General features: G+C 47.6%; 3 protein-coding genes and 4 pseudogenes across 5 annotated transcripts; 3 read left to right on the top strand and 4 right to left on the bottom strand.

Moving 5' to 3' along the window:
- The first annotated feature begins 15,750 nt into the window (after nucleotides 1-15,750).
- Nucleotides 15,751-16,751, top strand: LOC147983797 (FBD-associated F-box protein At4g10400-like; annotated as a pseudogene).
- Nucleotides 16,752-20,131: 3,380 nt separating this feature from the next.
- Nucleotides 20,132-22,142, top strand: LOC125529678 (F-box/FBD/LRR-repeat protein At2g26030-like; annotated as a pseudogene).
- Nucleotides 22,071-27,614, bottom strand: LOC125529677 (alpha-galactosidase 3). 3 transcript variants are annotated; one of them, XM_087543134.1, is made up of 15 exons: nucleotides 27,308-27,612; nucleotides 27,075-27,133; nucleotides 26,696-26,752; nucleotides 26,568-26,602; nucleotides 25,830-25,933; nucleotides 25,646-25,718; nucleotides 25,411-25,469; nucleotides 25,245-25,310; nucleotides 25,071-25,154; nucleotides 24,917-24,981; nucleotides 24,746-24,828; nucleotides 24,164-24,254; nucleotides 23,520-23,578; nucleotides 23,267-23,407; nucleotides 22,071-22,357 (listed from the first exon to the last, which is right to left on the bottom strand). In XM_087543134.1, the coding sequence occupies exons 1-15, from the start codon at nucleotides 27,511-27,513 to the stop codon at nucleotides 22,247-22,249; spliced, it is 1,293 nt and encodes a 430-aa protein (XP_087399260.1). In that variant the 5' UTR covers nucleotides 27,514-27,612; the 3' UTR covers nucleotides 22,071-22,246. The 3 variants fall into 3 exon arrangements, with proteins under 3 accessions (XP_087399260.1, XP_087399259.1, XP_087399261.1); XM_087543133.1 differs by having other exon boundaries at nucleotides 26,568-26,752; nucleotides 27,308-27,613; XM_087543135.1 differs by lacking the exon at nucleotides 22,071-22,357 and adding an exon at nucleotides 23,009-23,155 and having other exon boundaries at nucleotides 26,568-26,752; nucleotides 27,308-27,614.
- Nucleotides 27,615-39,745: 12,131 nt separating this feature from the next.
- LOC147983798 (uncharacterized) lies at nucleotides 39,746-41,310 on the bottom strand. The gene has a single exon (XM_087543136.1). The coding sequence runs from the start codon at nucleotides 41,112-41,114 to the stop codon at nucleotides 40,275-40,277; it is 840 nt and encodes a 279-aa protein (XP_087399262.1). The 5' UTR covers nucleotides 41,115-41,310; the 3' UTR covers nucleotides 39,746-40,274.
- Nucleotides 41,311-47,850: 6,540 nt separating this feature from the next.
- Nucleotides 47,851-49,917, top strand: CRK (ARP2/3 complex 16 kDa subunit (p16-Arc)). The gene is made up of 4 exons (XM_087543137.1): nucleotides 47,851-48,196; nucleotides 48,272-48,344; nucleotides 48,443-48,543; nucleotides 49,593-49,917. Exons 1-4 carry the CDS (start codon nucleotides 48,099-48,101, stop codon nucleotides 49,726-49,728), a joined length of 408 nt encoding a protein of 135 aa, XP_087399263.1. The 5' UTR covers nucleotides 47,851-48,098; the 3' UTR covers nucleotides 49,729-49,917.
- Nucleotides 49,918-50,900: 983 nt separating this feature from the next.
- LOC125532093 (G-type lectin S-receptor-like serine/threonine-protein kinase At1g34300) lies at nucleotides 50,901-59,649 on the bottom strand (annotated as a pseudogene).
- LOC147983800 (secreted RxLR effector protein 161 pseudogene) lies at nucleotides 54,300-55,037 on the bottom strand (annotated as a pseudogene).
- Nucleotides 59,650-71,156: the final 11,507 nt, after the last annotated feature.

Raw genomic sequence — 71,156 nt, forward strand, 5'->3', positions numbered from 1 at the left:
GTTCGCAAGCATCAACTGATTCATAATCAAGTGATTCCAAAAGCCCATCAGCATGGAGTTTCTTCATGCGCTTTACACCAATATGACCTAAACGGCAGTGCCACAAATAAGTTGCACTATCATTATTAACTTTGCATCTTTTGGTTTCAATATTATGAATATGTGTGTCACTACGATCGAGATCCAACGAACCATTTTCATTGGGTGTATGACCATAGAAGGTTTTATTCATGTAAACAGAACAACAATTTATTCTCTTACTTAAATGAATAACCGTATTGCAATAAACATGATCAAATCATATTCATGCTCAACGCAAACACCAAATAACACTTATTTAGGTTCAACACTAATCCCGAAAGTATAGGGAGTGTGCGATGATGATCATATCAATCTTGGAACCACTTCCAACAGACATCGTCACTTCACCCTTAACTAGTCTCTGTTCATTCTGCAACTCCCGTTTCGAGTTACTACTCTTAACAACTGAACCAGTATCAAATACCGAGGGGTTGCTACGAACACTAGTAAAGTACACATCAGTAATCTGTATATCAAATATACCTTTGTCTATTTTGCCATCCTTCTTATCCGCCAAATACTTGGGGCAGTTCTGCTTCCAGTGACCAGTCCCTTTGCAGTAGAAGCACTTAGTCTCAGGCTTAGGACCAAACTTGGGCTTCTTCACTTGAGCAGCAACTTGCTTGTCATTCTTCTTGAAGTTCCCCTTCTTCCCTTTGCCCTTTTTCTTGAAACTAGTGGTTTCATCAACCATCAACACTTGATGTTTCTTGATTTCTACCTTTGTCGATTTCAGCATCACGAAAAGCTTGGGAATCGTTTCTGTTATCCCTTGCATATTATAGTTCATCACGAAGTTCTACTAACTTGGTGATGGTGACTAGAGAATTCTGTCAATCACTATCTTATCTGGAAGATTAACTCCCACTTGATTCAAGCGATTGTAGTACCCAGACAATCTGAGCACATGCTCACTAGTTGAGCGATTCTCCTCCATCTTTTAGCTATAGAACTTGTTGGAGACTTCATATCTCTCAACTCGGGTATTTGCTTGAAATATTAACTTCAACTCCTGGAACATCTCATATGGTCCATGACGTTCAAAACATCTTTGAAGTCCCGATTCTAAGCCATTAAGCATGGTGCACTAAACTATTAAGTAGTCATCATATTGAGCTAGCCAAACGTTCATAACGTCTGCATATGCTCCTGCAATAGGTCTGTCACCTAGCGGTGCATCAAGGACATAATTCTTCTGTGCAGCAATGAGAATAAACCTCAGATCACGGATCCAATCCGCATCATTGCTACTAACATCTTTCAACACAATTTTCTCTAGGAACATATCAAAATAAACACAGGGAAGCGACAACGCGAGCTATTATCTACAACATAATTTGCAAAATACTACCAGGACTAAGTTCATGATAAATTTAAGTTCAATTAATCATATTACTTAAGAACTCCCACTTAGATAGACATCCCTCTAATCCTCTAAGTGATCACGTGATCCAAATCAACTAATCCATGTCCGATCATCACGTGAGATGGAGCAGTTTCATTGGTGAACATCACTATGTTGATCATATCTACTATATGATTCACGCTCGACCTTTCGGTCTCCGTGTTCCGAGGCCATATCTGTATATGCTTGGCTCGTCAAGTATAACCTGAGTATTCCGCGTGTGCAACTGTTTTGCACCCGTTGTATTTGAACGTAAAGCCTATCACACCCGATCATCACGTGGTTTCTCAGCACGAAGAACTTTCGCAACGGTGCATACTCAGGGAGAACACTTCTTGATAATTAGTGAGAGATCATCTTATAATGCTACCGTCAATCAAAGCAAGATAAGATGCATAAAAGATAAACATCACATGCAATCAATATAAGTGATATAATATGGTCATCATCATCTTGTGCTTGTGATCTCCATCTTCGAAGCACCGTCGTGATCACCATCGTCACCGGCGCGACACCTTGATCTCCATCGTAGCATCGTTGTCGTCTCGCCAATCTTATGCTTCCACGACTATCGCTACCGCTTAGTGATAAAGTAAAGCATTACAGCGCGATTGCATTGCATACAATAAAGCGACAACCATATGGCTCCTGCCAGTTGCCGATAACTCGGTTACAAAACATGATCATCTCATACAATAAAATTTAGCATCATGTCTTGACCATATCACATCACAACATGCCCTGCAAAAACAAGTTAGACGTCATCTACTTTGTTGTTGCAAGTTTTACGTGGCTGCTACGGGCTTAAGCAAGAACCAAACTTACCTACGCATCAAAACCACAACGATAGTTTGTCAAGTTGGTGTTGTTTTAACCTTCGCAAGGACCGGGCATAGCCACACTCGGTTCAACTAAAGTTGGAGAAACTGTCACCCGCTAGCCACCTTTGTGCAAAGCACGTCGGGAGAACCGGTCTCGCGTAAGCGTACGCGTAATGTCGGTCCGGGCCGCTTCATCCAACAATACCGCCGAACCAAAGTATGACATGCTGGTAAGCAGTATGACTTATATCACCCACAACTCACTTGTGTTCTACTCGTGCATATAACATCAACACATAAAACATAGGCTCGGATGCCACTGTTGGGTAACGTAGTAATTTCAAAAAAAATCCTACGCACACGCAAGATCATGGTGATGCATAGCAACGGGAGGGGAGAGTGTGATCTATGTACCCTTGTAGATCGAAAGCGGAAGCGTTATGACAACGCGGTTGATGTAGTCATACGTCTTCACGGCCCGATCGATCAAGCACCGAAACTACGGCACCTCCGAGTTCTAGCACACGTTCAGCTCGATGACGATCCCCGGACTCCGATCCAGCAAAGTGTCGGGGAAGAGTTCCGTCAGCACGACGGCGTGGTGATGATCTTGATGTTCTACCGTCGCAGGGCTTCACCTAAGCACCGCTACAATATTATCGAGTATGGTGGAGGGGGGCACCGCACACGGCTAAGAATATGATCACGTGGATCAACTTGTGTGTCTAGGGGTACCCCCTGCCCCCGTATATAAAGGATCAAGGGGGGTGCGGCCGGCCAGGAGGTGGGCGCGCCAGGAGGAGTCCTACTCCCACCGGCAGTAGGATTCCCCCCCTTTCCTAGTTGGAATAGGATTCGGGAGGGGGAAAGAGGAGAGAGAGAAGGAAGGGGGGCGCCCCCCTCTCCTTGTCCTATTCGGACTAGGGGGGAGGGGCGCGCGGCCCAGTCCTGGCCACCTCTCCTCTCTTCCACTAAAGCCCACTAAGGCCCATATACCTCCCGGGGGGGTTCCAGTAACCTCCCGGTACTCCTGTAAAATCCCGATTTCACCCGGAACACTTCCGATATCCAAATATAGGCTTCCAATATATCAATCTTTATGTCTCGACCATTTCGAGACTCCTCGTCATGTCCGTGATCACATTCAGGACTCCGAACAAATCTTCGGTACATCAAAATGCATAAACTCATAATATAACTGTCATCGAAACCTTAAGCGTGCGGACCCTACGGGTTCGAGAACAATGTATACATGACCGAGACACGTCTCCGGTCAATAACCAATAGCGGAACCTGGATGCTCATATTGGCTCCCACATATTCTATGAAGATCTTTATCGGTCAGACCGCATAACAACATACGTTGTTCCCTTTGTCATCGGTATGTTACTTGCCCGAGATTCGATCGTCGGTATCTCAATACCTAGTTCAATCTCGTTACCGGCAAGTCTCTTTACTCGTTTCGTAATACATCATCTCGCAACTAACTCATTAGTTGCAATGCTTGCAAGGCTTATGTGATGTGCATTACCGAGAGGGCCCAGAGATACATCTCCGACAATCGGAGTGACAAATCCTAATCTCGAAATACGCCAACCCAACATGTACCTTTGGAGACACCTGTAGAGCTCCTTTATAATCACCCAGTTACGTTGTGACGTTTGGTAGCACACAAAGTGTTCCTCCGGTAAACGGGAGTTGCATAATCTCATAGTTATAGGAACATGTATAAGTCATGAAGAAAGCAATAACAACATACTAAACGATCGGGTGCTAAGCTAATGGAATGGGTCATGTCAATCAGATCATTCTCTTAATGATGTGATCCCGTTAATCAAATAACAACTCATTGTTCATGGTTAGGAAACATAACCATCTTTGATTAACGAGCTAGTCAAGTAGAGGCATACTAGTGACGTTTAGTTTGTCTATGTATTCACACAAGTATTATGTTTCCGGTTAATACAATTCTAGCATGAATAATAAACATTTATCATGATATGAGGAAATAAAATAATAACTTTATTATTGCCTCTAGGGCATATTTCCTTCACTGGATACTGGATCCAAACAAAGGTCTCACAGTTCATTTGTTCTATAAGCAGTTGTATGCTTCCTTCCCTTTGTCTTCAAATAGAGGGATGTGAAAAAATAAGATACCATTAAAAGTAAAGGTATTGCCATGGCTCATTTGTAAGCATGGCATTCTGACTAGAGATACACTTTTACTTAGAGGCTGGCATGGGGAGACGAACTGTAAGTTTTGTATGGCAGATGAGTCAATTGATCAGTTTATTTTTCAGTGTGCACATGAGAAATGTATTTGGAGCTTAGTGGAATGTGCCTTTGAACCAAGTTATGCACCACATGATTTGGTGTGGTGTGATACCTTCTTGGGGGTTTCTTTGTTAGAGCCATCTCCACCGGCATCCCTATAATAGGGCACAAAATAGTGGTGTAGTAAAATTTGGGCACTGAAAAGTGATTTAATTTTTAGGGCACCAGAAAATGTCCATCTCCAACAACAACTCTTAAATAGGAGAGTCACATCACATTTTTTGTCCCCACAATGCATATATATTGAGACGAACAATATCAACTCATCTCAAATGAATCCAAAACAAACATAACAACAGTTTCATCAATCCACAACATCAAACTATTACATAGTTCATCAAATCCATCAAAAAGGTGCAACCTCCTCATTTCATGATGATGAACCTACTTGATTTATCATGACATGTAGATTTGCACTTGATATGCCTTCAAAGTGTTCAGTACAACTTGGAGGCCCTGCATGATAAGCTCATCAAGTCAGTTATAGAAGCATCTTCGGCCAGCATGCTACATGAGCACCGCTTCATAGTTCCTACTGTGTGCCCCCATTTGATGTCTTCTTCACGCCACGGTTGCCTTCAATTAATTGTCCTCTCAATGCATGAGTTGATCCTCAACAATCAATCACTGAGGTCCCTGTTGTTGCAGCTTACCCAACGGATTGTCAATGTATTCACCTTTTGTCGGTCCTTGGTTTTTGAACACACGAACTATGGTACGAGCACCCACGCTCGTACCTTTGGCTATCCTTCGTTCTAGTCCAAAAGCTCTAATGTTTACTTTGTCTCGTGAAAAAGTATCTCCGCGGATTCAACAAGATAGTACGAGCGCCGGTACAAGCGCATCTGCTCGTACCGAATGTCGTCATAGGCTCTGTTCCTTTTTGCTGTGGGCGAAAAACTAGTATGAGTGCATGCGCTCGTACCAGATGTCATCAATCACGACACGGCTCCAATTCTGTTCAGATTATTCCCAATTTTTCAGTTTGTTTTCAATTCTTTTTAATCTTCCTTATCTCAAGATTACCTTCAAACTTTGCCTCATATATATACTGGTCCATTGCCTCCTTCTTCTCCAGAGTTAATAAAACCCACATATCAAAAGTTTTTCCTGAGTTTGGAGTGCAGGAAGCAATGGCGCGTTCATGGGACAAGATGCAGAGCTCTTCCCGTGAGGATGGGGATCTAGAACTCGGCGGCCATGACTCTCCCGGCAACAAGAGGGAGAGGTCACGTCGCATCCACGATTGGTCCTCTTCGGGGAAGGAACTAGAAGAGTAGCCCTTTTAGGACCAAGAAAATGATGAGGAAGTGCATGGAACAAGAAGCCGGAGTCGATCCCCATCGAGTCCGTCAAGGTCATCAACACTGGCAATCATCTCAACTTCGTCAAGACCAATCCAATCATCATGTGTAGGTGTGGCTTTAGTGGTTGCACTATTCATGAACCAATGGAGGAGTCCCTGGAGATTGACCCCAAGGCACAAAAGGAACATACCATTGGTGTGTGCATCGCCGTAGGACCTTCAAGGAAGAAATTCCTCGCGAATCCTACATCAGTCCAACACCACGCCTACGAACCAAAGGTACAAGCTAGTAGTTCCAAAACTAAAAATAATATCTTGCGTGAACAAACCAAGGAGATGGATACACACTCGCGCCAAAAACGTGGGCGGCATTGAACATGGGCCTGAGAATCATTGCAGACCAAGATGAGATGCTTCGTGTGTACAAGCTTTGCATCGTGAACCTGGAGCTGACCAACAAGCTACTCCTTGACACACTCACGAACATCACCCTGTCAACGCCTGCCAAGAACTCCGATTTAAATAAAAAGGAGACTAAATGAATCCAACCGACTTAGCATGTTAAGCTTGGAGGGATTTTTTAGGCCCTTTCTATCCCTTATCTTTTTCTCTAGTTATTTGACCCATTAAAGTTTTATCACAATTTTAGTTCAAATAAAAGTTGGACCATGATGCTTCTTTTTCGTTGAGGAAAGATACTTATATCCAATGAGCACCAGATGTTATGATGGGTATTTTATTATAATATTCCGAAAAATCATATTATATGCATGGTTTAGATTGTGTGCTAATGTATTTCCACTTGGAGATGAGTATAAGTCTTCCACATCTTTAATATCGATTGGAAAGGAGAGATTGGCAACTACTACCTCTATAATTGAACTGCAAAAACATCTTATATTTTGATACAGAGAGAGTAGATGGTATAGATCCCTTTTATTTCAGTTTAGTTCCTTCAAAAATTTAATTTAAATCAGTGTGAACAATTTCACCGGCCAAATAAAATGATGAAGAGAAATTGGTTTCATTTGTAAAACTCTCTTTGATAAAATTAACATTTCCAAAAAACCATTACTTTTACAAGGAACCAGACCTAGCTTTTCATGTCACACAAAAATATATAAAATCATATGTGACATGGGCATAGGCCTGATCCTCAAAAGAGAAGGGGAATAAAAATAAAACCGAGAGACCAATGCAACTTGCTCGCCTGGAAAAAGGGTGAATTACCGCATGGACTTGTGATATGTCTGCTAACCGATAGAATAAGGTGTGAAATCCTTCATGATCATATGATTAAGTGGAGATATGATAGTGCCTGTTATGATCATTTATATGTTATGGATTTTTTAATCTTGTGATGGACTCATTTATTATCGTTATCCGCATCTCATAATCAAGATGACCTCTTTCATACAAGCTGCGACATTTGCTCGAGGATGAGCAAACCCCTAATCTTAGGGTAGTTGATTAGTCCAAATTATGTGATATTTTTTATCTTTATTTTGTGCCTACATGGTAGGCTTTGTGGGATTTTATTGCATTCATGCGTGTCTTTTTGTTGGTTTTCCTCATGATGCATTTTTGGAAGCGAATGATGTACTAAGGAAAGAACTCCAGGAAATGGTGATAAAATCATGTCAATAAATGTGATATATTATTATCATAAAAGAATGAAGTGCATAGGAAGAAATTAGAGGCCGCGCAGTGCCTCCACAATGCAAGACATCATCTGGTACGAGTGTGCGCTCGTACCAGCGGTCGTACCATGTGCCAGCGCCTCCTCTTCGTCGACTACTTTCACCTCGTGGAATCGGATCGGAGAACAGAAACACACAGAGTCTAGAAACTCATCCAGAGCGCAGTACCCTAGCCTCTGGAAGGCATCCGAAGGGGGGAATCAACGCAAGGACTCCGCCGCCGCAATACAGCATGAAGAGGGCATCATCATCATCTCCAACACCAGCATCTCATCTCCACCGATTTGTAAATACAGTAGTTGATGTGGATCCAATCTTGTATTACTTTTGTGCCATCACCATGTTCATCAAGGTTGGTCTCGTAATGTTTGTACCCTCGATGTGCGAGTAGTTTCCCTAGTTCTCGAGGATATGGAGGAACCCTACTATGAATAAGATCATTTGGTATTAGGATTTGATATCCACTTTGCATGTTTGTGTTAATAGTATTTTTTATGTTGGGTGAAGTCGACCATCCAATCCAACATATGCCAACTTTGGACGGAAGGTTATTACTGCTGCAGTGGCGGCTGGTTGCGGAGTTAGGTTAGTAACAAGGCCTATCTCCCTTCTTCCCTGATCATTGTAGCAATGGTAAAACAAAGACCGCTTTTAGCTACGTCCACGAGGAAATTCTTAATTTTCATTCAATAACCGGGCGGGGATGAATGGCAGCGGCGTATGTGATACGGAGTTGCCGCGTGTATCGTATCTGTACTTGGCTCCGCCCACAAATAGAAACATATAAGGTCGATTAGGAATCTAATGTAGCATTATGCTTAGGCACCAGTCGTGTAGACGCATACTAGTGGGGAATCCGAACTTCCTGGGACGCCTTAGTCCTATGATTTCAACAACCTTCATTCACTTCTCGAGTTACTTTACTTTATTTTTGCAATTTTATTTCACCGTTCACAGCCATCACCCAATATTATTATTCGCTTCCACTTTGTTTTGGATTGCATTTAACTTGCACGCGCCCGCTATTTAAACTCTACAAGACTAATTCATGTGCTCCTGTGGGATTAACACTCTTACTTGGCTCAAGCAATGGCCATGTTGCGGCCGCAAGCGCAGCAGGACTAACACGAACGTCGCGTGGCAATCCTCAAGCAACAGTGAGCAGAGGTATGCAGCACTGCTCAAACGTGAAACCACCGACGAGATGTTATTTTTGGTACTGATGAAGTTCTTGGTAGCTCTGAGAATGGGTGGGTGGAGACCTTAAATGCCACGGAGGATCATGGTTCCACGTCATGACAGTAGTAGCCAGCCGTCTTCATCTATCGTGGTGATTACACATGTCATCATAATGATTAACAATGAGTCCATCACAGCGGAGCAACATCAGAACCTGGAGTTCAAAACCATGGGGCCTTTCTCGGTGGCTCGTCAAAACTTTACCATTGGTGAACATTTCCCAACTCTCCATATTAGATGTGTAATTTAGTTTTAGATATATCCATTTCTACGACGAGTAATTTGGAATGGAGGGAGTAGTATGTGTGCATGCTCGAGGGCGGCTGTGTCTGATCGGCGTGCACATGCTTGTCCAGCCAGCTGCATGCATGGTCTGCTCATACTAGATGTGTTGTGTGTGTGTGTGCATGGAGCGGGCAGCTTGTGTGTATTGTGTGTGCCTGGTGTGTCTGGGCGGTTGTGTGTGTGGTCTCTTCTGTGGCCTACATACTCCAGCTGGTGTGCGTGCGCGGTGTTTGGCACTCCGGCATGGTGGTGTGTGCTATGTGCCTCCGTTCCAGTCTCCCCTCGTCATATCAAGCGCCTCTTCTGCCCTGTCGTTGTCTTTGTCTAGGCTAGTCACCGGAAGGAAGAAGAAGAAAGAAGAAGATGAACAGAAACTTCCACGTAGGGTTTGGTTAGGTCCGGTCTCCGTTTAACTTCTCAAATTATAAGCGATTAATTATATGGACGCATATAGAGTTAAAGTTTAGGGTATCGGCTAGAGATGCTTGAAGTGTAGCATTCTAACTAGAGATACACTATTACACGGAGGTTGGCATGGGGAGTAAAATTGTTTATTTTGTGTGGCAGTTACGTCACTCAAACGCTTACTTTTCTAGTGTGCACTAGCGAGATATATCTGGAGCTTATGTGATGTTCCTTTAACCTAGGTTATGCATCGCATGATTTGGCACGGTGCATTACCTTGCTTGGGGTTCCTTTGTTAAGAAGAGAAACCTCATTGTTGCGGTTTGGTTGTGGTGGTGTGGATTTTGCGGAAACTCACAATAAAGCATGTGTTTAGGGGATTTTTGATCGTGGCCTTAATGCTATTAAAAAAAACAGTATAACGGAATGAGCTAGGACTGCTCACGGCGTTTTGACGTCCCTGACCGTCCGATTACATCGATCAGTCGTACGTTTTCGAGCCAAGCCTGGTGTTTCTTGGGCTGCTGCTCCACAGATTTACCTTTTTTTAGACAACTCCATAGACTTGCCTTTTTTTTAGGGGTCAGACTTACCTAGAACCATTATGGTTAATCGGGCTGGAAATGCATGTCTGGCCAGACCTGGGCTGTTGGCAGACACCTATAGATCTTCCAAGCAAGCCTATTGCCTCTGCACGTACGAGAGATTCCTCGTGATTCTCAAAAAATAAAAGAGAGAGATTCCTTGTTCGCCCGCCCACCTTCGTCTTAGCGACAGCGGCACCGCCAGACTGGTCACTCCTACCTGCTATTTGTGGTATGAGCGAAGGAAGTTAACCCATGGAGAACCAACTCAGGGTGCAGACCAAATAAACGTGGCAGTTAGAAGTCTTGCGGCAAACTTTATCATTTCATGCAGTCCAAAAGCAAAGCGGAGAGTGGCTGCTTGGGTGAAGCCCAAACATGGGTATATGAAGTTAAATGTTGATGCTGGGTATGATGTGGATACTCTAGAGAGAACAGTTGGAGCAGTTTTACAAGACCACACATGAAAGTTTATTGTTGCTGCTAATGAAAAGATTGACATATGCTTTGATTCCTTCACGGCTAAGGCTACCGCGGTCAGATTTGGCATGAACCTTGCACGCAGTGGCGAATCTAGCAGGACATTGGAGGGTAGGCTTAAAACGTAAATTTCCTAAGTCTAATTAGCAAATGCAGTGCAATTGTTGCATGTAAAGCATCAGAATATATTTGTCAAGCGGTATGTTTAGCTTAAATATGATTTTGAAGGGTAGGCTTAAGCTTATTGAAGCCTCCCTAGTGGAATCGCCACTGCTTGCACGTACAGTGGGCGTCACCAAGATCGAAATTAATTCAGACAGCGTTGAGGTGATTGAGGCTTTGAAAGATGGCTACTCATCTTCAGTCGCTAGTGCAATATTTGATGATTGTTTTTTATGTCCTTAGATTTCAACCATGTAATATATGAACATTGTGTTAGAGAGTGCAATCAAGTAGCTCATGAACTAGCTAGGATAGCTGAGCTTTCTCCTCCCGATTTAGGCATAAGTTGGTTGCAAGAGGAAATTATCCCAGGGCTCCAATCCGGGGCGATTTCCATGGCCATCAGGGATCCTCTTCTCCTACCACGGGAGATCGCCACATCAGTTTGGATGACAGTGGAGAGGGGAGGAGATCACGTCCAGAAAGGACCTTGTCGAATGAAGAGAAAGATGAACGCCAGGACTCGACAGAGATTCCTCTGGCCTCGAGATTTTGGTGGAAAGAAAAGCATGGTTGCCGACCCATCTCTGTCATCGGAAAGCAGATGGTCTTGGAGGCATAGCGCTCAGAATAGTCTCCGAAGGAAATCGGTAGGTGCGCCTCGCGTTGTCGCCTCGAAAGAGCGCCAGTCGTGGATTTTGTCCTGGTCTCTCTAGGCCTGGATCTTCCACCCGGGGAAAGGATGTGGATCAGGGCGGAAATACCCATTGAGCGAGCCACCAAACGCCTTGATAGGTTTTCCATGGGCCGCTTTGCCCGATGGGCTTTGCGCCCTGGTTTTTTACGGGGATCCCGGCAGGATCATGGGCTACCAAATGAGCCCTTATGGATGGATTCTACCCTGAGCGAGATCATCCAAAAGCTTGTAACCGATGCCACCATCTTGACACTTGAATAGGAGTTCACTCAGGAGGAGATGTTTGAAATCACAAAATCAATCATCCCCTCCGGCATTAAGGTGGCACCAACGGCTCCGCTGGTGAGCCATCTTTTATTCGCGGATGATAGCTTGTTGATTTTCAGGGCAAGTATTAATGGAGTAGGGGAAATATCAAACCTACTGGAGTCATATTGTATGGCATCGGGACAGAGAATAAACGGAGACAAGTCATCGATTTTCTTTAGCAAGGGGACCCCGGAGATAGTACGAGATGAAGTAAAGGGTTTCCTTCATGTCCCTAATGAATCTTTGAGTGGCAGGTACTTGGGGATGCCCACAGATGTAGGGCATTAGAAAAATGGAACCTTTCAATATTTAAGTGACCGGGTATGGGACAAAGTTAAAGGTTAGATGAGCAAGTGTTTATCGGTGGACGGCAAGGAGGTCCTCATCAAATCCGTAGCCCAAGTGATCCCTGTATATTCTATGTCTTGTTCCAAACTCCAAAGAGGTTTATGTGATCATATAAAGTCTATCATCCGAAAGTTTTGGTGGGGATGCAAGCAAGGAGAGAGGAAACCGGCTTGGGTCTCGTGGGATGTGATGACAAGACCAAAACAATTGGGAGGACTTGAATTCAGAGATCTAGAGCTGTTTAACCTTGCTTTATTGGCGAGGCGGGCTTGCAGATTTTTTCACGAGCCTTTATCTTTGAGTGCCGCCGGAATACTCAAAGCGAGTTATTTCCCGGAAACGACATTACTTGAGGCTGAGCTTGGGTCCCATCCATCACAGATTTGGCGTGTTATACTCGAGGGAAGGGATGTGTTGAAGCAAGGTATCATCAGGCGGATTGGTAATGGTCAGACTACGGACATATGGGCAGACAACTGGATTCCTAAAGAATCTACACCGAGACCGATTACGTCCCTTGTACATGTCCCCCAAGGAAAGTGGCGGAGCTACTGTCACCTACGACGGGGTCATGGAATGAGGAGTTCATCCGATCGGTCTTCATCCCTTTCGATGTGGACGCAATTTTGAAAATACCAATTTGCACTCGCAACACGAATGACTTTTGGGCATGGTATCCGGAGAAGAAGGAAAGGTTTACTGTTAGCTCTGCTTACAGATGTTTGTTCAGAACAAAGATGCAGCGTTAAGAATGGTTAGAGGGGAGAAGTGGGACATCAGCAGGAGAAAATGAGAAAGCATGAACTGCGCTGTGGAAGATGTCACTACCTTCGAAGATTAAAAAAATTCTATGGAGGCCGGCATGCCATTCGCTGCTAACTATGGATGTGTTACACCACCGAAACATGGCCCTCCAAGATGCGTGCCCCCTGTGTGGTTGCCAGGATTCATGCAGACATGCATTAATATATCGTGCACTATGGCTAGGTGTGCGTGGGCACTATCTGACGAGGACATAGTCTCAAAAATGGCAGAGTTTGTTTTTAAGGACCAAAATGGCAGAGTTTGAAGAGCCTAGTGCTAAAAACCGGATGTTTGAACTGTACAGTTTGTTGGATCATTCGAAGCTCACTGAGGACGCGTTTGATTGGTCGCATTAGGTCGGGCCAGGCCCGCGTGAAAAGAATCCGGTCTGTTTGGTTGCCTGGGCTGCATCAAAAATCTAGCCCGCACGAACCTCAAAGCAGACCTCAGTCTGGCTCTGGAGGAACGGCCGAATCGGCCATTTTTTGCGAGCCGGGCTGGGTCAAGCCACCTCGAGCGCATGCGGTGGGTCCCGTTGCACATGTATAATCCCCTTCTTCCAGCTACGGTGGTGAGGCCAGCTGGACCAAGCTCTACCCATGATCAAACCCAGCGATGGCTCGCTCCAGAAGTGGGCATCATCAAGCTGAATGTCGACGGAGCCATAGCAAGGAACAGGCGAGGCGGGGCAGTGGCAGCTCTGTGCCGCAACCACAATGACATGTACCTTGGTCTTCTGCAGTGATTTATCCAGGCATCATAGACCCAACGATCCTGAAAACATATGCTTGCAGGGAAGTGTTAGCTTTGGCTGATGATCTGGTAGTTCATAATATTATGGTTGCCTCTGATTGCCAAGGTACTGTCAACGACATAAACCATGGGACAGGCGGTCCGAATGCAGCGATCACGCATGAAATCATAGCTCGTCGCTCTAGTTTTTCTTCTTGCACAGAAACTATAATTTTGAGGCTCGCAACCTCGTCAAATTTGCTTGTAATTTAGGTATAGATAGATATGTTGGGTTGGGCAATCCTCATGACCGAAATCTATATCTATATCTATATCTATATCTATACCTATTTATAAAACAAGATGATATTTTTAGTTTCATCCCGTTTAAGTGATTTTGTATTTATAAATAAGGTGGTACTAATCAGGGGCGGCGCTAGGGGTATTCTTGTGTCTTCATGTGAATACCTATGATTTTTACAAAACAGTGTTGATTTTAGCAAAACAATGACAATTTTTGAAAAGCAGCAATGATTTTGGCAAAATGAATACACATGAATATCCGGTTGCAAATTCCTGGAGCCGCCACTGGTACTAATTCGAGGTGGTTCATAACTTCGTATGGTTGTTATCGGATTGATCGCTGCTTGGGGCTGCATCTCGCTCCACCAGTACTGGGCCAGGAGCCAAGCAAGCAAGTGGGCCTTCAATTTTTTAATTGTGGGCCGTAAGTATATGGGTGGGCTTTCTAGAAACTACTGCGCTTGTATGGTTGTTTGATCTCACGGCCACCTCAAAAAAAATAACTACCAAACAAAAAACAACGCAGCCAGAGCTAGCTAATGAGTTCTCGCCAAAAAAAACCTAGCTGATGACTATGCTTGTCTAAAAAAATGATAACTATGCAAGAAAGAGGTTTATTTGCCAATAAAATAGTCCCACCTCACTTTTTAACACAAAATCTGACCAATATACTTGCGTGAGGTGCTTGTACAAATAATGAGTCGCTTGAAGAAGCAACAAACAACCGGTAATCCGCAAAAATTAATCTGAATTGGGAGCTGCATGAGATAAATAGAGGAGAGCAAAAAAAGCCTAGGGTTTCCGCAGGCTCTCGCCCGGCAATCGCCAGGCAACCTCGTCTCCTGTAGCCTTAAGACCATAGAAGGGTAGGGTTCATGTCCTCCTCAGAAAGATGAGGCGATGGCACCTCCCGGAAGATGAAATGGGTGATTTCTTGACTATCTACTACAATAAGGTTTCGCCCGGTTGCGGTGATGGAGGAGAGATGATGGCAACGCGTCGGCGGCTCACTCCAGTGCTTAAAGTCATCGCTAGGTGATCTACGGACCTGGATGTAATTTTTACTCCTGGTGTTTGGTGTACTATCTTCATAGTTGATGAACAGATCGAAACTTTTCTCGCGAAAAAATAGAGGAGGACATGAACGATCAATGGGCTGCATGGAATGAAGACATACTAAAAACGGAAGACCTGAGAGAGAGAGAGATTTAAATTGGATTGTAGGTTGTGGCTGAGATACAAGATTTAAAGATGCCGTTGTGCCACTCCAGTGAACTTTTGGATGGACACATATTGATCTTTTTCTTCCGTTGCAACGCAGGAGCATTTGTGCTAGTCTTATACCTATGGACATTACTTTGAATCAATATAAAGTCAGCCAGATTATCTTAAAAAAAACCCAGGAGGAGATGTTTGTCAAAAAAACTCTCATGCAATGCGGCGCTTTCGTCAGAAACCAAGCCGACTCAGAGGGTGTTTGTTTCCAGAGATTTATTGGTCTAGGGACTTAAATAAATCCCTATAAATCTCATCTAAACCAAACAGGAATGACTTATATGGACTTAAAGTGGGTATTTGGAACTTATGAAATAAGACTCTTAAGGAGAGACTTATAGAAACTTATAGTTATAATATGGTCTTATAGAAACTTATAATTCCCAGGAACCAAACAGATAAGGATTTTTTAGAGACTTGGAACTTATAAGTTAATCAAACAGGGCCTCAATCACCCCTTAAATACTTGTACTCACAACAAACCTAGCCGAGACGTCCGCGTCCACGATGGCCGCCGCCGCCGACCGTCTCTCCGCCCTCCCCGACGATCTTCTCCAACACGTCTTGTCCTTCGCGCCGGCGAAGGAGGCCGCGGCCAGCGCCGCCCTCTCGCGCCGATGGCGTCCGCTGTGGCGCCGCACGGGTGTCCTCAACTTCGACAGCAGACACTACTCCGCCGAAGATCGCTACGCCTGCTTCGACGTCTTCTTCCGCGACGCCAAGGCGGCCCTCGCCGCCTCCGGCCGCCGCCGCCGCGGGACGGCCCTCAAGAGGCTCACGCTCTTCCTCACCGAAGGCGCCAACCGCCTCTTGAGCAGATGGTACCGCGACCGCGGACCGAAAGGGGACGTCCGGGTCGCCGTCCTCCTCGCCGACCCCGCGGCGGCCGGGCTGGAAGACCTCCGCATTGGCTCCGAGAAGCAAAACCAGTGCGACGACATGTGCGCCGCTGGGCTCCCTGCCATGGGCCTCCACACTCCGAGTGCTGGAGCTCGAGCGCTGCAACCTCAAGCCGCCGCCGCAGTCGGCACGCCTGGCCTTCCCGCACCTCACGGATCTCACGCTGCGCCACTGCTTCGCCTTGGAGGGGCATCTCCAGGTCCTGGTCGACAACGCGCCGGCGCTGACCAGCCTGGTGCTGGTGAACCTCCGTCAGAACTCGCCGGAGCCACCTGGTTCCAACAAGACGATTTACATGCATGAAACTTTCAGCCTGCGTGACGAACTCTGGCAGCAGCCTAGCAGTACCAAACCGCACGTTCCAATCCGGGGTGCAGAACGCGCGATCAAGTCGCACCAGAGTCGGCACCTGCTGCTCATTCGACCAGGTGAAGCGTCGTTCCGACAGCTTCAGCTCCAGCAGATCGCTGGAGTTCAGCGCAGCCCTGAATTGCGCCATCAGATTCAGGTTCAGGTTATTGTTGTTTTTGTCCCGCGCTTCGTATATGAGGTTAAAGTCTCCGATTAGGAACCACGGTCCAGCGATAATCCCGCGGATTCTAGCTAGATCGGCGAGGAATATTGGCTTTAGGGCGTCGTCCACAGGCCCATAAACCGTTGTTAAACACCACGGCTCTTTCCCGGTCTTGGGCTTTATCAGAACTGTGATTGCAAAGGCTGATGTGTCCATAAGCTGGGCGTCGAAGCGCTCCTCGTCCCAGGCCAGCAGAGCGCCTCCTCTGGTCCCCACTGCTGGCAAAAGCGCCGATCCCTTCAACCCAGGCCCAACGGTCTCCATGAGCATGTCCGTGGAAAAAACCTCTCGTTTTGTCTCCTGAAGACACAAAAAGAGCATCTAGTCTGCTCCACTAGGCTCCGCACACCCCATCGCCGCGCGCAGTCGTTAAGCCCGCGCACGTTCCAGTTGAGAAGAGAGAAGCTACTCATTAAAACACACAGCGAGACCCTCTTCATTAGCATACTCGAACCGCGAGCAGCACCAACTCACAAACAGGTAAGGCCGGAAGGACAGCACAGGCGCTCGGCGAGGTCGCAACAATCTAACACTAGGCATACGGCGCGGTCTAATGACGGCGCGGTAGCAACTACCACACAAACAAGCATTTCTCTGGACTAACATGAGAAACAAATGGGTCCCGAACAGCGGGGGTGGCGATTAGGCCAGCCCCGCCGCCTCCTCTCCGGCAAGGCCCTGTTACCTATGTTTAGTCGAGTCATTTTTCCTTTCTTAGCAAGCATCTCTCTGCATATGTATTGTGTTCATTAATCAAGAATGGTGTTTCTGGTTCTTAAACTTGCAATCGTTAAAATTTATATGAGATGTCCGATTGAGCAATTTCTTCCATATGTCATCTTCTTAGCAAGCATCTCTCTGCATATGCATTGTGTTCATTAGCCAAGAATGGTGTTTCTGGTTCTTAAACTTGCAATCGTTAAAATTTATATGAGATGTCCGATTGAGCAATTTCTTCCATATGTCATCTTCTTAGCAAGCATCTCTCTGCATATGTATTGTGTTCATTAGCCAAGAATGGTGTTTCTGGTTCTTAAACTTGCAATCGTTAAAATTTATATGAGATGTCCGATTGAGCAATTTCTTCCATATGTCATCTTCTTAGCAAGCATCTCTCTGCATATGTATTGTGTTCATTAATCAAGAATGGTGTTTCTGGTTCTTAAACTTGCAATCGTTAAAATTTATATGAGATGTCCGATTGAGCAATTTCTTCCATGTCATCTTTTTTTTTGCCAGTAAGAAACCTTCAGTTTGACACCTGCCAGCACCTCACCAACATCTTCTGTTTGTTATGGGAGAGAATTCTTTATTTAGCTCTTTCTTAAAATTTGCTTTCCTTTATGGCCCTAAAAAAAATTTCTTCCTTTTTTGACACTTAAATTTTATTTTGTTCCTTATATGACACTTCCGTCGGTTTTGACTAGTTTATAGTACTTGTGTCTATACAGTTACACTCACCCAAAATAGTCATATGAAAAAACTGACCTCAAAAAAAGCAAAATAAAAAAACACATACAAATATAATGTCAAAGATTAATATGAACTATATATGTGACTTATATGTGTCTCACACATACGCATGCACACATAATAAAGACACACACACGCACGCGTACAAAAACTAACACGTACAAAGAGGAAGAAAAAAAGGTGCAGCTTATATAGGCATGGAGGTAGTCCAAAGCAATTCGTGCATGCATGCATGTCCAAGATCGACTGAACAGAAAGAACAAAATCAGGCGAATATTAAAGGGTCTGTTTAAGACACATCTAGATGTTATATAATTATGTCACATCTAACCTGATATCTATTATGTTTATGGTTTTTTATCTTAGTTTTTTTATTCCTTGTTGTTGCGTTATTTGTGGGAGTTTAGATGTAACATTCTTAAAAAACATCTAGATGTGAATTAGATAAATTGATAGCTAAAGTGTAAAATTAGGACGCCGATAAATGTCACACGTGTGGGCGTTAGGAAGTCCGCCCACACATTTTGTGTGGTGTATAAGAAGAACAGCCCACACACCTATGTGTGGGCAAAACAATTAGCGCCCACACGCCTCTTTTTTTCCCTCCCGATCCCTCTCACACGCGTGCGTGTGGGCGAAATTGATAACGCCCACACGCCCGTATGTCAGGCCTCGTACCTCCTGGTCCCGCACGCCACGCGTGATGGTCACCGCGCGCCCGCAGTTGACATGGTCCAGACCCTCGTCCATATTCGTTTAATTGCAGTTGCCATGTCGTTGAACTACGGTTGCCATGTCGCTGAACTACGGTTGCCACGGTTGCTCAACTGCAATTGCCATATATGATCTGATCTAATGTAGTTGTCATGATTTCAAAAATTGGCAATGGCTCCTAGATGCATATGCACCCATTGTCTAAATAGACATTTTAAAAAGTTGAAAAATTTGGAACAAAAATCCCGCGGATATATCCGAACATTCTATGTACATGCACAAAGTTTTCGGTGAAAAACGAGGTTTTTTATGGCTTGTGTAAAAAAGACAATTTCTAATGCTTCATTACAACTATTCATTTTGCATTTCTTTATCTTGTTTACACAAGCCATAAAAAGCGTCGTTTTTCACTAAAACTTTGTGCATGCATATAGAATATTCGGATATACATGCGGGATTTTTGTTCTGAATTTTTCAACTTTTCAAAATATGTATTTAGACAATAGATGCATATGCACCTAAGAGCTAAAACACCGTGTCCTCATGATTTCATAACTTTAGGAGTTGCCACATACTAACACTAGGCAGTTGAGAGAGTTGCCATGTGCTCACAAGCATGCTAGGGCAGTTGCCATGTAAAAAGGAAGAGTTAACATCTGCTTACGTGCACGTTAGGACAGTTGCCATATACATGCACGTTAGGGCAGTTGCCATGTACCATACAAAAACATATGGCAACTCGGTAAAAGAGAGTTGCCATCTGCTTACATGCATACTAGGCAGCTGCCGTGTACCCTGCAAAACACATGGCAAACTCGGGTAAAAAAAGAGAGTTGCCACCTGCTTATAAAAACACACTAAAGGCAGTTGCCATGTGCAGTGCAAAAACGCATGGCAACTAGTAGCTTAGATGTGGGAAAGGAGAAGGGCATGTGGGCAAGATGCCAAATGCCCACACACTAGCCCTTGTGTGTGCGTGCAAAGTGGCGTGTGGGCGAACTGCTGAACGCCCACACACCAGCCCCTCCTGTGTGATGAAACGGCCGTGTGGGCGACCGGCTGAACACCCACACACCAGGCCAGTCCTACGTGGCACTAAAAACATGCCAAGATTCGTGCGCGCACGAACGGATACGGATCCACGCGTGTGGGTGAGATGCAAACGCCCACACGTGTGAGTGTTAACATTTTCGTAAAATTAATGAGGCATGACTTGGATGTGCAAAAATTAGGGCACTTTTAGCAAAAACCGTTTTTCAACGGAAACGTAAAAAGAAAAACTCCCAAGCAATGCGGCGCTTTCGCCAGAAACCAAACCGACTCGATCGCCCCTTGAATACTTGTATTGTACTCCCACGCAGATAGTCCCACGCACAAACAAACCCCTATAGCCGAGCCGTCCGCGTCCACGATGGCCGCCGCCGACCGACTCTCCGCCCTCCCTGACGATCTTCTCCAGCACGTACTGTCCTTCGCGCCGGCCAAGGAGGCCGCGGCCAGCGCCGCCCTCTCGCGCCGATGGCGTCCGCTGTGGCGCCGCACGGGTGTCCTCAACCTCGACAGCAGACACTACTCCGCCCAAGATCGCTACGCCTGCCTCGACGCCTTCTTCCGCGCCTCCCGCCGCCGTCGCAGGACGACCCTCAAGAGGCTCACGCTCTTCCTGACGGAAGGCACCTACCGCCTCTTGAACACATGGTACAGCAACCGCGAACCGAAAGAGGACGTCCGGGTCGCCGGCCTCCTCGCCGACCCCGCCGCGGCCGGGCTGGAAGAGCTCTGCGTCGGCTCCGATGAGAAAAACCAGTGTGACGACATGTACAGGCCGCCGCTCGGCTCCCTGCCGTTCGCCGCCACGCTCCGGGTGCTGGAGCTCGAGCACTGCAACCTCGAGCCGTCGGCGCGCCTGGCCTTCCCGCGCCTCACGGACCTGACGCTGCGCCACTGCTTCGCTTTGGAGGGGCATCTCCAGGTCCTGGTCGACAACCCGCCGGCGCTCACCAGCCTGGTGCTGGTGAACCTCCGTCAGAAGTCGCCGGAGCCACCTGGTTCTGACAAGACGATTTACATGCATAACACTTTCAGCCTGCGCCTCCGCCTCCGCTGTCCCACGGTCACCGCCCTGGTGCTCGAGACCCATTATCTCGGCTGGCGTGAGCTCGACGATCCCGCCAACACGGGCATCGAGCTCGACATGCCGAGCCTGCGATCCTTCCGCTACAACGGGTACCCTCTCAAGCTCTCGCTCGCATCACCCGCGCCGGCGCTGGCACATGTCGACCTCGACGCCACTCGCCACGGCGACAGCGTCCAGCAGTACGAGCCCACGTCACGCATGCTCACCAGCTTCTCCAGCACGAGGGCGCTCAAGCTGCGCCTGGACAACATCGAAGACATCCTGGCCGGCGAGGCCATCCTGCCCACGTTCCCAAACCTCAAGCTCCTCCAAGTGCACGGGGGGTGCAAGGACACGGACAGAAGCACAGCGGTGGCAGTGGCGAGGCTGCTCGCCTCCTGCCCGGCCATGTCCGAGCTGCGCCTCAGGCTGGAGATGTCGGCCCACTACTGGTACAACACCGAGGACCCAGCCGGAGGCCCCTTCGAGGCTCGCGTGCATGTCCTCGGCGCATCGCGACGCGGTGCAGCTCGAGGGCGTCTCTGGGCTCCCGAACGCCCTGACAAACAGCAAGTTCAGCTGCCTGGAGACGACCCTGCGCAAGGTAACGCTGCAGTTCAAGGCCAGGGAGGTCAACTGCTTCCAGGTGCGGCTGGCCAAGTTCCTCGTGGAGAACGCCATGGTGCTCCAGGAGATGCACGTCGACGACGACGGCAGCCAGTTCTGGTCGGACCACCTCCGCCACAAGGTGGCAAGATGGAGAACCAATGCGTTCCAGACCAGGAACCTGCCAGACGCTGCCGGGTTTCGGGTCTACCAGCTAGCTAACCCTGTGATAGACCCTAAGAAACAGTCAGGCTACGATTAGGATGCACCTGTAATAATGACAAAACATTATATGTCATATATATTTCCCCTTCAATAACTGATGATTTACTTATTGTTCATGGTCCACTGGCATGATATAGAGCCTCCCGGAAAGAGATGTAGCCTCCCGGAAAGAGATGTACAAATTGGGAGTAAATTTTACGCATCATGCTGGATATATGATTGATAGAGTATTTGTCCAAAACAGGCTGATATATATATATATATACACACACCGTGTGGCTAAGGATGCTGCTGGATGATAATTGACCAAAGTTTGTTTCCAGGCATGCTGATATAGTGCGTGGCGTGGCTTTCACCTTTTTCTCTCACCAACTTGCAGAAAAACTGACGGCGGGTGTGAAAATGTACATCTTGCAGTCGTGCACATCGACTTGGGCTCCAAAAGTTCCTACCACGTTAGCCGATAGAGTCTCATGCTGGAGAAAATGCAAATTTAGCAGGTGGTCAACACACCCCATACAGAAAATGTTAACAAGATCAAGTGTATGACTTGAGTAAGATATATATAGGGTCGCGCTATTCATCACCCTGGTTGAGGAATAGTTATTCTTCACCCCCCTCTATTTTACCATCAATGCACCGTAATTTTACGTTCCGTAAGTTTTGTCTTATTTCCGACGTAAAAAGAGACCGTAAGAAAATATATAATCGCCGTAAAAAATATTTTATGTTACGTAAAATTACAAACGTAAAAACATAGTCTAAAATACACATAAACTACAAATTTCTTGTCTTATGACCTATATTTTTATTTTTTTATGTCAAATTTTACGTAGTGAATCAATAGGAATGTAATTATTTGAATTCTAAACGTAATTTAATTATGAAATGATCGTAAGATTACCTCGGGTGAAGAATAACTTATTCTGCACCCTGGATGATGAATATATATATATATATATATATATATATATATATATATATATATATATATATATATATATGCTCATGCAGTAGTTATGCTTAGGCTGTGTTTGGTTGAGCATGTGCTCCCAACTTAAAACACCGGGTGAGAAAAGCCAGGTAGTCATGCTTAGGCTGTGTTTGGTTGAACTTAGAACACATGGCTATTCTGTGTTGTCCATGTGCTCCCAACTTAGAACACCGGTTAAGAAAAGTCAATGGTCACATTTTTTGTTTCTGTTCTCCCAGATTAGCTTGAGCTGTCTGAACTAAGATAGTGTTCCGTCCTTGGATCATACTCCCAATTTAACCTAAACATTGATAGGTTATAAGCTATATATGTTTCTCTATGCACCTTTATTTGAAACGGACAATAGGTGAATTAAACCACTTGATATAGCAATGAAATATAATCAACTCACCTTCCACAGGTCTCTAACAGAATAGGCAGATGAACCATCAAGGCCTACAGCTGGCAATGACATTGTGATATTAACCGTCTCCGAACAACGATTCCATAAAGCAACAGCCAAACGGTTGCCAGAGAGGGGGCCAGCCCACACCTGCAAAATTTGACATACTATGAGTTTGGCGTAGGGATGCGTTGATGCACGGAACGGAACATAGATGCGCGACTTATAATAGTCGTCACATATGGAGCCGCAGCTAAATCACCTCACGGCATCCGCCCTTTCCTTGACCCAAAATTCTTCTTCCTTGAACTCCAAGAGGATCTGCAGAAAAAGAAACACAATTAATGTAATCAATTGCATAGTTACAACACACTGTGTGAATAGAACAATATGCCAAAAATCGTATACAGCAGAAGAAACACAATCAGGCAATTTACACAAATGTCAACGCCCCCAATAAAACAGAACAGATGTTGGCAGCACATAATGTTAGTACAGCATAATACTCCCTCTGTTCCAAGAATAAGTGTTGTGGTTTTAGTTCAAATTTGAACTGATGTAGATATATCGCGTCTAAGAGGAATACAGAAATGGCAACTAGCCAGCTCAATGCTCCACGAGTCAATCAAACACAAAACATAACTGAAAATAAAACAAAAATCTTCGTCTTAGATCCATCAAGTGGTTCTAACAACTCCTATGGAAATATCTACATTAGTTGGAGCAAACTGACTTCTAAAGAGCAGCTAAGATGACAACATTTTTTCAGTGCATGGCTGTTTGCCAACGAGAAAGCCCCGCTTTCAGTGTCATGAAAAAGCAATAGCAATAGAAAAAAACTGCATTCAATTTCAACATGAGAACATATTGTAGAGATACATACAAAGACAAGATTCTGAGTAATACCTTGGTTTACTTGAATTACTTCTTTGTTGCTCAATATTTCAATTGTTTCTGAAGTCATATTTCTGACATCACAACCAATTAAGAGAGGCGCCTGAAACATGACCCAGAAGGGCATTTCCAGTCAGTGCAACAAAACGAAGATAGCAGATAATGTGCCACCAATCAGCTCGTATTTTAAATGCATTATGCATAGAAATAATATGCAAGCACAAACTAATTGTAAAATTTCTTGTCTGTGATTTCAGGAGATGATTCTAGAATCCAACACTGTTGTAATACTAAGTTATCCAGAATGTATGCAGACGAATTTTTAGTACTAGACAAAATTGTGCTGCTGATATCCAAACAAATTATGCGCATCTGCGGTTCTACAAATTTCTCTGCAGCGATATCCTAAATTTGAAGGCCATGACCCAAGATGCAAAATTATAAAAGAGAATGAGCCTTTATTTTCATAAACTTTTCGCTTGCTCATTGATCCAATAAATAACATAAACTACAAATGTGAAGGAGTGGGTGCTGTGGGGCAATAAGGCACTGGCACAATCATAGTGACTATTGCTGCGCTTGGCAAACTCTTACCTTCATGAGTGCCCAAATGCTGAAATGCGCACGGTACTCTGCAAAGGTCATACCACCATTTCCAACTTCCAACATGTCCGGGTCTGCCAAAAATAAAGTTTGTTTAGCAACAGCGTACTCTTTTATTTTACAGTCTCTTACAACATCAGTAAAGCTTGTGTTACTAGTTACCATTCCATCCACCGGGTCCAGCATATGATGCCCACTTGTTGTTCTTATCAGCAATGTCAGTCATGCTTGTTTTAAAAAGAAAACAGACTTAGTCAATTTCACAGCACATCAGCAGACTGGTGTATTCTTTTGTTTCAGGTAGAGATTGAATCACCTTTTCCATGTATCCTTTATGTCATCTGTTGTACGCCAACTGTTTCCAACTTTTCCAGCCCATAAAGCTGGATCATCCTGGCCCCTAAGAGAGAATACACATTTAAATTCAACAAGGTTGGAGGTTGAGCACAACGTACAACTGCTATTTATTTCCCAGTGTTAACTGGCATACCATTCACATAGAGAGTAGAATATCTGGTGCCCAGTTGAATTTAGAGCATCACGCATTGGAGGATACCTGAGATTATGATATCATGGAACAAATTTTAGCTCCATATATTGAGGCTAACTGCCTGTTAAGCCTGTGATTGACGCAAATGAAAGACGTGTGCCCTAACCTTTCCTTTGGCGGTATTCCCAGATTGTAACAGTTGTCGTACTTTAGATAGTCAACACCCTGGTCAAAAATATTTTCAGATTCATGTATTAGTAAAATTATATGCATGTTCAGTAGCAGCACAGAATAGGTTAAGATAGGAATACTCAGAAAAGATGTTCTTAGAGTGTTCATCGCAATGTTGTGCAGCAACTCTTTTATACATCACTAATTATGTGGTTGCTTGTAGCTCATACCCATGAAGCAAAAAGGGCAGCATCATCTTTCTCGTGATGGAGTGATCCTGGTCGAACTTGACAAGTAGATACCCTGAAAGATTTTACTTGTTATATTGTTTGTTATTTTGATATATTCTTGACTATGATACATTACGAATCATAAAAGCTAGCAAGTTAAATCATCTATAGCTAGACTACTTACCCAGCGTCAGAGTAGATACCAAGTTTTAGACCTTTTCCATGCACATAGTCCGCAAGCGATTTGATTCCAGAAGGGAAAGTCTTCGGATCAGGTAGCAATTGACCCTACATGTTACAGGAAGTAATTTATTAAAAAAATGTGCAGATGTACTCAAGATGTGTGTATTTTAGTAACATAGACGAGTTTAATGCAATGACATAGATAGATTTCTTTTGGTATCCAGCAATAGTAATCATAATGCCTCAGGTAGAGCACAATGGAAAGAATATATTTACTTATTTATTTTTGATGAAAAATATTAGCTTACTAGTAACTGTATGGATCCCTAGTAGGGCATACAAAATACAGTAACTTCAAAGAAAGAATGGTCTAGAAAAACAGAAAGAAACAGAGCTATTGAAAACAAGCTGCCGAGCAAGGTATAGAACATCATTCTGATAGGTTTTTAGTGAATAAATTTTTCAAAGTGAATGTAGGTAGGACCACTGTGGAAGCTTTTACTATTGAGAATTTCAGACCCCGTGCATTGGGGTCCAGTTATCACGAACAAAAGAAGAAAATCTTAGGTTTCTATGAATGTGCATAAAACAGAACATGTAGCGATAGAGAAAAATAATGTTGTGATGACACTAATTCAAGCTTTAACATCATACTCCATCTCCATGTAAAAGGGAAATGTAGCTAGGAAAAGTATAATGAACTTATTACCTTATTTATTAGTTAAAGAAAACTTATTACCTTATTTCCTCGTTTCACATATGACCAACAGTCATCTGAAAAGTAAGGACCAATATGGGTTAGAGACAACACACAAAATACTTCATGTAGCCCAACAACATTTACTGGTGTGAAGCTAAGTAATGTACCGATGTTTACGTAGTTGTATCCCAAATCAGCCAGGCCCGTCGAGACCAACGCATCAGCTGTATCAAAATCAAGGTTATAAAACTTCAAATTGAGTAAATTCTACTCTAAACTCTGGAGAACACATTCGGCACTAATTATTACTGGCAAGCACTGGTGCCACCTGCAAACATGAGACATCTGACTCTGTTTTTCGACTGTTCTATCCTAGTATAGTATGTCTCTGCACTTGCCGCAACAGAGTAGGATTGTGCCCAAGCACTGTCTAGCGCAAATACAGCTATGAACTTGTAGCAGGTCGTAAACTGCGAATGGGGAATCGCAGATTTAACAAGGATTATTTACAGTACAGGGAGTCAGGGATCCCGCGGGGGGCCGAACCTGTCTCGCGGATGAGCGTGTCGTTGATGTTGCAGGCGAAGAAATTCCAGCTGTTCCACCTGCACGCAGCGCCCACACGGCGATTAGTCTCTGAAATTTCGATCGCAATCGCAACCCTCTCCGCCCAGCAGACAGAAACAGAGAGACCAAAGCGCGAGTCAAAGCAGCAGCAGAGCGAGAGAAAGCTGAGGAGCCACGGGGAGCGGGGGAGGGGAGGGGACGGGCGGGATTACCCCATCTGGGGGGAGTGGGCGAGGCCGTTGTGGAGCTGCAGCCTGCCGTAGTTGGAGGTGTCGTAGAGGCGGCGCAGTGCGGCGGTGGGCAGCGGCGCGATGCGCCGCGCCGCCGCCGCGGCTGCCGCCGGCCACCGCGTCCCCTCCGGCGAGAGGGCTAGGACGAGGAGCAGGAGGAGCGGGAGGCGGCGGAGCGGCGCCCCCATTCTCCGCTTCGTCTCGATGCTTCTGGCGCACACCGCTCCCTTCCTTGCTCCGAACTCGAAGCAGTTCGCTCGCCTGTGCCGACGGTGCCGTAGCGGGGCGAGCCTCGTTTAAAGAAAAGGAAAAAATTGATGGGCCGGATCCACCGGCCAGTCAAGCGTCCAGAAGTGGGGCCCACCGTCCCCTGGCCCTGACACGTGCGTTATCCGTTTTAGGCACGTCGGATAGGTTCTCTTCTTGTGCCGATAAACTAGAGAGAAGATCCTATTTCCTGTACGACGCTGCTATACAGACGACAGATTTGCACGATCAGCGGACGACACTACACGTCAAGCCGTTGATGTGTTAGAGCAAAAGCAAACAACACCGTTCATTCCTGCATTGTGTGGGGTTCGTCCAGCTAGTATCGTCCGTCCAGCAGTTTCGTTTCCTGTATGAGATTTCTTCTTCCATGTAAGGGCCGGTAATACTCCGCTTTTTCACCAGGGAGCGGAGGGCGGAGCGCCCATTTGACTGCTCGCCCAAATTACATAAGATGACGTTCCGCTCCGCAGCGAAGTTAGGAGTGGAGAGTTTTCGAACGGCCCTAAATCTTTGCTTTCTGGAATTTCGATCGGCAAGGCGTGTACCACTGGTCCTACGATGATTTATGTTATCTTGCCTTCAGAATTAAGACGAGAGAAAATGACACGACACGCTACCCCGTGCATTATCCATTTCATGGACAAGACAATGATGCCCGGACAGTGACATATCCACCTACCCGAACCTACAGATGTTGTTCTGGCATGTGCTATTTTGCGCCTCTTATTCCGAACATTTGCGGCTATAATTCAGTTTACATTTCTCAACTTCCGTCCTGCTACGTAGCAAAGTCACATTCAGGACGGATGATGCGTCGGGGGCACATCCAAGGGACCGACCGAAGGCGACGTACGTGCGCGTGGCATGGCCCCCGTGTACAGTGGCGGAGACAGAAACTAAATATAGAGGGGGTCAAAACATGTTATATAATGTTAGAGGGGCCAAATAACCTAAACCTAGCTAATTTTGTCTGACAAATGAAAGATTAGGAGTACATATAGGTGTATTTGTGAGAGCATAGGGGGGCCTTGGCCCCTGCCAGCACCCCCCTGCCTCCGCCACTACCCGTGCAGCAAGCGCTCTGGGTCCTACCGTATTTCTAAGGGAGTAAGGGCATCTCCCGGACATGGCATCCCTCGGCGGATTCCGGGATCAGTCTGCACACACTGATGCGGAAGTCGTCCAACCAAAACTAATGGTTCCTCCGCTCGTTTGCAGGGCATGCACGCAACATACTATATTGGCTAATGGTTCCTCAAGTAACAAGTGTTAATTACACGGTGATTTCACGGATAAGGACAACTCCAACGCACAATCTCAAACGAATGTCCATTTCATTCAGATTTCGTCCGTTTGGGGTTTGCAAACAGACAAGCGGACGGATCGTGCGGCCGTCGGTGTGCCCAACCGGCCCGGGGCAGAGTGTCGGTGTTTTTGGACTTCAATTTTGGCCCCAAAACAACCCAAATAAACATTTCAAATAATATAAAAATATGAATATGAACATTAAAACGTCCACACGTTCACAGTAGCCAAGTTCAACACAGTTCTTAATTAAACTAAAACTTAAAAAAACATAAAATAAAGTAGATATAGCTCGTCGCCGGCTGCCGGCGTCTTCAGGAGTCATTGTCCTACTCGTCGTTGTCGTCGATGAAGTCGACGTAAAGAGGTGGCTGCCAAAGGTGGGCTGGCGGCCCCCTACCAGATCGGAGGCGCATGCGGCGCCGGTACCACCTCCTCCTGTGGCTCTTGCTCTGGTGGCCGCGGCAGCGTGGGCGACCTTGGGCCGACACCCAGCGAGTCGGCCATCTCCGGCGCCGTGGACGACCAGCTCCACCGTTGGCCCACCAGACACAGGTCCACGCGGCAATGGCCGACTCCTCTCATTTCCGGCGCAAACCTGCGTCCGGTTTGCGTCCAGACGGACGGTGAACGAGCCGGCACACACTTGCTCCTTGTCCGCCTCAGGGACGCGTGGCGGTCATCCAACAACCTCCACAGCCCAAAAAAAATGCGCACGCGCGGCGGGCCCCGACTGTCAGGCCCCCAGTTGGTGGGTCGTCGTCATTGGGCCGTGTCGTCTGTCCGTTTGGACCCAAACAGACAAACACAGACGACACGGCCCCGTTTGGACCCAAAAAATGCGGTTGCAGTCGCACATTGGGCCGTGTCGTCTGTCCGTTTGGACTCGAACGGACAAACACAAACAGTATGGGGCGTGCGTTGGAGATTGAAGATTGAGATTGAAGAGGTTGACCATTCTTTTCTTTGCTTTTTGAATGGTCACCGGGGAGTTGAATCGCCACCTGGATATTTTTCATTCATTTTGCCTAAGAAGCCTTTCGACTCCATTAAGATAGGATCAAGTGAATTCAAGACACGCACGCACGCACACACTGAGCAAGTTCCTAGTGATGGGCACCATAGCATCATCGTATCGTCGATATAGCGCAGGAACACCGTCGAAAGGCAAGCATACCCAGACTGCACCGAGGACACCAACCTTACATAGTTACATACCACTAGGAAAACCACCACACAAAGACCGGGAAAAACAAACGGGGGCAATTTCATGAGAAGCACCATCACCGTAGACGAAAAGGTCCACTCAGTCGAGATCAAACCATGATGCCTCAATGCTATTGGCACACCCAAAAGGCAACGTGTAACCGAGTCAATGCCACCTGCGTAGACAAAAAAGGCACATGCCGCCGAGGCAACAACACAACTGCGGGTCAGCGGCAATATCGAAAGGCATCACATAACCGATTGTATACCCGGATAGTTTGTCAAGCACACACACTGTGGTGTGAAGAGCCACGAGAGCAGCCCAAGAGCATAACATTTTTGAGGTCGAACAATCCACCTCGATTTGAAATGCATATGAGGAAGACCGGGGCGTATCTGCAAGATGCCAGGGACCAACATTCAAAATCTTAAAAAAAATGGACCGATTATTGATTTGTGCGTCCATTCTTGAAACAAGAACCGGTCAACTTTCTTCCGAAATATAACTCAAACCCTGAGGCTGTTAGTCCGTGACACTGGTTGATATTCTTTTATTTAGAGCCAATTTATGTAGTTGGTTTGCTCAACCGCCGCTATCGTTCTTTTCTTTCCTTTTTAAGATAACCAACTCGACAGTTCACTATAGGTTACACGGCTTAGGCGCACTGGCTAGTATAAAGAAGAATCATGGGAATTTTGAAGGACAAAATTACTATAGCAAATATTTTACCGTTTGGAACACAACAACTGCAATCCTACGTTTCCGTGAGATTCTTATGGGACAATTCAATTTTGGAGGAAACCAAACATGTGGTTCTACGTCTCTCCTTTTCTCTTCGTGTCTAGAATCTGAGTGTTTCTCATGTGTGCATTCAAACAATAATTTTGGGGTTTTCTGATGTTTTAGTTCCTATAGGAATGTGGAATACATAACATTTTAAAATGTTTTTTATATTTTTTAGGTTTTAATTTTTTCATGTTCCAAATGGGGCCTTAATGTTTCCTTCATATTGTGGGCTTGCCTAGGAAACATAAAGATGTGGTCAACCAATGACCCAAGGCAATCCACAATCCACGCAGATGCTACACCTCGCTTATTGCGAGACGGAAGCAGCCCTCGCCAAGATGATGGTGAAGTGGGCCAGGCCGATAAGGTGGTAGCTAGCTGTTTTAAGAAGCTACAAGTTCAGGGAGCCTTCCGCCCAGTTTTGGGATGGTTCCATGTAGTCTTATTTTCAATTTTTGGTCTTTTTTTATTTTTCCAAAAAGATGTTGAGTTTTTTAATACACAATGAACATTTTTCGTATACATGCTTAACTTTTTCATATACACGTTGACTATTTCTCTAATACAAGCTGAACATTTTATCCGGATACATGTTGAACATACGTCAAATGCATAGTGAACATTTTTAATACACAGTGAATATTTTTTATGCACATGTTGAATTCTTTTTAAACATGCAGACATTTTTTTATATGTTATGAACATTATTTAATGGCACGAAAATTTTTTATATGTTCTGATCAATTTAAAAAATTGCGCAAACATTTTCCCCATTTCATGAACAATTTTCTAAAATGTCATGAACATATGTTTAAACGTGTGGACGTTTGAAAATTTCATGATTTTTTAATGATATGATTTTTTTAAAATATTCATGAACATTCAAAAAAAAGCATTAAAACATTTCTAAATGTGTGAACATTTATAATTATACGAGCATTTTTTTTAAACTGCGAGAATCAACTTTTACATTTCATGATCTTTTCGTAGTGTGCGCTGAGTATTTTGAGGAAATATAAGTAAAGTATTTTTTACATATATTCATATATCTATAACCTTTTAGGAATGTAACTAAAATTAACAAAAGGAAAAGAAACTCAGCCACGTTTTTTTTAGGCAAAGAACTCGGCCTCGTGGAATGGAAAAACGCCTGAAGATCGTACTAAGCCGGCCCACCACAGGCTCAATAAGGCGAGCAATCCCAAAAGCGAGACATAGTCACTGAGGCTGTCCTAAAGAAAAGTCACTCCCCTAAAAAAAAGTCACTGAGGCAGCCCTCAAAGAAAGAAGTCATTGAGGCCTGAGGGCTGCCCTTAAAAAGTACTACTTCGGGGCTGTTCGGCAGTCCACTAACTCTCTCGAATTTAAGAATCTGGGGAGTGCCTGTTCACCTATTCCGCAATTTTCAAGTAAAACTCTGCCAGCTCTAGGAGTGGCAGCGTGGAGCAGTGGGACTCCGAACAGTCCCTTCGTGTAACCTTTCAGTCACGACGACACGACGTCCTTGATAAATAAATAAAGTCTCACAGAACAAAGTGAAGAACACATCAATAATCAATCAATGGAGGGTTGTTCAACCAAACACCAGGATTGATGTGTACGCTAGGTAACATGAGTTTCATTTAAGAAGTGAAAAAAAAAACCAGTATGTTAGGGCATCTCCAATGTTCAAAACGGGAGTGAAGTTTGAAATAAACCCTGAAGTTGTAGAGTTCGATCGAAATAAACCCTGACGTTCAAATCCGTGAAATCGGTATCCTGACCTTTGTGATCCCGGTCGTTTTGAACCTTAGACCCTTTTTAGGACAGGATTTGATGACGTGGCATTGGGAGGCTGGGATTGCTGACTTAGATCAAATTAATGACTGCCAGGTGCTCACATGCAAGCCACGGCCATGTAGTCCTGCCCCGTACGAGCTCCACCGTCTCCTGTCCGTGCTCCAGCTCGACGCCCAGTCCACCAACGATCTTCATGTCCCGTGCTTCGTTGCAGGCATCATCGTCCACGCCAACTTCTTGTGCATCGCGTGTCTTGTGTGTCTCGCGTGTGTTTCTCACCGGGAATAGATCAGAAGCACGTCTGTACATGCGTACATTTACGCGTTTAGCCGGTGGGTAGAATCGGTCCAGGAGCTTGCTCGCTTGTACATGTGTGTTCTACCGTGTACTTGTGCATCGATTATCTCGGATGGGTGCTTGGATCGTGTGTTTTTGTCTCATCGGATTGGTACGTCTCGCAGCAAGCACGACATGGAGTCGATAGGCGGCACCGGGCAGCCCGTGCGGCAGCGTCGACGACGGGTCGTGTCTGACCTTCGCCCCTGCAGACCCTGGTCCCCGAGGTCGAGCGGTACGTCGAGCCGGTCGCATGAGGGTGCAGTCCACCGCGTGCAGAGCTACCTTTGGGGAGCAACAAAGACGATTGTCGCCTGGGCAACGAGCTCGTCATCGTCGCATGGTTCCCACTTCCCGGCGAGGAGGCTGATGTGGTCTCCAAGCTGTGCGGCGAGCGCGGCGACGCATACGCGGTCATGCGGTCGGCTGAAAGGATTCGATTTACAAAAGGTCAAGCCCCTTGCCTAGTTGCCTCATGCCTAGAAAGTCCGCAGATACGATCTTCCAAACGTCGCACAATTACTCATCCTTCATCACCGGCTACCTCCGGCACCATGCTTATTCTAGAAAACAATAAGAAGGTAAACAGAAAAGCGCAATGACATTTGACCGAACACTTGTCGGGCGTTGACAGGGGATCGAAGGGTACTTGACTGCGGACGGATCCTAGATGGATAGCGGCGTAGTCCAAGGTAGACATGCGCGTAGGTGAGGTTGCGGACGTCCAACAATATCTGGGCGGCGACCGGAAAGGTACAATGACGGCGGCGGACGGGAAGTGTGCGGATGTAGAGCAAAGGAGGAATAGGGACGGAGTGGGAAAAAAAGTGGCACGAGAAAGAATTTGAGTGGGCCAGTGATATCAGAGTTCTACGTGGTGGAGGTGCGGACGCCCGCAAAGCTTTCGCAGTTTACGTCCGGTTTGCAGGAATTCTAACAAGCTGACGCGTCCGCTGACAAACAATGATCGAGGTTGGATATCAAACTATGTCCGGACAACTCGGTCCACACGTATGCGGGTGTTATGAGGATCGGCCTTTGCTAAAGAACACTACATGCCACATGTTATTCTTCTTCAGAAGAAAAAATAGATGATGAATTCTTGGCACTGGCAGCACCGTCCACCTGCCATGCCGCCATCGCGGCAACGAAGAAATGGCATCCACGTCCTTTTCTGTCTGCATCTCGGCACCACAGCTAGCGTCTCTGGATCTTCGGCCGCGTCTCGGCACTCATCAGCACGGCGCTGGCCTCGCCTGTCCGCCCCCATTCCCAGCAATCCGCAGAACACGCATGTATGCGAGCATCAGACGCAGGAGCCGGAGCACGGGATGGAGCCATCAGCCATGCATGGGCTGCGAGGTCTGAGCAACTCCGATGGCGAGACATTTGTACGCTGGCGCTTGTTCTCTCGCCAAACATGTGTGGCTGATGCCGCTGCCACCCCCATGCACGCCTGAGGGCCCGAGACCGAGAGGCTGATGGCGATGCCACTTGCAGCTCCTGATGGCCTGATCCCTGATGCACGGATGAAGAAAACTCGACTCACATCGCACCACTTATGGGCTGTTGTCTTTCTGCTGAGAACCCATCACACGTTTTCCAGAGTTTCTCTGCCCACCCGCCATGGCTCCATGCCCTGATCATCCATTGTAGTATTCTGATGAGTGGATCGCCCTAAAAGTCGGGTCTGCTCATTGCAGCTGCAGCCACCGGGCACGAGGAAGGAAGGGGCCCTTCCCCTGCCGCCCTGCTGCTCCTGTGTGATGATCCCTGCCCTGCCCCGCCCATCGTCCCATCGGCATTGCAGGCTAGACCAGGAGGATCCGTCCATCTTTTCCCGCACGTCACGCCTCACCAAGTCAGCGGCGTCAGGCGACGGCCCATCCACACACATGCGATGGCAAGGGAAACTGAGGCCAACTTCACCGCGCGACATTATCCTGTCCGGCCCCGTTTGTTTGAAGTAAAACGGACAAAGGAGACGGCCCAGCGCGCGACGGCCCGGACCCATGTTGTTCGTTTTGTGTCCCGGCCGACCCATTTCGAGCGCAAACTTGCGCCGGGTTTGGGTCGCGGCGGACACCAAACGGACGCGCGCTCGCCCGCGTCGGGGCCGCGTGGCAGGCGGCCACCTACCTCCCACCCACCCACATCAATGCGCACGAGCGGGCGGCCCCACCTGTCATCCGCATGTCGAGCGGTCGCCGTCCTTCTTTAAATGGGAAGCGTGGACAAGTCGTCGTCCACACTGCCCCACGCCACCCCGCGGCCTCTTCGAAACCCGACAGCGGCGACCACGTCCCAAACCCTAACCTAGACCTCGCCGGCCGGCCGCCCGCAGCCATGGGCCTCTGGAACTACGGCCGCAAAGGTAGGCACGACCGCGAGGCCGGCTCCTCGTCGGGACGCCGCCGCGGCTCGGTGAAGAAGGCAGAGCCCGCCTCGCCATCGCCACCACGCCGGGCCCCCGCGCCGCCCGCCTTCTCCATCGCTCCCACGTCCGCCGGCGAGTGCGACCGGCATTACGTCCGAGCGTCGGTGTGCCGCCGTTATTGGGAGACGAGGACGCCGCTCCCCTAGAGCGACACCCATCTCCCCAATAACTGGCACCTCTCCGCCGACCGGGTCCCCATCCCGCCGGTCCCAACGAGCGGCCGTGCGCGCGACGAGGAGATCGAGCGCCGCCGCCTCCTCCTCCCCGACGACCTATTCTGCGACGCCAGGTACGCCCCCGACTCCCCGCTGTGGGACACCTGGTTTCGTGACGAGCACGACACCAGGCGCGCCTCCTTCTTCGCCGGCACCTCGACGGGGCCGCGGCGGCCATGGGAGCGCGCCCAGGAGCGCGGGCGTAGGCGGGTCCGCGGCGTCACGCCCACGCCGTCGCCGTCTCCGTCGCCCCCTCCACCTCCTCGCATGACAGACGAGGAGGAGGCCCGTCTCCTGCAGCGTGTCATGGACAACTCCATGTACACGCACGACGAGCGGCAGTGGGACGGCCTGGAGGAGGCCATGGCCCTCTCTGCTGTCGCCGCCGCGTTCCAGCCGCTGCTGGGCCAGGGGTGGGGCTGGTCCTGCACTGCTCCGGAGATGGCCGCCGGCGTGGGCGTGAACTGGTGCCCCACTCCGCCGCGGTCACCGGGGCGGGAGGCCTCGCCACGGGAGGAGGTGGTGCAGGCACCTCCGGCCGTCCAGCCCGCCCCCATCCACCACGCACCTCCGGCCCACCTCTGGACGCCGCCGGAGTACGTCGACCTCGTCAGCAACGACGACGACACCGGCGGCCAGTGAAGACGGCGACGGCCACGGCACCGACGGGCGCGCCAGGAGCGCGCGGGAGCGCGGAGGCGTTTTTTTATTTCTTTTATATGTTAATTATGAAAAATGGGCCTTTTAAGCGGCCGTGGAAACTGAGCCGTTTTGTGGCCGCCCCCTATATATATTTTATGTTTTTTTAAAATGTGTTTATTTAGTTTTTTAGTTATTTCGTTTTAGTTTTAATATTTCTTTTATTCACGTCCATCCCGGACACGATTTGAGGTGCGGCCGCCCGGTGCACGCACGCACGACCCATCTGACAAAGGCGGACACGGCGAACCCATCGGCACCCTAAAGAGACAAAATCCGGCCAATCCAGACGTCCGTTTGAGATCGCGCAGTGGAGTTGGCCTGACGCATCACACATCAATCTTACAGCATGTACTACTGCATGCATGGCGGACTGGCAGCGGGAAGGAAGGTGTCTTTTCCGGGCAGCCGTTTCCTCAGTCGGTGACCCTGGAGGACAGGAGAAGGGAAGGCCTGGCGAGCCAAGGATGCTTGCGGAATGGAGTGTGGCACGGGCGGAGCTCCGGATCCAGCAGGTACGGGACATGGAGCATGGACGGTGAAGTGCAGGAAGAGGACGCCCGTCCACTTCCCCCGCCCGAGGACTGAGGAAGCAGCGCGCGAGAACGAGAACGATGCAGTGGCCCTGCTCCATGGCGTATGCATGTCGGATCCCCTTGGCCGATTGCTGCTCGGTTCGCTGCGTGGAAACAGCAATGTTTTACTGAATTCTGCTGCCCCGTTTTCCCTTCAACCTCGTGCCAAATCATTTCTCTGAACATTGCAGGGGCACCCTGCCTGTCATCTGGAGGCTCTCAAGTGGTACTCCCAATTTTCCACATTTGTTTTGTTTGTTGTAAAGTGTGGAAGGTTTCTATAAGAAAAGGTAGGCATATTGTGATTCGTGAATCATCCTTTACTCCTTTCTTTAAAGTGAAATACTCTTCCTTTACTGAATTACTCTACAAAAATAGTGTAAAGGTTACTCAATTTAAAAGTTGCTCCCTACTTTAGGCCCATATTATGAATTATTCCTCATTTACTCTGTTTAACCCAACTTTTCTCGTCCCATATCTGATCCAGTTGTCAGGATCAGCTAACTCAGACAACATGCCGCCAAATGTTTTCTAGATGAATTCTAATGTTTTCCTCCATAGAATTCCCAAAATAATATTATAAAATTTGGAGACAACATTTCCATTTTAGTGATTTTAAGTATGCTGAAGATTTTCAATCAACTTACGTTCAATGAATGGAGTTAGATAAATTTAAATTATGAGAAAATTACAACATTATTTCGTTATAACTCCGCATATTTTGAAACAGACATGACTCATTTTATAATTAAAATGGGAGAGAGATAATACATAAATTGTAGGACAATCATTGTAATTATTTTCTAACATGTTTTGATTTGGTGTTCATGTAATGTTCAATTTGGCAAGCACACGGTCCTGTTAAATATGCCCAAGGGAAAACTTGTCAAACAGGGTTAAAATGTTGAATTATAAAACACATGGTGGTAAGGAGGTAAATTTGCCGGTGTAGATTCCGGCAAACCTTTTGGTAGGGTATCGCGACTAGCCGGAATTCCAGAGGGGAAACATGAGATCAATTTACTCAGGGTCAGGCCGTCACGGCTGGGGCAATACCCTACTCTTTCTCTTGTTGTATTGACTGGAAGGGGTAGAAAGTACATATGAGTTTCTAATGATCATGGGTATACCGAAGGGTGAAGATTGTGTGCCTATCAACCAGCCTTGCCCCGGCTTACAAAGGGTGCACGGGGCTAGGTTTACAAGATCCTAGTTGGTATCTAAGGCGGTGGACATCAGCTTTCTTGTTCTTTCCTTCTAAAGGGCCCACGTGCCGGGATGATGGCTCAGGGCACGTTTCGACCTTGGGGCCTCGGGCCAGCATGATGGGCCAGCTTTTGGTGGCATGAGGCACCCCTAGGTCACAAAACCATCATGAATGAAGGGTGAATTTTATCAACTGGATAAATTTTTATATATGACCGCAAATCCTATAATCTATATTCGTAGAGGCTAATTGATTTGATGTCAAGAGTTGGCATGCAGAATTTTGCCAACTGCCAAATGTTGGCTAGAGGTTGGTTGCATACCATTTTCGTTGCCAATCTCACAAAAAATTGCCAAATGTTGGCAGCAAACAAATCAGCTAAATATGTGACTCACACTAACATATTTCTATCAACAGGGAACCTTTTATAAATGCGAAAAGACCCACTTCAACATGCAACCTTGTATGGAGAGATGTTTTTCAATATATGATGCTACTTGTATTCCATAAATATTTTAGAATTATGTAATAAATAATATGGATTTTTACTTTGGGTCTCATAATTAGCCAAAATATTCATGTTCCATATAACCAAATCTCATTGAATTACATTGCAACCAATTCCCGCAGCAACATGCGGGGTACCATTTAATAAATTGTAAAAGATGAGATAATCTCTTTTTCATTGCACCCTAGCTTGTGAAACCCTAGCCGCCAGAGGCAACCAACAAGTGAAACTACTAGGCGCCCTAAACTTTGGCGTCCTCGAGTTTCCTCACCTCCATCGTCTGCTCATGTCGTGACGAGAGAAGGGGAACCCTGGTACCTTGTTATGTGTGTCTTGAGTAGCTTATGTGTCTTGGTTAGGTCTTTGGTTGTCCATGGCTTTGGCTCCAACAGTGGGGAATAAGATTCCTTCGGATCTTCCATCAAAGAGGTAGTTGTTCTAGGTATCGATATTTGATTTGGTAGGCGATGTTTGCGCCGTCTCGGGTCCGAAGGGCGAGCAGCTCGTGTTTCTTCGTGTTGGTGTTGAGGCAATGATCCTCTTCTTCCTACTCTTTCCAATAGTGTTGTTGTGGGTATCCATGTGATGTCCTCGGTCGTTTTTTGCGGCTGCGGCGAGGTTGTGGCCTCTTTTGTCCTTCCTGTGGGTGTCTCCGTGATGCGACATATCGCTCTCTCCTCGTCGTAACGAGGTTATTTACACTGCCGTTGCAGAAGCGGCAGAAGTTTTGTTCACGAGATGGTCTGGATCTCTGATTTCTGATCTATACACGACTTTTCTTTAGGGGAATCTATACAAGACTTGTACGATGGCGACTTCTTCTCCGAGGCGTCGGCCCATCCGTACCTTAGCACGAAGACTTCCGCGACCCAAAGATACAATGCTAGGCCCACTACGATTGATTGGTATCTTGATTTTGAGAAGCGGGTTGTAATTTTCTCGTCCTTCTTTTCTTTTCAGTGGAATTTTCTTGTGTTTCTGGTATGCCTTGTATTGATCGAATTATTGTACGGATACAACAAGACCTGCGTAGCACATGTGAACAATCTCCCCCGCCAAGAATTAAACAGGAACGCAACACAAGATGAGCGGAATCTGGAAGAAGCTAAAGCGGCAAATTGCACGTTCTTTCTATCTTTTTGTTTTTTGCTCGCGAAAAAAGAAGAAGATACGTACTATCAGTAACTTGACCGAATTTTTGTACATGTGCATGTGCATGTCACACCATATATGCGTGGAGATGCTTCCCCGGTAGCCTACTAGTCCGTACTCCACTTAGCATCAACGGAGCAGCAGCAACAAGAAGAAAAATCCGAGATGGTGTTCTTCCAGCATGAACAAATTCTGACGCAGGTAGGCCTACTCGGCTGCTCCTATCTGTAAAGAAAGACAGCGCACGATCGATCGATTCCCTTGAGAACGACTGGGAGCAGAGCAGAGTACCCCGTGACGCGCGTGCGCTCGTCGATCCCCCGGCTTTGCAGAATCGCAGCAGCGAGCAACCATCGATCGATCGAGCAAGCCGCGGCCATGGGGATTCGCGCCAAGAAACTTTCACAAACCACCGCCATTTTCGCACCGTACACGGGCACACGTGGCGCGTAAGTTGGTAGGAGTAACTAGCTTTAGCTAGCTAGGCCCTGCGACGGCGGCGGCCTGTGCTTGGCGGTGCTGGTGGGCGCGTCGTCGAGCCAGGCGCGCCGGAAGGCGGCGACGATGGCGCGGTGGTGCTCGGCGGCGTTGAGGGCGAGGTAGCACGCGAGCAGCTCCTCGAGGCCCCGGGGCGACGCGCGGACCTCGTCGTTGGCCGCGATCATCTCCGCCATGCTCGCCAGGAAGTCCTCCTCCGGGTCCGCTGACTCCTTCACCACCACCAGGCTCTCCTGCAGCCACCGCCGCCGCCTCGCTTGTCGCCTCCGCGGCTTGGCGGTCGCCGTCGCCGGGGGCTGCGCGTCCGCCGGCCTCCCCCCCTTCCGCCCGCCGCTCGGCTTCACGTGTATCCGCGGCCGGCGCCGCCGCCGCGCCCTGGCCGTCGGCGACGCGCTGCCGCTGCCCGATGCCCCCTCCTGCTCCCCGTCCACCTTCCTGCCGGCCGGTTTGGTGAGGATGGGCCGCAACTTGAGCTCCGGCATCGCCCCGAGCCCGTCGAACCGGTCGGCCGCGGCGCGCGGCACGGTGACCACGTCGAAGACGATGTCGCTCGGCTGCGGGCTGCGCGGGAACTGCGTGTCCCGGCGCTTGGGCGGAATCGGAATCCCCTTGACAGCTCCACGCTCGCCGCTGGGGACGTAGTAGGACGCCCTGTTCGGTGTGCACGGAGGCGGCACGGGCACCCCCCGCGACGACGCCGACGACGAGGAGGGCGTCGTCACCACCGCCGGAGCACGATCGCCTCTCGGGACCTCGCCGGCGTCGCCTCCTCGCTTGCGCCGCAGCTTGTAGAACCAGGAGCCCGGCGGCGGCATCGTGGTGCCACGAGAGGGCGTCAGGCTTCTTGAAGTCGCACTAGCTAGCTAGCTCTCCACTCTGGCTTTGCGTTGCACTCGCTGTACAGTACAGTGGCGAGGCTGGGGGAGAATGTGGAGTGAGCTGCCGAGCGTGCACTTTTTATGGCTGGCGCGAAAGCTCGCCGCGGGTGGCGGTCGACAGACACAAAGCCGCGGTGGAAAAGCGCGGGCGGCGTCACATAACGATCTGGCATGCACGTCTATCTGCTCCTGTGGGGAGCCCGTCCGATTAGGATACCCCGAAAACACTTGCACCTCATGCTAAATCTATTTCTTTTCCCTTGCATTGCTCGTTTTGAATTTGCGCTAGCTCGCTGTCTTACATCTGCTGGAAACTGTGTGGCAAACAGGCACCGTCAAGTGCGCAATTATTTTACAGTACCACGGACCGGCGGACCCGGACTAATTGAGCATGGAAGATGGTCCACGAGAGTCAAAACGTTTGATTTGAATTCGACAGACAGACATCAGTCCGTGTGTAGGGCGGGGACTGGTCGAAGACCGGGGAGAGGCCGGCCGGCCGGGCCACGCTGCACGCAGTGATCCAGGGCCATCTCTCCAGCTTTTCTACCGCAAGCCCGCAACGAGTAGTGATTATTGTCTCTACCGGCCATCTTTCCCTGCAACTAATCGCGTTGCACATGAGTTTCACGGCAGGAAGTGAGTGAGTGGTTAGGTAGGAGTGCGAACCAAGTTAGTTCTTGATGTTTTCAGCAGCTATGATTCGGTGCCTGCAGGGGACATGAGCGCTTCCAAAAGTCCAGCCTCTGGTCCACCACGCATCAGTGTGCGGCTTCGCTTTGCTTTGCTTTGGTCTGGGTTGGTCCTCGTGTGGGGGCAATTAGTTAGCCGCGCTGCGCACGATCTTGTTACAGATCGCATGCCCGATCATGTACAGTCCTAGATGCTTCGTGCAGTTGCGCCTGCAGCTTCGCTTAGTTGGAAAATGCGAATTTGAGCGTGCTGTGCAGCGTGGCATGAAGGAAAGGAACCAGTGCGCCTTTCTCTCCAATCTCCCCGCTGTAGTCAGTACGTACCACTGATGAAGATATCCACAAATGTCCTGCACCGATGAAGCTTAAATCTAATTAAATCCGTGGTCGCCACGCGGGAGCATGCAGACGAATCATTCAGTGTATCAGTGTATGTGTGTGTGGTATCTATCTACGATCGCGCTCATGATTTCGCGGCGCGTTCTGCCGCCGATCTCCTCCTCGCGGGATTCATCCTGCCAGTGGGTGCGGGGACACTAGCTACGAGAGGGATCACCCTCGCGCGTCGCGACTAGTAGATCACCAGACGGTCGCAGTACTACAGTCCAGTGATCCACCGGTGCTAGCTTAGCTAGCTAGCTGCTGGTACCAAGTGAAGTTCAGCATGCCAAAACGGCCACTGTAATCGCGGATTTGCGGTGGCCGGGCCAGCAACCACCGGTCTACCTGCGTAGCCCGACTCATGGAGCTAGCTTAGCTAGCTGCTGGCACCAAGCGAAGTCAGTGGAAGTAGAAACGAAACGACACCCTGAAGCTCTGTCACTGCGCGGTACAGGCGAGGCGCCTGAGGTCGGCAGGTGGAGTTAAGATGGCGGCGTCTCCTCCGTTAGGTAGGTACGAGCGATCACCAATCACAGCTGAAGATGATTAGAAAACGAGGGAGAGAATTTAGTGAGGGCCGCGCCATGATTGTGGCTTTGCAAATCCTACTCGAACGCCATCATTGCGATGATCACGATCGCAGACGGCCGGTTTGTATGCGCGCGCGCAGGCGGGGGTTTCAGGCATGGCGATCGATCATTGTGGGCCGGCCGGCGTTTTACTTTCAGTCATGCAGCAAGTCTAATCTCATACTCCTATATATAAGTATAACACAGGCTTGATTGCTGACGCAATACGCACAAAGATACATACATGTATCTAGTGGCGTCCGTATCTCTTGTCGATTGCAACGTTTGGATGCCCTTCAAGGGTGGTTGTTAAGGGATTGACACGTAGTACATACATGCATGCATACAAGACAGAACCACTAAGGAATCCTTTGTACTATATTTTGAACGAATCATGCCGATCAAAGAGGCCCTTAATATTAATTTCTCGGGTTCATTTGAACTACCGGTTGTCTGGTGTTCATGGGATCATGCAGGAAAAATTCGCGTCAGGGTTTATAAACTCAGGAGGCAAACTGCAATTCATTTTTCTCTATCTAGCGCCCCCCCCCCCCCCCCCCCCAAATCCGTATTTCATGTTCAGAAAATTCAAAAATATATTACCACATCCATAACACATCAATGTATATTGTCACAAAAATTCAAATCAAAATTCAAAAAATAGCTTAGAAAATCAAAATGACAAATTCGACACTGAATATGACATAACAATAGTCGGGCCTTACATTTGGCCCATTATCATATTTATGTCAAATTTGCTATTTTTGTATCTCGAACAAATTTTCAAATTTGGATTTGAAATTTTGTGACAACATACTCCTATACGCCACAGGCTAAATTGCTAACGCAATACATACAAAGATACATGAAACGAGTAGCGGGTGTATCTCTTGTCTATTGCAACATTTGGATGCTCTTCAAGGGTGGTTGTTAGGGGATTGACACGTAGTACATGCATAGAATCGCTAAGGAATCGCGAACCAACCCGTGGTTGGATGGTTAGGAGGACAGTGGTATCCTCAGGCCACCAGGGTTCAAATCTTGGTTCTCGCAAGCAATATTATGCACAAAATTGCACAGATGAAGCATGTTTCATACTATCAAATTTTATGTCTAGCATGCCACTAAACGTCATCTTTTGGTGGATAAGGACCGGTGCTAAGTAGAGAAACTAGCTCCATTTGGTTCAATGATTAATGACAATCACATTTACACATCAGCCCGATACGTTCCAGCGGAAGCTCCATATCTTAGGATCGCATGCCGACATGGTGAGTGCTAATCATCACTTTCACAGGAACTTTATCAGGGAACTCAAAGCCCCTTTTAAGATCAAAATGTTTTCTTTGGTATCTATATAGACGGGTGACTTGATTAATGATAATTTGGCTAAGCACAATTGGAATGTAGTAAAAATAATGATGTTATTGTGATGTGGATGGAACAATATATGTAGCATTTGTTTATCCCTTGCCCCTTTGAGTGTATCTTGTGACAAATTATGTTTGTGGTGTTTAATCTCCAATGTGATTGAGAATTGGTTGTGAGGGGGTAGTAGACAACTTTAGGCTCAAATACAGGGTAGGGGTGTGCCTTTATGTTGGGCAATTTGAAATATCATGATGATACTAAATTTAACCCCCAAAAAAGAGTTTTCAGTGTCTTACAGCTTATTCGTATGTCTACCCACTCAATTTGTAAAGTGGGTGCTCACTTTAGCATGTGGAGGCGCGGGAGTCTCTTACCTGTGCCCACTTGGAGATGGTTGTTCAAGCTATGGCAATAGAAATAGTCGAGCATAAGCGCAACATATAATCTACATTGCTCTGGCTCCGAACTTGGCCTTTCATTTCCTTTTTAAGAACTGATAGTATGAAATAATGATGGCTACATGCACCTTTCCTCAAAGAAAAAATGATGGCTACCTGCACCAATCGATGTAGAACACGGAGTGCGTCCTCCTTCTCATGAAAATGTGGATTTGCATTTATCCCCTCTCACCCCATGACACATGTAAAATAACCTGATAGTTCTTTACGCCAGTGCAACAATTCCCAAACCACACGACTGCTATTTGTGTGGTTTGGTTATTCCACTTTGTACTTGCTAAATGTCCAATTTTTTTTGGAAGTTTCACATTAGAAAATCATCTCTTCTTACCTCATTTAGTTGTGGTTTGACCACTTTGCATCCTATTTCACATTTTTCTACCCAATCTGACCGTTGGTTGGTGGAGCCGCTTGTCAAGCCGATCAAAAAAGGATGCAAAATGACCAAACCACTTCTAAATGGGGACTTAGCAAAAATATGTCATATTTGATTCGGGGCCTCCTTGACTCGTAGGTTTCTAAAAACAAAGTAACAGAAAGAACGTGGGATTGAAATGTTATGTCCATTCAAATTCCAAAGGATTTTGGTTTGTTTGATTGTGTCATGTTGTCATAGAAAGAACAAAAGATTCTATTCAAGAGGCTTGGGTGAATGTTAAGTTCATATAAATTTAGTTTTCCCCTTTTTTTGCTAATTTTTTTGATCTATTCACCAATAGTCAAGGCAGTACAAAGAACACATGAAGTAAAAGAAACTACATCCCGGTCCTCCCTCTCCGAAGTCGGACAGGCCTTGTTGTAGTAGATAGTCTAGAAGTCGTTTGTGCTAAGGTCCCACGGGATCAACACATCAAAACAATAACGACTGCCAATGAAAAGAAGCATACATCAAAAGGACCAACATGTATAATCAATACAAACATAGACGAACAAGGAACGAATCCAAGTGGATCCACCAAAGACAAACACTGACCGAATCCCGCGAGATTCATCGAAAACACATCTCCAAACGTCCTTCGACAACGCTAGAGGCGCCGCCGAGACGAGGGCTATGCGGGGAGAACCTTACTCCATCTTCAGGGAGCCGCCGGCTTGCCCCCAAACAGAGAATAGTTTGACAAAAAAAAGTATTTTATGGAAGTCAATCCTATACTATTCAAACGAATATTTCCATTTTTCTTTTAGCAAAATTCGTATGAGAATCCATTTTTAAATCAAAATCAAATAGGCCCAGTCTTTGCACCCGCCGTTGACGTCCACATCGCGCGCATGGATGATGGGTGGATCGGGAAAGGACAGGAAGAATGTTTGGCATCCGCGTGTTCCCGACGGGGACCGGTCGGCCCGCGAGGCGTGCGCCCGTCCGCGGCTTTAAAGCTGCCACCCTTTTTGCGCCCGTCGCTGCCGGGACGCAACACGGCGACGCGGCCGGCAACGGCACGGTTGGAGCCGCCGGGACGCAACTCGACCGGAGACGGCGAGATAGGCGCGGCGCGTCGGACGCAGGCACATGCATGCGCGCGCCGGTGCGGCGCGTGGTCGGCCGCCGCGAGATCCACGGGCTGCTGCTGCGTGCATGCACGCAAGCACGCGGGATCCATGGCTTTTCTCGTCGCCGACGGGATTTGACCAGGCAGCGTCGACGTACCCACGCACGCACGCATGCCCCGATCTGAGCAGGGGCTCTCATTTGTTCAGAACTTCAGATGTTCTATTCTCAAAAAAAAAAAAGAACTTCAGATGTTCGTTTGAATGACAGTTCGGGTACGTACGTCGGCGGGTTGAAGACGGGACGTGCGTACTTGATGAAGTGCATGGCCCGGTCTCCGGCCCGTTTGGTTTGTTTCTTCGGGATGGCATCGTCGCATGCACCGATGATCTATTATCATCGGTTGTGCCATGATGCCAGGCTGCGGATGCGTTACAGGCTTGCAGTGGTACCGCAGCGCCGGTCGATCGATTTTCAGAGCACAAGAGTGAGGGAACAATCAGTGCCGGCCACCGCTGCTGCCGATGATCGGATGATGTATTTTACGCGATGCACTGTGAGTTCATTGGCGACGTTGCTGGTAAGACGACAAGATTATTGCGCCAGACGCGTGGACCTGCTGCTGGGGTCAAAGCCAACTGTCGACTCCACATTTGAAATGTTCTTTTTTACTGAGTGGAACGTATGGTTTTCATCTCAAATCCTTCTCAAGATCTCCGCATCCCCTGAACTTAACCACATAATTTACATCCTAAATCTAGAAAAAGTAGTTTATTTAGTGAAGCCCTGAGTGGTATCATTGACAACAAAGGTGGTTCCGTGTCACATCGAGCTTCAATGACCAGTTTATTTAGAAGCTTCTACGTGTTTTTTATTCCTCTTCCAGTTTTTTTATGTTTCTTCACCTTTTTTAATACATTTTCTCAACACATGTACATTTTTTAGGGACACATTGTCGTGGAACATTTTCCAACTACATGATGTACAGTTTTTAAATATTACTTCAGTCACAAGTTAGTTGTCCTAGATTTGTCAAGATACAAATGTAGCTAACCCTATAACGTGTCTAGATACATCCATATCTAGACAATTCTGAGACAACTAATTCGGGACGGAGGGAGGACATGTTAAGCATCACTCAGATACAAGTTCAATATTTTGAATGGCCTGAAACATTATCGTTAAACTATGTGAACATTATTTTTACAATGTATAATCATTTTTTTCAGAATTTCATGAACAAATGTTTAGTTATTAACAAACGTATTTTCTAAATTAAGGATTTTTCTTAAAATTTTACGATTTTTTTAACAAAAAACACGCAAACATTTTCTTTTGAAACGTGTGAACATTGTTTATATGTCACGAACATTTTTTTGATGAATAGCACTAACTTTTTATAAAAAGTTTCCCGGTTTTTTTACACTGTGTTACATTTAAAAAATATACGATGAACACTAGTATTTTTTTTAAAATATATGTATCTAGAATTTGTTTCAGGTATGAAAAAAACTGAAAAAAGAAAAAGAACCAAGTCTTTTTTGAGAATCAGAAAAAGAACCAACTAACCAAAGAAACAAACAAAACAAAGTAAACTGGGCTGGCCCAATATAGCGTTTCCTTGTGAGGCGAGTGGGTCTGGCGCGACGCTGGTTCCAGGCAGGCTGGCCCACCAAGGCCCATGCCAGAAACGTGGTCGTCCGTTCGGGACCAGCGCCGGAGAAGAGAGAGAAAGAGAGAGAGGCATCCCGATCCCCTTTCCCCTTCGTCGTCACCCACACCTCCGGCGGACACCGGGCGCTCCCGCGGTAGACGTCGCACTTCCCGGCAAGCAGGCGCAACCAGGGCGGAGGCGGTGGACGGCTGGGGCTCGTCGGGTTCGATTTTTCGCCGTCGGCAGCGGGAGCGAGCGAGATCTCAGGTGAGTACCAGGCCGCTTCGCCCTCCTGGTGGCCGGCGAGATGGCCTCAGCAGCGTACCTCGAGACGGACGAGAACTTGGAGGCCCTCATCAGCCGCATCGAGCAGAAGTCTCGCAAGATCGAGACCCTCCTCAAGCAGTAAGCCTCCCCCTCCCCCTCCCTTCCCGATTCCTCCACTGTATCCTGATTGAGTATGCCGTGCGCCGCGGGCAGGTCCAAGCCGGTGGAGGCCCTCAAGACGGCGCTCGAGGGGTCGCCCCTCAAGACCCGCGACGAGCGATGCAAGGTTCGGTTTCCTGTGGGCGGTCCTTCCTTGCCTCATTTCTTCCATGGAATGTCTTCAAAATTAATAAACATACTGGTGGTATCTTCATCTTGTCGCAGTCGGCGAACTGGATCGTGGTGCACCGCGCCATGATGGCGATCAGGGACATCGACGGCATGTTCAACTCACTGGACACCGAGTACTACGACATCCTCATGAAGTGAGACTCCTCCCCTTCCCTTTCCTAATTCCCTTTCTTGCTGCCAACATCCAACTGCTTTAATTGAGTCACAGTATAAATTGCTGTGCGCAGCATTTGAGTGTAGGGCTGCTGTTTGGAATTCGGATGGTGTTGGTCATTAGTTTCTAGTTCAGCCTCCCAAGTATGCGATGACAGCACAGCATTTTGCTGGTTTGGTCTTCCTGGACAGTTTTGCGGCAGCCATTGCCTCACATATTCTTTTCACGACTTCTGTTTTTCCATGTGCCATTGGTGTTCTGCATTCTAAAATGTGTCACTGAAACATAGAGTTTTTCTGTTTCATTACCGTCATTTGAAGTTAGTGTCGACCACTGCCACAAGTATTAGCCCACTTAGTATTTCAAGACAACTGAACCACACAGACCATTGATAGCTCTTGCAATAAATGAAACTACATTTGTCAGGGTGCACATCCATGATGTTGGTCATTGTGTTTGCAAATGTCTGATGCATGATGGAAATATGTCTGAATCATTGTTTGATGTGTCGTAGAGTTCATTTGGAGTGTATTTGCACAATTCAAATAGAGGTGGAAGACATGGAATGAAACTGATTCTCTGAGTCTTCTCTCTCCTATCTAAAACTGATTTTAGGTAACGAAATTTGGGCAATGCTATTGGAGATGCTTTACAGCACTACTTTATGTCCGACTGTTTTCACCTCGGAGTGCGTGCTGAACCATCATTGTTTGAACATGATACCGGTATATTGTCTTCCGCCCTTTCACTCGAAGGCGTAGGTAGCCATTCCTTATGTCCCTTTTCATTTCTCATGTTTGGTGGAATTTTTAACACCATTCTCCTTAGGTTTGTGTGGTTCAATTACCTTGCAATACAATAATTTCCTCAAAGGCTCCAATTTATTTAAACATCTCTAATATTGTTGCCCATTTATGATTCTGGGGCCGTTCCTTCTCAAATCTCAATCTTTTTGCTCTTTCAAACTTGTCGTGTAAGTCGACTTATAGAAACCATCTAATCTGCATATGTTTTTTGTCTGCAATGTAGGTACCTGTACAGAGGTTTGTCCACTGGTGACCGGCCGACGTGTGACCAGTGCCTCAAAATCCATGAGAAGCTGACGGAGAGAGCTGGCTTAGGATGCATACTGCGGTCACTCGCCGACACTGTAAACACCGTGTGAACCTCCTTCGTCTTCATTAAGTTCCTATGCTGTGAAGATCCCGTCAGGTCGAATTAGTTCTATGGACTTTATAAATGCAGAAGGTGATTGTTGACCTCTTCTCTTTGCTGTTTGGCAGCTTCATGGATACTCTCTCTGTAAACTAATATAAAAACGTTTAGATCATTAAAATACGAAGGGAGTAGATAAGAGCATTGTTGTATTGTGCCATGCTTACTGCTAGTTTGCTTAATTGCATCTTGATTACAAGATACGAATTTCGGATCCTTTTTCTGGCCTGTGACTCGATCAGTCCAACTCAAGGCTGATTAAATCAGTGGTCACACTGAGCGAGCGTGCAGACGAATCATTCAGTATATGTGTGCAGTACTACTACTACTACAGTAGTACTCCCTCCGTTTCTAAATATAAGTCTTTTTAGAGTTTTCAAATGGACTACCACATACGGATGTATATAGATATATTTTAGAGTGTAGATTCACTCGAAAGACAAATATTTAGGAACGAAGGGAGTACCTATGATCGCGTCCATGATTCCGCGGCGCATTTCATTTATGCGACGAAATTATCTACTGCAGCTGGACGGGCGCGGGAAAGCCATCGCTTGAATTTGGCCCAATTGTTAGAAAAATCATGGTACAACTGAGCACTCCTTATAATCTACCTATGGGAATCGACTCAATCGAGTCACTGTTGAACATCGACAACAAGCTCGACAAAAAATATGTCGAGGAGGCGGCGAGGACCCTACGAGCGTAGGGAAAGCAAGCGGGGGCGAGGCCGCATCGGCTTGGGGGTAGTTTGAGTTCTCGGGGTGACCAGAAACCATGACAGCCATGCCGGGTGGCGCTAAGACATGGCTGGGTAGGGAGACACAGAAGAGAGGGGCATTCTCAAACATGGAAATTAAACAGAAGTTCATGATTATCATGCTTAGCAATGGCATGAGAGCGCATAGACGGAATCCGCAATAGCTGCATTTCAGTCGACTGAATTTTCGCAGTTGGCTCAGTCGATTTTGGTCAAAGGGAGAAATAGCCAGAATGGAGGAAGAAACTCGCCGGAGGGGAGTAAGAAGCTCGTTGGGCAGGCCACCCTGATATCTATCTTAGGGTTCAGGGTGGGGCGATGGTGGGAGGATTCGTTGGAGAAAAAACTTAGTATGGCGGGGGCTAAAAGGATGGCCGGAGCGGTGGAAGACCGGCGGTGGGGGATGGTTCCGGGGCCTTCTCGTCTTGCTCCCCCGCGCCGTCACATTTCTCCACAACTTCCATTAGGTTGCCGCTCTCGTACTTTGCCCACGCCAGCTTTGGGAACCGGGACAGGCTAGGTGTCAGTTGACTGATTTCGTTTTCCGGTCAGTTTCAGTCGATTTGCTCTACTCGTGCGTTCCTAACTTCCTATACTACCTACTCACTTCATCATCCAACTGCCCATTTCAATACACGCATGCATGTATTTCTTTCTTGCCACGTCCGGATGTACGTATCGGAACTTTTTTTTAATGAAAACTGTAGATACCTAATCTTATTCTCATGGTGGCAACTGTACTTACGTAACATAATCTGATTCTCCTGTGTAATATTCAAGCGACAATCATGCCCGTTCCTATTCAATTGAGCCTAAAATAAAAATAAACTTTCTAAAATATAATGAATTAGTGACATTGGGACTATCCTTTAAGAAGAAAGAACAAAAAATAAAATTTAATGACAAAAATTTGGGCATAATTTACAAAAAATGCGGCTTTTCTTAATATGCAACAATAAGAATATAATAGTGAAATTTTTGCAAAAGATAATTTTTACAAGAAAAATGAATTAGTCGCATTGGTATTACCCATAAATAAGAAATGATATAAAAGATAAAACAAATTTAAAATAATGTTGTTTTCTAAGGAAGATTGAATTAGTGCTATAGCTAGTACCCTTTAAGAATAAACAAAATAAAAAATAAATGATGAATTTTTTTTGCACGAAAATTACGCTAAAATTATGTTTTTTTAATAATATGCAAGAATAAGCATATAACAAAGGAATTTTCGCAATAAAAAATTTTCAAGAAGAAATGATTAGTGGCATTGGTATTACCACTTAAGAAGAAGATGTTGAAAAACAACTAATGAAAAAATTTGCATACAATTTGCACAAAAATGCCCTTTTTATAACATGCAAGACTAAGCATATAATAGTAGAATTTTGTGAAAAAATATTTTCCTATGAAGGAATAAATTGGTATTACACATAATAAAAATCAAAGTAATAAAGTTTTCTAAGAAAGAATGAAACCCTTTAAGAAAAAGTAAAATGAAAAAGAAAAGGCTTTCAAAACTTGCACGTTTTGAAATATGCAAATAATAAGCATATAATAATGCATTTACGTATTCTACTATAACTTACACATAGTGTAACTAAAATAATGTATTTCCTTTAAGAAGAAGATTAAAAATAACTTACACACAACTTTGCACCGAAATTGCACGTTATTGTAATATGTAAAAATAATCATATAATCATGCAAATTTGGCACATATTATATAGTATTTGTTTGTATATAATTACACTCAGCCAAAACCCACAAAAAATAAAAAATAACCAATAAAGGAAAGAAAAAAAAGGGAAAAAGAGAAATGCATAGAAACAAAAGACAGAAATAAAAAATTAAGAAAAAAAATACCCATAAAAGAAATAATCAAATTTCCTAAGGAAGAATGAATGATCGGAATTGGTATTACCATTTAAGAACAAAAAATAGGAAAAATAATCTAAAACAAACAATGACAAAATTCGCACGAAATATACATAAAAATTGTGCTTCTTTACAATATGCAAGAATAATCATATAAAAGTGGAACTTTTGCAAAACCAAAATCTGAGAACAAATGAATTCTGGCATTGGTATTAACCTTAAAATAGAATGAAAATGAAGTAAAGACTAAAACAATATCAAAATAATGACCCTTTTTAAAAAGAATGAATTTGTGACGTTGGTATCTTTGTTAAGAAGAAAGAAATTATAACAAAAACTTACACACAACTTTACACCGAAATTGCATTTTATCGTAATATGCAAAAATAATCGTATAATCATGAAATTTTAGCACATATTATATATTATTGTGTGTATATAATTACGCCCAGTCAAAAAACCACAAAAACAAAATTATAACCAATAAAGGAAAGAAAAAGGAGAAAGAAAATATGCTACCCTGAATTAAACGGGCGCAACCAAGACAAAGAAATTGGCCCGATACCGAATTTCCTAAGCAAAACAACGCGTCAATCGATTCCTTGCAGCCCAGACCAACAACAGACTTAAACAGAAAAAAATGAAAACAACACATATCTCAAAGCATGATCCAACGAACAGAAAATTGATTGACCACAAAATAAAAAGTCAGCTGACTGAAATGTAGCTAAAGTGTTGGGAAGCACTGCTGGCTCTCTGGCGCGGCCTCATCGAAGTTCCTCCTCCGGCCGAGGATCTCGAAGAGGAGGATGCCAAAGCTGTAGACATCGCACTTCTCGGTGGCGCCGGCCTGCATCCACATCTCCGGCACGGCATACCCGGGCGCGTCGCGCATCCCGGAGACGGTCTTGTGCGTGTCGGCCCGGTTCAGCAGCTGCGCGAGGCCGAAGTTGGCCACCTTGGGCGTGAGGCCACCGTTGAGGAGGACGTTGCCGGGCTTGATGTCGCAATGCACGATCTTCTGCTGGCACTCCTCATGGAGGCACCAGAGCCCGCTGGCGACGGCAACGACGATGGCGCGCGCCGTCTCGAAGCCGACGTCGCGGCTCTGGTCGAAGAGGTAGGAGTCGAGCGCGCCGTGCTCCGTGAACTCGTACACCAGCGCGCGCACGTCGGCGTCGTAGCAGAAACCGAAGAGCTTGACGAGGTTGATGTGGTCTGTCCGCGCGATGGTGCCCACCTTCGCCATGAACTGCTCCTGAGAGGTCCTGTCGTCTTGGCCGGGGTGGAGGCGTTTCACGGCAACCGTGAGGCCGTTGGGCAGCATGCTCTTTTAGTGGCGGAGCTTGCCGAAGATCACCAGGGAAAAACAAAAATCTTCAGTGGTTGGGGGGCAAAATGCTAAAAAAGTCTAATCTAAGCCTCCCTAAATATTTTTTCTTTAGAAATTGATCAAAGGCTGGGGGGGCATCTGTCGTTGTCGAGGCGATCGAGTAGGGCGAGAGAGAGATCGATGAGAGGAAGAAGAAGACAGTGTGTTTTTGTGCCGGGCGGACTCCCCAGCTTTTCCGTGTTCTCTTTCTCTTGGTTATTCTGTTACAAGATCTACCTAGCTAACTAACCCGGCCAGCCCGCTGCGATCCGGAGATGCCGCGCCATCCCACGACTTCCAGCTCGCACGCGTGCCACGCTGACCGGGAGGAGCAAAACAGAAAGAACAGGACGGGGGCGATCGTGTGTAGACTCGGCCCTCTCTCTACTTCTACGTGCATGCTGCATGTGTACATCACATCAACAGCGATGCATTGCTTATTCTAAGCAAAATCAAACTAGAACTAGCACACTCTCACGTGTGGTGGAGCTTATCCTAACAATTCTCCTCCTTAAGCTCCATTCGCCTTGCTGATCTCCCTGACGCCCAGCCTCTGTCGCATTTCAACATGTCTCACACGACCCAAAGCCTTTGCCAGTATGTCAGCAAGTTGATCATTAGTACCAACATGATCAAGTTCCAACTGTTTCTCTTCCACACACTCCCGTATGAAGTGATACTTCACGTCTATGTGTTTGCTTCTGTCATGGTGGATAGGATTCTTTGCCAGTGCAATTGCTGATTTGTTGTCAACCAAAAGTTGGAACTTGATTGGCGCTTCGCCCTTCATCTCAGCAAGCAGGTGGCTCAGCCAAAGGCCTTGACAAGTTGCTGCCCCAGCTACCACATATTCCGCCTCACACGAGCTCATAGCAACTACCTTTTGTTTCTGCGAGGTCCATGAGATAGGATTGCCGCCGAAAAAGAACACCTGACCAGAAGTGCTTCTTCTGTCCCCAAGGTCACCGGCGTGGTCACTGTCACTGTAACCGAGCAATCCACCAGCTCCTCCTCGTGCGTAGCTGCAGCCGTAGCTGAGTGTGCCCTGAACATACCGCAGGATTTGTTTTACAGCCATCCAGTGTGTCATTGTCGGTCTCTCCATGAACCTGCTCACCAAGCCCACTGAATAAGTGATGTCAGGCCTCGTGTGAGTTAAGTACCTCAGGCTTCCAATGACACTGCGGTAGAGAGAGGGATCAAACGGCTTGGCTTCATCTTCTTTTTTCAGCTTGAGTCTGCATTCCATTGGAGTGTGACAGCTGTTGCAGCCAGTCATTCCGGCCAGCTCGAGAATCTTCTCCGCATAGCTGCGTTGACTCAACGTGATCGAACCCTCAGACTGAGCCACCTCTATCCCCAAGTAGTAGCTTAGGAGACCAAGATCACTCATCTTAAAGAGCTTCTGCATCTGACTCTTGAACTGGATGATGTGATCTCGGTCAGTGCCTGTGATTATCAAGTCATCGACATACACTCCCACAAGCAGGTATGAGTGTGCATCCCCCTTCCGGTAGACAGCATGCTCCAGAGGGCTTCGAGTGAACCCAAGTGTGCTTAGTGTCGCGTCAAGCTTTGCATACCACGCCCTTGGGGCTTGGCGCAGACCATAGAGTGCCTTATTCAGCTTCAACACTTGGTTCTCCTTCCCAGCAATGACATAGCCTGGCGGTTGTCCAACATACACCTCCTCGAAGAGATCACCATTCAGGAAGGCTGATTTCACATCCATATGGTGCACCTCCCAGCCTGAATGCGCGGCCAGAGCCAGGAAGATCCGGACTGTCTCCATCCTTGCAACAGGAGCGAAAACCTCTTCAAAGTCGATTCCTTCTCTCTGTGCATAACCCTTTGCAACTAAGCGTGCCTTGTGTTTGATCACCTTGCCATCTGGATCACGCTTCACCTTGTAGACCCACTTGAGCCCAATCGCCTTGTGCCCGCGTGGAAGAGCTGCGAGCTCCCAAGTGTTGCTCTCAGCAATGGAATCCATCTCCGCGTCCATGGTAGCTTTCCAGGCAGCGTCAGACATGGCGTCGGCGATGCTCGCTGGCTCCTCGGCACTGAGAAGACAGAGCAACATCGCCTCACGCATTGCCTCTCCCTCCGTCTCATCGAGGACGCAGGAGATCCGCCGATACCGAATGTTTCCGGTGTCCACATCGCGACGGTTCTCATCGTGACTCGGTGGCGTGGCCCAGCGAATCTCCCGCCTCGCAAACTGCGTCTCCGTCTCGCCTTGAGGTGAGCTGAGCGCGCTCGACTCGGGTGAGGAGCCACTCTCGCTCGTCTCTGATGTGAGCCGCGAGGACGATGCCACTGACGATGCTTGCGCCGGGGTCTTGGGGCTGGCAGGTGGCGAGGGCGTTGGGGATGCCGCGCCACTGTCCAGCTCGTGCACTCCTTTCCCCGTGGTGTAAACCACGCTGAAAGTTGCTGGAGCGGTCACGCTCGCGCCCGTGCTCTGAGCGCTCCACGTCCACGGCCTGCTTTCCTAAAGACCACATCCCGCGTGAGATGAACCTTCTTCGTCGCAGGGTTGTACACTCTGTAGGCCTTGGATCCCTCCTCGTAGCCAACAAAGACCATCGGCGTCGAATGATCGCTCAACTTGTTGATCCCCGGCCCGACTCTCCTGACATGAACCGCGCACCCAAACGTACGCAAATGATGCACGCTGGGTTTACGGCCGTGCCACGCCTCATATGGGGTGACACCATCCAGGCTGCGTGTGAGGGCGCGGTTCAGAATGTAGACGGCTGTCTTGACTGCTTCTGCCCAGAAGAACGACGGCATGCTCATGCTCTTCAACATGCACCTAGCCATCTCCACCACGGTTTGATTCCGCCGTTCCACTACCCCGTTTTGCTGAGGTGAGTAAGGGGCCGTGGTGTAATGCTTGACTCCGATCTCCTCACAGTACGCCTTGAATTCACCGGAGTTGAACTCCCCCCCGCGATCTGAGTGGAAGGCGCGTAACTTGCACCGGCCGTCTGCTTCTGCCAAAGCCTTGACCCTTTTGAAGCGTTGGAATGCCTCGTCCATGGACTTCAGGAGCTCTACCCACATGTAGCGACTGAAATCATCAACTATCAGCAGAAAATACCGGTTACCTGCGGGTGTGGTTGGCTCGATCGGCCCGCAAAGGTCCGTGTGCACAAGCTCTAGTGCGCGCTCTGCGCGGTATGTAGTTGCGTGAGGAAATGGGGCTCGGTGCTGCTTCCCAAGTGCACATCCATCACAGTATTCCTCCACACGATCAATGACGGGCATGCCACGCGCCATCTGCTTCGTAGACATGGTGCGGAGTGCTCGAAAGTGCAGGTGTCCCATGCATGCGTGCCACCTCCAGGTTGCATCATCTCCTTGGGCCATCAGACAGGCAGGAGCGTCAATGATGAGGCGCTCTGTGTAGAGCCGGCTGCCGGACCGTCTGACCCGTGCGAGGACTTGCCGCGTCGGATCACGTATTGACATGACGCCGCTCTCAATGGTGATAGAGCAGCCGCCCTCGTCCAGCTGTCCCACGGAGATGATGTTACTTCGCAGGCTCGGGATGAAGAAGACGCCCGCGAGTGCTCGTTGGTTCCCACTTTGGCAGCGAAACACGACAGAGCTGCACCCTTGAATGGCAACATGCGACCCATCGCCGAACTTGACAGTGCCGTGCACGCTCTCGTCGAGCATGGCGAACACGGTTCTGTCCCCTGTCATGTGACTTGAAGCGCCAGTGTCAAAGTACCAGAGGCCCTCGGGCGAGGGGACATGGATTACCTTCTCTTCATTGAGAAAGACAGCTTGTGGTGCCACAATCTCCGGCGTGGTGACAGTGGTGACCACGGCCATGAGCAGGCCCTGATCATGATCCTCGCCCGCCTGGGCCAGGTGCGCCTGCTCGTTCCTTCCCTTCTGCTCTTGCTCCCGAAGCCACGTGCGGCACTCCTTCTTCCAATGACCTGGGATCCCGCAGTGATGACATTTTCCCTTTTTCTTCTTGCCGCTGGAGGCACTCGTGCCCGCGCCCGACGCGCCCTTGCCGCCGCCAGGTGGCTTACCTTTTGCAGGTGACTTGTTCTTCCCATTGTTGCCGCCGCCGCTGGACGACGAACCGCCACCAGCGCCCAGCTTCTCTCGGGCCAACCAGTCCTCGTGTGTGAGCAGAAGGCGACCGGAGGATTGCGTGCCGTCGTCGAGCTCGTAGTTGTCCTCGCAGGCAAAGAAGCGGCCGACGAGCTCCTCAATCGACAGCGTTTTCAGATCGATCAAGGACTCGATCGCCATGGCCATCGGACGGTACCTTCGCGGCACCACTCGGAGGAATTTTTGCACCGCCTTGTGCTCGGTGACGGAGTCGCCGTACAACTCCAGGTCGGCGACGAGGGTGGAGAGCCGCAGCCCGAAGTCCTCGATGGATTCCCCGTCCTTGAAGCGGAGATCCTCGAACTCCCGCCGGCGCACTTGCGCCTTGGCCTCGTGTGCGCGCTCGCTGCCCATCCGCATGGTTTTGATTGTCTCCCACGCGATCTTCGCCGTGTCTTTGGCGGCCAGCACGCGCAGCATCTCCGGCGGAACGCCGGTGAGTATAATGCTCAGCGCGCACCGGTCGTCATTTTTGTCGGCGTCGTCGTTGGTCACCGCAGACCAGACGCGGGCAACCTGCAGCTTGACCTGCATCACCAACGCCCACTCCTGATAATTCGTGCGCGTGAGCATCATGGAAGCCCCTGACTCCTCTCGCACGACGTGCTCCACCACCCGATATTCGCCGCTGCCGTCGTCGGTGAGGCGAGCGAGCGACGCCTTGGATGAAGGCGTCCTCGGCGACGACTTGCCGCCGCCCTTGTTCTTCCCGTCCGACTCGTCACCAGACATCACCACGGCGGATCAAACACGGCCACCGCGCCAAGGATCAAACACCCGTAGCTCTGGTACCAATTGTCGTTGTCGAGGCGATCGAGTAGGGCGAGAGAGAGATCGATGAGAGGAAGAAGAAGACAGTGTGTTTTTGCATCGGGCGGACTCCCCAGCTTTTCCATGTTCTCTTTCTCTTGGTTATTCTGTTACAAGATCTACCTAGCTAACTAACCCGGCCAGCCCGCTGCGATCCGGAGATGCCGCGCCATCCCACGACTTCCAGCTCGCACGCGTGCCACGCTGACCGGGAGGAGCAAAACAGAAAGAACAGGACGGGGGCGATCGTGTGTAGACTCGGCCCCCCTCTCTACTTCTACGTGCATGCTGCATGTGTACATCACATCAATAGTGATGCATTGCTTATTCTAAGCAAAAACAAACTAGAACTAGCACACACTCACGTGTGGTGGAGCTTATCCTAACAGCATCGGCCCCCTAGCCCCAGCATAGCTCCGCCATTGTGCCCTTATAGACGGCGCCGAGCCGGGCGGAGTAGCTGTTGGTGAAGCTCGAGAGCTGCTGCGGGGTGAACTGGATGGACTTCTCCCCCGCGATCTCCTTGAGGAACCTCTCCACGGTGGCGTCCCGTATCTAGGAGTCCGGCACCACCGCGTAGAGCACCATGCTCCCAGGCGCAGCCACCGCAGCTGGCATAGTTGTCGTGTTGATGTTGATGGCGGGGAGGCCGCTCTTCCTGACGCACATGTACATGAAGCAGGCTATGGCGACGGTTCCCAAGATGCTCAGCACCGCGATAACTGCATCAATGGCACGCAATTAAAATTCGGAGTTAAACATAGATCATGTCGAACTCTTGTTCTTGATTGTGGCGTCAGATTTGTTGGGAGCGCACTGCCGAAGATGGCGAGGAAGGAGTTGAAGGTGCTGGAGGCTTCTTTGCCAAAATCGTCGTGAATTGATGGTGGTGAGAAAGTAGACATGTCCATGAATTGGTTTGGTTGTTTGGAGGCAACATATGATTAAGCAAATGATGATTGTGAAGTTTTACATGGACGGGGACACAAATATGAGATCACGATCGACCTAGAAGCAAGCGGTTACTGTTCTTTTTCAAGTGGAGTGAATATAAAAAAACTACCACATTACAGGCTATCGTTCCGAAAAATTACCGTTTTTTTAATTTTTCAAAAAACTACCACAAAAGTGGTGGGCTGTTCCAAAAAACCCAAGTGGCCGAATGGTTACATTTTAAGCGGGGTTATGACATGTGGGGCCCGCCCGTCAGGGTTTTGTCGGCCACAGGGTTGACGGCGCGCGGGTGATGGCCGTTAGGGTGCATGAGCTGTCCTGACCAGGTCAAGACGGACGAGCCGTTCCTATGTTCCCCCCTCAATGTCTCACTCTCTCTCCCTCGCGCCTCCCTCTTCGACCTAGCCGATGGCGTCGGTGGCGGCGAAACCAGTCGATGGCGGCCATTCAGCAGGTGAAGGTGGACGTGGGGATGGAGGTGGAGAGTACTGAGAGGTTGACAACTGGCTGGGGAGCGGTAGCTTCGCAACCCAGTCGACGGCGCCGCCGCCGCCACAACGGACACCACAGGCTGCACCTCTGACATAGGCTCCTACACCACAGGCTACACCGCCGTCGCCTGAGGATTGCCAGTTCTCTCTTGAGTATAGAGCGGCGAGGTCTCTTGCTGGCGCTGTGCAGGCAGATCCGGCCAACTACCAGCACTGGGCCTCTGCATTTGGAGGGGTGGAGTAAGTTTGTTTTTCTTCTCTTGATGAGCTCCTTCAATAGCTTCTACATTTCTGCTTGTTCAGTTCAAAAAATAGAGCATAATTTAGTTAGTTTTTTGACCAAACCCTAGGTTGATGCTACTGTGATTCATCTTAGAACATGAACATGCACTAAATCAAAGTTGAGGAAACACTCTGTGGCATGTGTTGGATGCACCAGTATCATTTTGCACTGAAGGATTAGTTAGATTGAGTAGAAATGCATGGTGGATTCAGAGAAGCATTTGTTGGATTCAGATTCCTTACTGTACTTTACACTTAGTGTGCGCTGAATTTTGTAGCAAAAAACACTTAGTTAGGCTTTTCAAATAACATATTATGTAATGCAGGCTGGATGATGAAATTTGGGAGGTGAGGCTGCATTTCCAGGGCAGAGATAACATGAAAAGGAGGTTTTCTGTTTCAGACATCACTTTTCTGAACTTGATAGCACTTACTGAAACTGAAGGCTATGCGTGAGATGGCTACATGTATTGGGTAAAAGAACAAGGGATTGGAGAGGAAGGTTTATTGCTTCTGGACAGTCAAGATGCAGTTGAAGAAATGATAGACCACTTTGATTTCACAGTGCTGAATATCATTGTGGCCAAGGCAAATGAAGATATAGATGTTGAATGTAACATGGCTCACAATGTTTGTGAAGAACAAATTCCAATAGGCAGTCCAGTGGGGGGGGGGTCCTGGTTTTGTGTTAAGTCTGTCACAAGATGGAGTGGTCCACCCTCTTGAGGTTAATTTGAACACACAACAGAGCTGTTACTTGAACATTTCAGAAGCCCATGGTGGAGATGATGGACAGGCTGGTGGTGAAGAGGATGATGATATTGACAAATCATCTTCAGACTTTGAGATTGATATGGGTGACTATAGAGGGATAAATACGTCTTACAAGGCTTGGAAGAGAGGTGAAGAAAATATTGGAAATGAAGAAGAAATAGATGCTATAGAAGACATACCACAGTTTGATGATGACAATGATGTTTCAGAGTTTTGGCAGGAGGAGAAAGAGGCTGACAGTGGAGAGGAGAGAGTTGTGGCAAAAGGCAGACCTGAGAAACTGAAGCCCATGAGAAGAGCAGCATCAAATCCAGGTCCTACTTCCAGAGCTCACAGTCAGCCAGAGATCCCCAAGTTTCAAGATTTTGTACCTGAAGCTGATGAATTCCCTGGTGATGTGGGAATTTCTGACTTAGATGGAGAGGTTCCAAGACTACCTTCTGGAAGGAAGAGAAGATTGAAGAAGAAGAAAGAGAGGAAATGGTATGACCCAAAGCTACCTGATGCACATGAGCATATGTGCAAGGACCTTTGCTTCACCAATGTGTATGAGTTTAGAAAGGCTTTGAGAAATTTTCATGTTAGGACTTTGAGAAAATTTTAGTACCATAGGAATGAACCATCAAGGGTTATTGTTTGGTTCTGAGAGAGGAAGAATGGATGTGAATTCTTCATGACTGCATCCAAAGTAGCCCATGAAGATACATTCACGATCAAGAAGTGTCACATGGATCATAGTTGTGGAGCTTGTGGAGAGAGTACAAAGGTTACTACAAAATGAGTTGCAGAAGCTGTGGAGGACATAGTTAGATCAAATGTAAAGGCTGATGCAGAGATAGTTCTCAAACATACTAAAAAGAAGTTTGGGGTGCATGTACCTAGGAGTTTGGCATATAGGGCAAGACTGATGGTTGTTGATGTTGTGCAAGGTGATCATAGAAAGCAATATCTGAGGTTGAGGGACTACCTACAATGTGTGCTTGACACAGACCCTAGAAGCAAGTGCATAGTGACAACTTTTGAGGATCCTTTGAACCCAGCCCCCACACCAAGGTTCAAGTACATGTTCTACTACCTCCAGGCATTAAAAGATGGATTCCTTGCTGGTTGTAGGCCTTTCATAGGTAAATATCAGTCATGTAATCCGGTTTGAAATGTAAGTAAGTTATGCAATTTGTCCCTAAGTATCTCTGTTTATGTAGGACTTGATGATTGCTTCATCAAGTTATCCACAGTCCAGCAGATATTGGCAGCAAATGGGAGAGACATGAACAACAATGTATTCCCAATTGCTTTTGGGGTGGTTGACAAACAGGATGGGCCTAGCTGGACCTGGTTTCTAAACCAACTTAGAGTCTGCATTAGCACAACAACCAATTTGGGAACTACACCACCATGTCTGATAGGCAGAAGGTATTTTCTCTGACTCTATATTATTCTTATGCACATAGCCATGCTGCTATAGTTATCTTATTACTAGCTTATGTAATCAAACAACAGGGCCTTCTTAAAGTAATTAATGAAGTATTTCCTCAATTCCCACAAAGATATTGCCTTAGGCACATATATGCCAACTTCCAGTCAGTTGGCTTTAGAGTAGAAGAACCACTACAGGAATCAGCTACTTTACCATCTGCCACGGCAAACGGCAAAGGCATGGATGGCTGACGACAAAGGTCTTTGCCGTCTGCCGCGGACGGCAAAAGGGGATGACAAAGTAAGGTTCGGCAAAGAGCTACTTTGCCGTCTGCTTCGGGCGGCTGACGGCAAAGGGGCCTTTGCCATCAGCAGCGGACGGCAAAGAGTGCAGACGGCAATAAATGCGCTGTTACTCCGTTAGGTGGTTAACGGCAGGCCTTTGCCGTCCGCCGCTGACGGCAAACTTCGGAAGGCCTTTGCCGTCTGCCGAATGATGTCAGCCGATGTCACTACACGGCAGGCCTTTGCCGTCCGCCACTGTAGGCAAAGTTTTTACTCTTTGCCGTCCGCCGCCGACGTCAAAGCCTTTGCCGTCAGCCACTGTAGGCAAACTGACCAAATTGGTCAGCCTCCCAGGAAGCACAGTTGCCTGCCACGTGGCCTCTTTGCCGTCGGCTGCTGATGGCAAAGAGCCCTTTGCCGTCGGTGGCAGACGGCAAAGAGCCTGCATATTGTCTCTTTTTTTCTGTTTTTTTAATCCAACAATTTTCACAGCAAATATATATGACATATATAGATATATTTAACAACAAACATATCACATATCTAGCACATAATTCCATATACATATTACATAGCAAAGTTTCATCAACATAGCAAGTTCCATCCATACACATTGTTCCATATACATATTACATAGCAAAGTTTCATCAACATAGCAAGTTCTATCATAGCAAGCTAGATACAATGCAAAGTTTTAGCAAAGAAAAAGCAAGCACTCCATCATAGCAAGCTAGCTTCCATGAAGTGAGTGAAATCTGCAAAATGGTAAATAAGAAAGTTAGAAATAGGTGAATAGAACAAGAAGAAGACTAGAACAAGAAGTATATGTCATTTATGAGCTAACTTAGGTGAAATGGATCATATATGAGCTAACTAAGTTGAAATGGGTTGTTTATGAGCTAACTTAGTTGAAATGGATCATTTATGAGCTAACTTAGTTGAAATGGGTCGTTTATGAGCTAACTAAGGTGAAGGGCATCGTTTTTGAGCTAACTAAGGTGAAATGAATCGTTTTTGAGCTAACTAAGGTGAAATGGATCGTTTTTGAGCTAACTAAGGTGAAATGGATCGTTTTTGAGCTAACTAAGGTGAAATGGATCGTTTTTGAGCTAACTTAGGTGAAATGGATCATTTATGAGCTAACTTAGGTGAAATGGATCATTTATGAGCTAACTTAGTTGAAATGGGTCGTTTATGAGCTAACTAAGGTGAAATGGACCGTTTTTGAGCTAACTAAGGTGAAATGGATCGTTTTTAGCTAAATTAGGTGAAATGGATCATTTATGAGCTAACTTAGTTGAAATGGGTCGTTTATGAGCTAACTAAGGTGAAATGCCATGTTTTTAAGCTAACTAAGGTGAAATGGATCGTTTTTGAGCTAACTTAGGTGAAATGGATCATTTAAGAGCTAATTTAGGTGAAATGGATCGTTTTTAGCTAACTTAGGTGAAATGGATCGTTTAGGAGCTACTCTAGGTAAATTGGGTCATTTTAGAGCTAACTTGGATAAACTGGATCATTTATAAGCTAACATAGGTAAGATGGGTCATTTTGGAGCTAACCTAGGTGAAATGGGTCATTTTGGAGCTAACCTAGGTGAAATGGGTCATTTTAAAGCTAACGTAGGTAAAATGGATCATTTAGGAGCTAATCTATGTAAAATGGGTCATTTTAGAGCTAACTTGGATAAATTGGATCACTTATAAGCTAACTAAGGTAAAATGAGTCATTTTAGAGCTAACTTAGGTAAAATGGATCGTTTATGAGATAACTAAGTTAATTATGCAATTTTTGACATAAGTAAGCTAAGTACATATCGTTTTAGAGCTAACTTAGGTAAAATGGATGGTTTATGAGGTCAGTAAGCTTATTAAGTCATTTTGGAGGAAAAGAAGCTAACTCTAGGTCATTATGGTAAGCATATTGGAGGAAATAAAGCTAAGTCTAGGTCTTTATGCATTTGTTAAGCAAAACACTAGAGAAACTTATCGTGATCACGGAGGTGTAGGAGCGGGCTGGCTCGCGCCGGTAGCTGGAGAAGGATCTTGCGATGCGTTTCTGGAGTTAAGCTGCACCAAAGATCATTTCCAATGTCTCGTTAGCATTATGACACTCAAATGTTAAGACTAGCAAGTAATGTCCATTCAAATTAAACTCACCGTGCTCCCAGGAGCAATCACTGGCATCGGCGGAGCGGTCTGACCGGACTTCTCGCACACAGACTGCACATTTGGTTTTCACAACAGAGTCATACTAGTTAGTAATGAGACTCAAATGTTAAGACTAGCAAGTAATCTGCAGAAGAAACTTACCACAAGGAGCTCGTACATGGCCCTTTCCTGCATGTCATTCCGTGCCCTCTCCTCCTCCAACATCTTTGTCGTCCTCTCCTCCAACTCCCGCTGCCTCTCCGCTGCCTCCGCCAGAAGTTTCTCCGTTCTATCTCTCTCACTCTGTATAGCAGCCTACAACACCACTCACATGACCATTTGTAATCATTGATGGAAGCGCACACAATGTAATGGAGAAAGATAGCTGAGTACGTATAACTAACCTTGAAGGCGAGTTGGACTGGCCGTTCACGAGGCCTTATCTCAGGAGCAGAGCTCGACTGGCGCGCCTTGATCTCCGGGAGAGTGCTAGGACAACGGATAAGTCCATCTCCCATGGCTATGGAGCCATGGGACCTCCCGCCACCAGATATCATCAGTAGCTCTGTATCAATGTGACCCTGGCTCGGGTTAAAGTCCTCCCCTTTCCTCGCCTTCCCCTGATCTCTATATTGCACGAGCTTGTCGTGGGCGGAGATGTTGGTGAAGTTCTTTGGATCATCGAGGTCAGACGCAGAGAATGCCTTGACTTTCTTGTAAGGGCCAGTGTGGGCCATGGCATACAGGTCGTACACCTCTGGCACCTTATCCGCCTTATTGTAGCGTGCCTGAAAGAGAGAAACAAAGTAAATTAGTAATTAAAGGGCTAAAGCTAGCATGATGAATGAATTGCATGAATCATGAAGCAAACCACATACCCAGTTCCGCCCGTACTGAAATAAGTTGGAGCTGCCTTGGTGGTGTGGCACACCTTCCATTTGGGCACGTTTGTCCTTGGCCTCTTTGTGGGTGGCCAGCCATTCTTTTGAGCACCACGCATTGACCAACACCTCCCAACAATCCATCCGATCCGCACACCATCTCGGAGGGGCCTAAGTTAGCAAATAGAAACTTGAGCGCTACGGCTATGAATTACTAAATGAAGGAAGTAAGTACAAGCCCTTAAGAATTACCTTCATGTACTTCTCCTTACTCAAGAACTTATCGCGGCACTCCTGCTTGGGCTTCTTGATACCACGCCCGGCGTAGTAGTCTCGAACAGCCTGCACCCAAACCTCATGCCGTAAGTTCTGAAGTAGGCGCTTGCACTCCTTGTGGATAACATCTGCCGCCTCCTCCTCGTATCCCTCCTCACACCTGTAGAATGTCTGCAATCAAATGAGAAAATATTTATTAGTACAATTAATAACTAGCTAGTTGAAGATTTTTAATTGTGTAAAGGAGCAATTACCCAGGACTTTCTGATCACCACGTCTGCCCTCGTCTTGCACAAGACACCGTCGATAATCTCACCCGGCGGGGCCGGGGCAGCCAAGTAGTGCTCCCAAGTCAATCCAACCTCTGGAAGCCGACCCTCACCAGGCAACGTGACAAACCCCGGGAAGTTTTGCCGAATCAGAACTCCAAGGACGGAGTTGGGCTGGCGGACACTTTCATGGTGGTCCCAACCCCTGCAGCATGACAAGGCCAACACATCAGTTATTTGAAGAAACGTGAATGCAGAAGGTACAAAAAGATTAAATGCACTTACCTCTCCCCATCAGGGAAAATCAACCACCTCTGCTCGCGGGTCGCCAGCACGGACAGGAGCCGTGTAGCACCACGCTGGTAGACTTTGCCCCCTCCTCCCCCTCCTCATCAGTCGGCTCCCCGCCATCATCGGCATGGCCACTCGGCTCCCCGCCATCATCAGCATGGCCACTCGGCTCCTCAGGCTGACCCGACCAGTTACCCCATCCAGACGTCTGCTCCTCCGGGGTCTCATGGGCCGAAGGCCCGTCGACCCGAGGCTCGTGGGCTGAAGACCCGTGGACCAGAGGCTCGTGGACCGGAGTCCGTGCAGCCTCCTCCTTAGACGAGTCCACCCTAGCAGTCACGTGCTCGGGTGAAACAGCTGGGGGCGGCGGCGAGGAAGGCGCCGTAAGAGTCACCCTACCTCCTCTCCCGCGAGCACGTGCTCCACCTCCTCTCTTCTTCTTACCTCGTCCCCTGCTGGGCACTGCGGTCGACGAAGAAGGGCCCGGCGGTGTCGCCATACTGTCCAGCAACGCTCGGCGGAGAGGTGCGTGTGGAATGGAAGACCTCGCACCACGCGCCGACGAAGAAGGGGCCTCGGCGCGCTCCCGACCAGCGCCCACCATCTTTAACTCCTGCCATGACAAAGAATAAACGAAATTAGTACAACATAAAAAAGTACTAACATGAATAATAATATGTATATCACTTAAGTGTATCATCATCAAGTACAACATAAAAAAATTGAATACCTGACACTACTAATAATCTCGATCAGTATCATCAATAAATGCATAATCATCATCATCATTATAATCAATGATGGGCTCATAGGGTTCATTGGCATCAACATGTGCAAGGCCACCTTGACGTAATCGGTCAAGCATTGACAGGTCATCCGCAGCAGTAACCTCTTCTTGTTCCGGCTCTTCTTGTTCCTCCTCTGGGGTGATGTTGAATTCATTGTCGTTGTCTACTTCAATGTTTTTGGGTGAAGTATAGCGGTTCTTGAAACACTTTTTGGAAAGACGTGTCTCTTGGAAGAATTCTCCTTCATATGTGTCTGGGTTAATGTGAGGTTCATAATCCTCTTCCTTTGGGGGAGAAAGTCTAGCACGTGGCGGCACTTCATAAACGACATCCCAACCTTTCAGATTTGGATTAGTTTGGCAGACCCACGGTAGATAGAATACTTGGTTCGTCTGTTGAGCCGTAATATAGACATTAGGAACATATAAATGGGTGCTTTGGTTGATTTCAACTAGCCCTATATGTTCATGAGTCCTTCTAGTCTCCTTCGGCTGAAACCAATAACATTTGAAGACTACGACATTCGGTGGGTTTTCACCACAGGGCATCTTCAGTGCACGGAGGATTTTGTCCGACTGGTACAGGTTTGCAGGCATTACATGGCCTTTGGGTAGAAAGCGTCCAAATACTGTCATAATTGCGTCATAGCATTCTCTGCCCAAGTTGAACTGAGCCTTCAGAGCCATTACTTCTGAGATGGCATCCAACTGACAAAGCTCAGTGTGCTCGTGGAGCGGACGTTTTGAAGACTCCAACATTTCATTGAAGGCCTTTGCAGATTCCTCCATCTCCTCGTCCGGATCCCGAGAATCATCATAGTCTTGCACCATGTTTTCCATCCCGGTACCATGCTCGTCGGTGCGACGATGATCCACCTCAGCTCGGTCACGTTGGGCAGACTCACCATGAAATGTCCACACCGTATAATTAGGCGTAAAACCACTCTTCTGGAGGTGTTTGCCCATTTCAACCTCTGTCTTCTTTTCCCAATTGCCGCACCGAAAACAGGGGCACCAGGTTTTCTTCTGGCCATTTGCAAATGCGGCTTGCACAAACCCCTTGGTTTTTGTGAACCATTCAGCGCTCCATTTGTTCTGACCAGTGTGACCGGTATACATCCACGCATGGTCACTCATCTTGACTTTCAGAGCTACTGGACACACAACAATTATATATGTAATTCACCATGTATATATTCATTAGTTGATCTACTTTGTCAATTTTATTACGTCCATGCAACCTACACTCTAATAGGTAATGATAGGTCCTAATCCCACTCGTGTATGTGTAGATTGGGTTCATTTTCCCATGCTATGCTCCGGATCCGACGCAAAATTTCGGCAACACCTCCCCGCTGTTCTCCTGATACACGTCTCTGCAATAAATAGAGAGGATGTGTACCCGGAGAACAACAGGGGAGGCACTGACGAAATTTATGCGTCGGATCCGGAGCAAAGCATATGGCAAAACGAACCCAATCTACACATACTCGGGCTGTCCATGGATAGCGTTGGACAATTCGAAAGAACCAAGGTTATAAATATGCAAATGCATGCATATTTATAACTATGACGCTTTCGAACAGGAGACACATATTGGTTACGCATACTGATGATTCAAGACACATATATAGCTAGCTATCAAGTTTCATCGGAATAGATCAAATAATTAATGGGGGAGGAGGACATGTCATTTGTGCTCACCCACGAACGAAGGGGCAGAGCTCGTCAAACGCACGGCGAGGTCGTCGAACACCAAACCTCGCAGCGATGAAACAACTGCACATTTAAAACTACCCGATCAACACAATTAGGTATGATGTTTTTCATAACAAAATCGAAAAATATATGACCTAACTAATAATTCACAAATATATGACCCCGTCAGCCTCTGCAAGGCCAAAGAACACCTTTTTGGGAGGTGTCGGGGGTCGGGGTGTCATGTCGGTGTCGGGGTGCCGTGTCGGGGTCGGGGTGCTGTTTCGGGGTCGGGGTGTCGTGTCGGTGTCGGGGTAGTGCCGTGTCGGGGTCGGGGTGCTGTTTCGGGGTCGGGGTGTGGTGTCGGGATCGGGGTGTCGGGTCAGGCTCGGGGTCGGGGTGTCGGGTCAGGCTCAAGGTCGGGGTGTCGGGTCAGGCTCGGGGTCGATCGGGGTGTCAGGCTCGGGGTCGGGGTCTTGGGGTCGGGGTGTCGGGTCGGGGTTCCGGGTCGGGGTCGGGGTGCCGTGTCGGTGTCGGGGTCGGGGTGTCGGGTCAGGCTCGGGGTCGGGGTGTCGGGGTCGGGGTCGGGGTCGGGGTCGGGGTCGGGTTCTCGGGGTCGGGGTGTCGGGTCTCGGGGTGCCAGGTCGGGGTCGGGGTGACGTGTCGGTGTCGGGGTCGGGGTGTCGGGTCAGGCTCGGGGTCGGGGTGTCGGGGTCGGGGTCTCGGGGTCGGGGTGTCGTGTCGGGGTGCCGGGTCGGGGTCGGGGTACCGTGTCGGGTCGGGTTTCCCCCCTCTTTTTTCCTTTTCTTCTTATTCCTCTTCTTCCTTTTCTTCCTTTTTTTCCTTCTTCTTCTTCTTCTTCTTCTTCTTCTTCCTCCTCCTCCTTTCCTTTTTCCTCTTCTTCTTCTCCTCCGCTCCTCCTTTTCTCTTCTTCTTTCCTAAAACTAAACTAAACCTAAACCTAAAACTAAAAAAACAGAAAAAAGGAAAAAACTAAATCTAAACCTAAAACTAAACTAAAACTAAACCTATAAACCTAAAACTAAAACTAAGTCTAAACTAAACATAAACCTAAAACTAAAAAAATAGAAAAAAGGAAAAAAAGGAGGCAGAGCTCACCTAGGGTGGAGGAGGGGGCGGGGCGGCCTGGGGCGGCGGAGGAGGGGGGCGGGGCGGCCTGGGGCGGCGGCGCCGGGCGGCAGTGGCGACGGGGCCGGGCCCGGCCGGGGCGGTGGGGCGCGGGGGGGGGGGGGGGGGGAGGGGGGGGGGGGCGTGGCGGCGCCCAGACGGCAGGGCGGCGGGGGCGACGGGACGGGGGGCCGGTGGGGCGCCGGGCGACAGTGGCGACGGGCGGGGGGGGGGGGTGGGGCGGCGCGCGGGGTGGTGGGGCGACGGGGCGGCGACGAGTGCTGGGGGCGGCGGCGCGCGTGTGAAGAAGAGAAAGAGAGAGAGAGGGGGGCGGGGTGGGGCGCGGCCGTTAACGTTAGTGGGGCCCCTCCCTCTTTGCCGTCTGCCCCCCTTTGCCGTCCGCTTATTTTCTCTTTGCCGTCTGCTAGTGAACGGCAAAGAGGGGGGGCCGTTAGGTTTTTTTAAGCAGCTCGTCAGTGGGGCCCCCTCCCTCTTTGCCGTCCGCTAGCCGACAGCAAAGAACCGGCTGATGGCAAATTAGGTCTTTGCCATCAACCAGTTCTTTGCCGTCTGCTTTTTGGTAGCTGATGGCAAAGAGCTTCTTTGCCGTCCGCTAGTTGACGGCAAAGAGCTGGCAGATGGCAAAGTACCTGATTCCAGTAGTGAACTTAAGAAATGGGTTGACAAATATAGCTATTCCTTCACTAAACATGGTCACAAAGAAGGAATGGCAGGT

This window comes from Triticum urartu, chromosome 2A, assembly GCF_056163025.1.
Source record: "Triticum urartu cultivar PI428250 chromosome 2A, HENAU_Tu73, whole genome shotgun sequence".
Taxonomy (NCBI): Eukaryota; Viridiplantae; Streptophyta; class Magnoliopsida; order Poales; family Poaceae; genus Triticum; species Triticum urartu.

Bases quoted from the DNA above. Each gene is read 5' to 3' on its own strand.
- CRK (XM_087543137.1), top strand. From the start codon at position 48,099: ATGGCCTCAGCAGCGTACCTCGAGACGGACGAGAACTTGGAGGCCCTC. The intron at 48,345-48,442 runs GTTCGGTTTCCT...ATCTTGTCGCAG, and splicing joins CCCGCGACGAGCGATGCAAG to TCGGCGAACTGGATCGTGGT. The intron at 48,544-49,592 runs GTGAGACTCCTC...TCTGCAATGTAG, and splicing joins TACTACGACATCCTCATGAA to GTACCTGTACAGAGGTTTGT.
- LOC125529677 (XM_087543133.1), bottom strand. From the start codon at position 27,513: ATGGGGGCGCCGCTCCGCCGCCTCCCGCTCCTCCTGCTCCTCGTCCTA. The intron at 27,134-27,307 runs GTAATCCCGCCC...CGCTGCGTGCAG, and splicing joins GCCCACTCCCCCCAGATGGG to GTGGAACAGCTGGAATTTCT. The intron at 23,408-23,519 runs GTGATTTAGCTG...CAAATTTTGCAG, and splicing joins GAAAGGGCGGATGCCGTGAG to GTGTGGGCTGGCCCCCTCTC.
- LOC147983798 (XM_087543136.1), bottom strand. From the start codon at position 41,114: ATGCCGCCGCCGGGCTCCTGGTTCTACAAGCTGCGGCGCAAGCGAGGA.